Source organism: Cyprinodon variegatus, unplaced genomic scaffold (assembly GCF_000732505.1).
Source record: "Cyprinodon variegatus isolate N-32 unplaced genomic scaffold, C_variegatus-1.0 Scaffold503, whole genome shotgun sequence".
Lineage (NCBI taxonomy): Eukaryota > Metazoa > Chordata > Actinopteri > Cyprinodontiformes > Cyprinodontidae > Cyprinodon > Cyprinodon variegatus.
In genome coordinates, this window is record NW_015150956.1 from 140113 (window position 1) to 202086 (window position 61974).

Genomic DNA, 61974 nt, shown 5'->3' on the forward strand with positions numbered 1-61974 from the left:
CCCCTTGGACACTGGGACGGAACTCAATGGTAAAGTAAATTATTATTCCTATTTCAACCGTTGCGAATATTAGCCGCGACATATGAATCAAGATGATATAACCGGAAAAAAATATATGATTGACAGACGACCGTTGATATATGATTGGCTGAATTTAGGTGTACAAGCTGACGTATAACTAACTGGCCTGCATAAGATGATGAGAAAAAAAAAAAACAGATTTTAAGGATTTTCTAAATTTTGGGACAATATTGTCTATGATTTGACATTTAAATATGATTTCCCTACGACTTTAAACTATTTACTATTTTCTACATAGGGCTTCTTGTGGCTCATCTCTTACTCATGTCTTCTAAACCAACAATAAACATGTTCAGGGACAGTTAGTCAAAACCCTGTAGTTGTTCAGGCACCAAAAAAATTCATTATTACATCTTTCAATTAAACTCCTGGTAGTTTTTCACTGCTTATGTCAGAATAATATGTCGAACAAAAAACGAGTATAACAAGCTAATAATAGAAGATGAATAGATCCCCCTAATTACCACCTTCTTGGGTTCCTCCTGCAGATGGCTGCTAAACAGACACGCTCAGAATAGCTCCAAGCACCCAAATGTGGCTTTTAGGTAGGTGAGAGGAAAAGACTTCTTTCATCTTTCAGCCAACTGACCAGCAGTGTGCAATAAAACTAAAAACACAAGGAGTTGCAATGTTACAGTCATCCATTTCCCTTTTTAAATCACAAGAAAATCTGATTATTGCATCACTTCCTCTGGCATCCCTTGAAACTCAATGTACAGTATGTACCCAGTAACCTCACCATCCCAACTTAGGCTTTTTTTTCTTTTCTTTTTTTTTTTGCTTGCCCAGCATGTAGCAGAGGCATGTATTAGTCAGTAAAAATGGTTTGATGCTGAACCACCGGTTCACTTTTCCCACTGTAACTTAATTTCTGAGAATTTTTCAGGAGCCTTCTAATAATTTGATGATGATATGTGCTCACAACATAAGTTTGACACCCGACAAATGGTGACAACATTCCTGGAACGATCAGGTCAAGATTCTAATCAGACTAATGACCCAGTTCAGTCTTATACAAGCCCCCCAACCCTCCTGCTGGGAACATCACCTCTTGGCCTGCGGGTGTGGATCCTTGTTTTACGCTTCTAGACTGACTTTTCTGTTAAATCAATCAAATCCATTTGGACATTAGCCATCAAATCCAAAACAAACTGGCATTTTTTTTTCTTATTTTTAGTTGTTTATCATATTGAGAACCATTATTGCATCAAAATAAAAAATAAATAAATCCCCTACTTGATAAAACAAGGTTTTAAGCCTTAAATTCAAAACAAACACAAAAATTTTTATTCATATGCTTTTCCCTTTTTAATCCAAGACTTCTTCCTGTGTCTTGTATTCTTTATGGTTGCAGCACAATATTTAAGATGGGGCGGTTTGTGATTGAGAGAATAATTTCTCTGGGAAAAAAACAAGTTCAAATAAGTTTTCTTGAAAAAACAAAAACTTCAAATGACTTCCAAGCTTACAAAAGCCATCATTCTCGTCAACAAAATAGTAAAAATGTAAGAAATGCATCAGTGCAGTCAGATGAGAAGATGTTTGTTTGTCCCCTAAGTATTAGGAACATAAACTGTGTGACTGTAATGGAAAATAATATAACTATCGGGTGAATAAAAGTGGAATGTGGAAAATATTCATTTAAAAATGAATTCCACTGAGGCGAATGTACAGAAAAAGACCAGATGAGAAAATTCAAACTAATTCATATCAGATTCTTCCCTTAAAATCTGTCAGGTATCACCATTTGTTTATCAACCCTTGAACATCCTCCTAAATTGTAATACAAATGAAATAAAGTCTGTCTATAGTGATGCTATTCACACAAATACCATGCACTTTATATAAACTTTGCATTTTGTGAAAAAAAATCCTGCACATCTCATTAACAAATTGTGTTTCCACCATCAGAGTGCATCAGTAATTGGAAAAAATAAATAAATAAAAAATGACAGCACTGGATAGCAACTTTAAAACCAATGGGGATTACATAAAGCTGACCTCACCCACCCAAGAAACCTTGAAATCTCTACCTGTGCGCCAATAATATGCATGATCCATACACATATGGTGCACACGCCTAAGTCAGTGCAGCATAAATGAAAATACTCACTTCCCGATCACCTCGCACAGCTCGTACACATCCTCGAAAAGCACGTCGTCGTCCGCCATGGTCATCTAGATAAGCTGGGATGCTCTCCAGAAGAAATCTCACCCACAGGAGGGGGGTTTGGAAGTGATCAATGTCAGCTTAGTTTCTTTCTTAAACCAGGTTATCGCTGCGCCAGGACACACGCAGCTGTTAAACGCTAAAATAATCAGCGAGAACACAAACGGTGACTTAAACGGAGCGAATTAGCCGGTTAGCCGCATTTAGCTGCCGATCCAGGCTGTCAGATTTCGGCCCCACCTTCTCCCGAGCTCCGCTCCTGGTGGGCTGGCTAAGCCGTAACCACAGATGAGACCCCAGGGCGTGGAGATTTCCTCGCTGGTTTGAAGAAAAACACCCCTTTCAGCATTGCCTCGGGTTTCTACCCCAATGGTGGCGGTTATTACACACACAGCAGCACCAACAGCTCCCGAATATGATGCTGCTTATCGCCGCAAGCTAACGGGACTTTCGAGAAGGGTTAGCAAGCTAGGTTAACGCGAGCTAGCAGTCGACAGAATCACCGGTTGGTGTATCACAGATGGATTATCCCCACCGAAAAAAAAAAAAAAAAAAAACGCTATGAGCTCGGGCTGCAGTGTGCTTCAGCTTCCCGAGCTCAGATTAAATCCCTCCGCGATCATATCCACGGCTTCTCCTCTGTTGCATAGACCGCTTTGTGCTGGAGGATGTTAAAATTTGACCGAAATAAAACCCATTCGCTGCCCAAGATGCTGACTGGTTTGCCTGGCTGTTTTTTTTTTTTTTTTTCCTTTCCCGACTTCCAGAAATGCCAGACTCCTCCCTCTGTCGTCCAGACTAGTGGTCTTTCCAGAGCCAAAATGGCCGCTGAGAAAAAAAAGGACACGAGGCTATTAGCATTACTTGAGCCAATATGGCGTCCTACGGTGGCGCATAAGGGGACAGTTTCTTGCTAATCTCTCTAAAGTCGGTATATCCCGCGCAGGCGTCAACCGGCCAACTCTGATCACCTTACGTCAGCCTTTCTCTCCTTCTTATTTTCATCATTTTAACAGGCTCCTCGTTAAGCTGCTAATTTTATTTCCTCTAAATTATAACTGGTCTCGCACATAATGCCTGCTAGCAGAGTAATTAGAGGGATTTTATCTCCACTTAGACAATAAAGAGCTATAAGCAATATGCCAGGAATTCCCATAAAATATCAAGGAGCTGCTTCTAAAGGGTGGTTCCCAACACTGGGGTCGGGGTCCCACTCAGTTTCACAGAATACTCAATGACGGTCCTAATATGATCTATAGCAGTAATTTGAATTCATATCTAAATACCGTATGTATGGATCTATGCAGGGGGCTCATTGTAATAACAGTTCTGGGATATGAATAGAATAGAATAGTATAGCATAGATAATAATAGAATAGAATGAAATAGCATAGAATAGAATAGAAAATTCCTTTATTGTCCCACAATAAATTCTGGTGTTTACAGCAGCAAAAATATTATAGAAAAAAATTTGTCACACAAATGTGGACCTTAGAAAAAGGTATACGAATAAAGTAATGGTGAAGAGTTAAAAGATTAACAATAAAGTACTGTACTGTAAAGTGTTATAACAATCTAAATATTGTGCACATGGAGAATAAAGTAACCAATATACAGCTGTGAAAATTTCTACAGATTTGAATTTTTTTACTTTGAAAAATAGCAGCAACATCAGAGATTAATGAATGTTCTTTTCTATCTATTTTTTTTACTTGTGGCTAACTATTTATGTGATTAAGTTTCGTTTTTATCTGTTTGAATTTCATCAGATTGGTTCATGGTTGTTGTTTTTTTTTTGTTTCTTATTATAGGAAATAGAATAGAAAATCCCCTTGTTGTCCCTCCATGGGGAAATACTGGTATTGTAGCAGCAAAAAGATTATAGAAAAATTGTTCACAAAAATGTGGCCCTTGGAAGAGTGTATAAAAATAACATATAAGTGAATAAAAAAATAAAATGCTGTACTGTAAAGTGCTTTAACAATATAAATACGGTGCACTAAATAACCAATAAATAATCAATATACAGCAGCATCAGAGATGTGCTAAATGACAGCAGCATGTTATTTAACTGGCTAAGATAGAAACTGTGACAAATCAGCATGAATGTAGCAACTTATTGAGGTTGTTGGGAACAGTGGTGGTTATAAAGTCTAACAGTTGCTGGGAGGAAGGATCTGTGATAACGCTCACTGGTGCATTTAGGGTGCAGCCGTCTGTCACTGAAGGAGCAATTGGAATTTAACTTTATTGATCTCGCATTGAAGAAATTTACCTATGCAGTTAACCCATCCCCTTGGGCTGCCATCGTTGGGCGCTGGGTGATCAGTGTGGCGTTAAACGTCTTTGCTCAGAGACCCAGAGTGGCAGCCTGTGGGACTCAAAACCTCCGAATTCCACACTCTATGCGAATGAGTTGAATTTTGTGTTAATAGCAATGTTAATTTAGAGGGCAACACTAGGTAGTAATTAGTTACATTTACTCAGTTACATTTATTTGAGTAAGTTTTTGAAATAAAAATATACTTTTAGGAGTAGCTTTTACTTGAGTAAATATATATATATTTGTATTGTGTAATTGCTGTATGTAATAGCTTTATTTATTATCCCATATATTAATTTCAATATTTATTATACTTAAAACCGCCAGAATATGCATATCACTGAATATTTTTGTTGAAGTTTACATAGTAAATCAGTTGTTATGATCATGGGAAGTAAGTAGATCAGTTACTCAGTACTTGTGTAGTCTACTATTCACTCTTGAGTAATTTCTTTAAATCTACTTTTTACTTTTACTTGAGTAAAACTATGAAAAAGTAGTAATACTCTTACTTAAAGCTACAGTGTGTAATTTTTAGCGACATCTAACGTTCAGACTGCAGACCGCAGCAACATGAACATCTCCCTCCCACCGCTTCTCCCCCCCAACAGTACGGCGAGCGTTACAGGACAAAATGTCTTCCACGACGTCCGCATCACCTACCCTCTCAAGTGATGAGGTTTGTTTACATAGATAATTTTAATACTGCCATCTATTGTTCAGTACCGTCTCAGTTCATCTCTCTCAACTTGCAGTAGTTACTTTCGAGCGTAATGGGCGATCTCGCAATCGCTAGTTTGTTGGCTCTGCGCTGCCGTAGCGCAAAGATGTCTGCCTCCATGGCTGCGAGACCCGCTCCTATGTAATTATAAATAACGAATTCTAAGGCAACGCAAATATTAAGGTTAAGAGGCTGAGCTCGTAGATGATGATAAATAACATAGTTATGTATAATATATTACATTTCTGACTGTATATCCCTGTAATTATTACACACTGTAGCTTTAAAGGTATTGTTGAGGATTTTCGCGAATTTTTCAAGAGATTCCCGATTTCTCCACTTTAAAAATAAATGAAAATGCACCACCCTGTACCCACTCCTGATAGTGTGCCTATTGAACACGTGCGAGAGCATGCACAAGCCCATTTCTCCTCGTGCTAGCTCTGTTTAAAAGTTGCTGTTTGCATCGCTCATATATTGTTACTTTCCAATAGAAGATTTGCAAATTTTTATATATGTTAGACTCACCACTGGTAAGTGAAAATGAGGACGAGCATGTAGGACAGCCTTACATAAATATATCACCAGAATGATTGACAATTAAGAGGAGCGCTTATTTTGATGATCCACCCAGAAAAAGAACAGCCTCCACTATACCTTTAATTTTTGGGTACTGTACTGCTGCACTGTACCTCTGGTTAAATTTTGTCAAACAAAAAGCAAACTATTAAAGTTCAGATGATTACACTTTAAAGTTGGTACCTTTGTGATTCAAATACGATTGCGGTTTATTTTATTGCAATATGTAATTCACTGCAGCTGGCTTTTTGTTGTTCTGACAAACAAATTGGTCTGGGTTTTTTTTCATGTAAACTAAAGGGGAAGGCTGAAAAACAAACATTTGGGGACTTCTGTTCTTAAACCAGAGTTGGTGTACAGGGCACCCATGTTGCTTGCGAGGCCTATCTGATCGCTTGATAACAAAAAAGCTTTATCTGCATTCTTGATGGAACATGTTCCCTATTCGGGTTTAGACTTGAAAATCAAAAACTTTCAAAATTCTCCGTCAGAAACCTGAAAAGATAGCATCTTGTTTGGCTACCCTTAGATCTCATATTTACTTTTTTTTTTTTTTTTTATGATCCTGTTCTTTTGCTGTTTTTAAGTCAATACCATTAGTGTGTACTATAGTGGTTCACAGCCAGGATGAGAGTAGCTCCTTAAAGTCAAGATCATGGTTTCAGTTGGTAAAAGACTGACTGCTATGTTTGGATGGTGGATCAGTTTCTCTCTCAAGTAAAGGAATTAAAATGTCGTGCTCTCCTGTGGTAAAGGGTATAGTCCTGAGGACCTGATAGTGCTTTACACCTCATAATTAACACATTCAGGCACAAATTCACACACTGATGGGGGCAACCCACATACCGGTATATCTGCTTTCCACTGGGGCAGATTAATATATAATAGAGTAGTTAGAGTAAAGTGGGAGCTAAAGCATTGCTCTTCCTAACTCCCACTCCTTCACCAGTGGGTTAAAATATAAGAATACTGCCATGGGTGAGAAAGGAACTATAGATAGGAAGCATGATGCTTCCTCTTCCTACCTCCCTACCTGATGCACTTCTGCTTTGGCTAAAGTGTGCTTTCCAATTCACTCGATTTGGACAGATCCTCTGATTGAGCCTAAAGATAAAGCTCACAAATTATTCTTTCAATCTGTCTGCAGAATCCCAATCCTCACCGCTGGTAATGGATCATCCTAAAAGAAGTGGAAAACCAATTTAGAACAGATCAAAATGCAGCATAACAGGCAAATTTTGAAAGCGATCTGTCTAAATAACAGTGTCATATTTTGTAAATGTTAATTGGGCTTTTTCTGTCGTCCATATTTCCTTTTGATATTAACATTGTTAGTACTATTGACCACACTATGTCTCATACCAAGGAACTAAATGAGAAATAACTGCTATGATTAAAGCAAAGGTGTAAAGGTAAAGTTTCACCGACATAGTATCTGCTAATTTATGATAATTCTGCAAATTTCATCGTATTTCCCATTTTATTTATAATTCCAAAATCTGTTAAAAGTCTTCCTATTTGGAGTTCCTTTAGAGGAGATTAAAGGCAGAAGAATATATGTGTATCTATGAAGGAGCAAAAGGGTAAGTTTGGGGACGCCCCCTGGTGGTAGGGATTGGTATTGTGGGATGCAAAAGAAGCAAAATAACAAAAAAAATTACAACTTTTAGAGGCCAGTAGCATCACTCGGTTTTTGTTTATTGAGCTTAAGTGAAGTTTTTTTTTTTTTAAATACCACCCAAGTACACTTGATATTTTTCCAAAAGTCTTGGGAATATTGTAAGATGAGTTTTTCTGTTCTAACTCGTAAGCTCTTTATTTATTTCTTTGCCTTCATGCTATTTTTGCTCAGTTTTTTTCTTACTGCATAACCTTGAACTGAGGAAAGTCAGGTATGTATGAAGGTAGATTTGTTTTTTTTTATCATTCAATCAAAAAAAAAGGTTGCTTCAATCAAAAATGTGTTTTCAATTTAAAAAAAATTTCAAAAAAACAACAACTTTTCAATCAAAGAAAAAAACCTTTCTTTGATTGACAATGTTTTCTTTGATAGAAGTCCAGTCTTTTTTGTTTAAAGCAATTGTTTAAATTGAAGTCACATTGGTTTTTGATTGGACTTCTATCAAAGAAGTCCAAAAGTTTTTGAGTGCAAATAAAATATTTGACACTCCGAAAATTGCATTTGAACACTTTTTTTTTTATTATTGAAAATGTTCTCTTTGGTTAAAGTAATCTATTGTGTTTTTTTGTGCCATACATGGGTAGGACATTTGTGTCTTAATCATTCAATTCCCAAAAAAGTTGTTTCAATAATAAAAAAAAAATAATAATAAAATTATATCAAAGAAAAAAGTGTGCAAATGCAAAAAAAAAAAATTACCCCGTTATTAAAAAAACGTATTGATCAGAATGTGCTTTTTCGTTGTTTTTGTGTTTTTATTTGAAGTGAAAAAAAATGTGTAAATTCAAATTGTGTTTTGAACTTTTTGAAGTGCAAAAAGTTTTGATGTTCAAACTTTTTTTTTATTGAATAATTTTGACACAAATGTTCTGCAGTGGTCAGGCCTACACTATTTATGTACCCAATCCTTCTTCTGTATGACCTCCTGGATATGTTTCTTATGTTATTATTAAAGTTGTTTTCTATTTATGGGTAATTCTTTTAATTGTGGCAAACTATTTATGTGAGTAATTGTGGTTTTTATCTGTTTGAATTTTATCAGATTGGTTCATAGTTGTTTGGTTTTTTTAGATGAGGAAATACGAGGGGCGTTCAATAAGTAATCCCCCTGGCCCACTTCCAGATGTTTGATCGAACTGAAATTTTCCATGTAAAGTATTTTAAATCTATATAGATTAAATAGCAAATCACAGAACTATTTGGGGTTCCTGACTTACTGGTCTTAAAACTGAGTCAAGTCTCAGTTTTTGCATTTGAAGGGACGCACACAATGGGAGACTTTTGATCAAATGAAAGTAAATTATAGTGATAATGTCCCATAATATAACCTTGTAAAACATTTTGCAAGGTCATATAATGGGCATCATCACTATAAGTTACTTTCATTTCATCCAAAGTCTCCCATGGTGTGAGTTCTTTCCAATAGAAAAACCGGATCACTGCTTCAAACTCAACAGGCTCCATTTCAGACTTTACTCAGTTCAAACACCTGTAAGTCAGAAACCACAAATAGTTCAGAGCTGCAATTTGGTACTTCATCTACAGAGATTTAAATAACATAACATGCAAAATTTCAGCTTGATCAAAAATCTCGTAAAGGGTCAGGGGCATTACTTATTGAACGCCCCTCGTAGAACATCAAATCCCTGTATTGTCCCACAAAGGTGAATTTCTTGTGTTACAGCAGCAACAAGAATATAGAAAATGTGCACGCAAATGTGGCCCATACAAGAGTGTATAAAATAACATATAAGTGAATTGTTAATAAATAAATAAAATACTGTACTGTAAAGTGTTTTAATAATATAAATACTGTGCACTAAATAATCAATAAAAAGCAGCATCAGATATGTGCTAAATGACAGCAGATTGTTATGTAACTGACTAAGATAGAAACTGTGCAAAATCAGCATGAATGTAGCAACTTATTGCGGTTGTTGGGAACAGTGGAGGTTATAAAGTCTAACAGCTGCTTGGAGGAAGGATCTGTGATAACGCTCCCTGGTGCATTTAGGGTGCAGCAGTCTGTCACTGAAGGAGCTCTCCAGTTTTGCAGCAGCTTCATGCATTTTCATATTCTTATTGGGTCATTTCAGGGTTCTCTGTGTCAGGTAGTCATCTAAATAGTAAAATGAATTCAATCACAGGTCATTTAATAGTTAACTAGGTTTGAATACATCTTCACACAAAAGCAGCCTGATTTGGATACTTTAAAACCTAATTAGATCATTTGGAAAATGTGTTTTGTGTTCACTCAAGTTAACTTTTTCAAATATAAAAATGTGACCCCAAAAAAGGAGGAATATAGTCTAATTCCATTTTATTTTTAAAGCACTTAGCATAGATAAACCAATGCTTCTGGGTGATTTCCTTCTCTATAAACTCTGACACTCAAATGGGAATGAACAAGGACATCTCTTGCCACTAGATGGCGCTGATATGTGAGTGGTTTTTTCCCCCCTACAGTCTCACATATCCTCCTCAGGTATCCTCCATTGGTTGAACCCACAAGCTTGTAGGGATGATTTGATTGGTTGTTGATGTGGTCATCATGTCTGCTTCTAGAGAGCCCTCCATTCAATGCTCATCAGGCTAGAAAACATAAAAACACACATAGACATGCACAGATTGATTTAGAAATCATTAATAAAATCTAAATTTAAGGTTTGCATGAAAAATTAGAAGAAAAAAAAGAAATGGGAGCACTGTGCATGCATGAAAAAATAGAAGACCCCTGTTTCTATGGTAACAAGGTTTCATGTGAGAGAGGCATCTATGAAATATGCACACACTTCAGTTCAAGTCCAGGTGCAAAGATAAGGGTTTCCCTAAATTAAAAAGAGAACCTGCTGCTCCTTAAAATGCAAAGTGTTTCCTACAAGAAGCAGCTGATATTTTTTGGTCAACTGTTGAAATGATTTAGTTGCAAATCTGCTCCTAATCCTTCAGGAGGGAACATTGGAAACAATTTATTTTTAATAGTCAGGACACTACAACCGGATAAACACAGGACTCCAAGACTTGAATTGATTGGACTTTAAATGCACATCTATCAAATAACTCCAAAAGAAATGCTTCTATTTTGGTGAAGGACAAGAAAAAAAAAACTTCTTTTGACTTAAGCTTTCCTTTCATTTCCCTATACAGTTCCCTTTTTTCATTTTCTCTGCAAAATGAAATGAAATTTCTAAATAATCTATATTTGCTAAGATCATCATTATCATAAGCAATTTACATTTAATTTCAAACAAACTTCACATGATGTAATATCTAGCGTTTGTTTTTTTATTTATGTATTGTTTTTTTTTACCTAATTAGGGCTACTTCTTTGTTGCCAATTTTTTTTATTAGGTAAATTGCTTTCTATACTGTTGTTTTTCCTCTTATATATTTGATGGTGGTGTAAAATAATTAATCTAAGCAAATGTTTTTTGTTTTTTTTTATCATGTATTGATCTTTCATTTTTTGGTTGTATAGCAAAATCATAAGTGGAGAACAAGACGAGATTTTAGGCTTAGACTAAACTTTATTTATCCCTTAATTACTCCTTAAGGAAATTCTGGTTCCAATAGCTTATATAGAGTACAAAGCAAGGTGTCATAAAAAATAAAAATAAAAAAACAATATAAAAAAGAGTTCATATAGTACAAAAGAGCATAAAAAAGTGGTAATATCCTGGTTTTATGTTTCTTTTAGATATAAAAATATCTGCACAGTAAAGAAAAAATACACTAGATGTAGTGAACATATAAATAAGTACAACTTATACAGACTGCACAGTAGTTGGCATGTGCTATTGCAAAGTGAGAGACAAGGATATTGCACATGAGTGACAATAGGTCATATTTTGCACAAGATGTCCAAAGAAGGGGATGGTGACCCTTGTAACCTTTCCGATCACCTCCTACTCCTCCCAAGTGAGGAGTTGTAGATCTTGATGGCTTGGGGAACAAAGGAGTTCAGCAGTCTGTTGGTCCTGCATTTTGGGATGAGCAATCTCCCTCTGATCAGGCTACTCTGAGTGGTGAAGACAGTGTGCAGAGGGTGGGTGGCATTTTCCATAATGTCCAGCAGTTTGTTAAGTATTCTTGTCCATGCCGATGTCAAAGAGACGGCTCGCCTCACCAGTTTGCCCAGTCTGGAGATGTCCTTTATGGAGGTGCTGCTCCCCCAGAACACCACGGTGCAGAAGAGAACACTGGCAACCACAGACTGGTAGAACATCTCCAACAGCTTCTTGCAGATGTTGAGCGACCTCAGTCTCCTCAGGAATTACTTCCTGCTCTGTGTCTTCGGTTGGTGTGTGTCCAGTTTATTGTCCAGCCACACCCAAAGGTATTTGTATGAATCCACATCCTCATTTAAGTTAGGGAGTGATCATTTAGTAAAGAAATTGTATCCAGAAAAGCAGAGTTTATAGGTACAAGGTGGTGTTTTAATAAAGCAAATAGGGAAGAATATGAAGGTAATAGAAATAAGAGACATTAAAGATATGCAAAAATGAAAGAACTCATTAGAAATGCTGCAGAATTAGGTAGAATTCAAAAACTACAATAGAGGAAAAGACAAAACTTACAATGGTGGAAAAGGACATGCAGTGAAAGCAATAAATGATCGAAATAAGGCTATTAAAACCTAACAGAAAGATTTGCCTGGAAATAATTAATAGAATATAAAAACAAAAGGGGAAAAGTAAAGTTACTGAAGAGGCAAAAAAAGATAAATTATAGAGTACTCCTCCTGACCTGTTAGCTAGAACTTTACACAGGATTTTAAGATATGTTTTTAGTGAACTTATTGTTCCCATATTTCCACATCTATCTCTATATTTGGCTTTTGTTATCGGTGCTCCAGTCATAGATTTGGGTAAACTTCTTCTTTCAAATTCCTCCACAGAGACATCTAATAGTGTTTTAAGTAGCTTAGCTTTCATTTTTTTCTATAAATTGATTAGAAGGCCATCGGGCCCTGGGCCTTCACGCCGTCCACTGCTGCATTTAACTCTCCTTCTTTAAGGTCTTCCTCTAACTGTCCACTAAGTTCCTAGAAAATATGTGGAATCGCTAACTTTTATAAAACAATTTATGAGCTCTGGGGTCAAATTTAATTTAAGATTTATACAGATTTGTCTAATATGCATCAGACCTGTTGAACCAACTACCAGTTTTAGTCCGTGAGGCAGACACCCTGTTTACTGTTAAGGCAAGCCTTAACACTTTCCTTTTTGATAAATCTTAATGTTAGAGTGGCTCAGGTTATCCTGAGCTATCTCTATAGTTATGCTGCTATAGGTGTATACTGCTGGAGGACATAGGGACCCTTTTTCATCATTCTGCCTTATTCTATCTCTATTCTCCCACTCTGCTGAATCTATTAGTTCAATCTCTAACGTTCTGCTCTCTCTGATTTTTTCTCATAGTAGCTTCATCTGGTCTGTTCCTGTTTGGCTGTGACACCATCCTGGGGAGAAATATCAGCTGTGTTGCTGCCATCAACACCTTTGTTTATATATGTTCGATGTTTTTCAGTGTAGTCCTGTTTCTCTGACTTTGACTAACTGGATGTGCTCTCTTCATCCTCTGACATGGGAATTGGCTTGGAGCTTGTGTGGCTGGCTGTGTATTTCCTGGACGAGGCTGCCTGTGGTGGTTGACAGTTGCCTTTTTTTATTTCTGCTTCTTTTTCTATGTCTGCTTCTGTCTCTTTGAACCCCAATCGGCCTCGGTAGATGGCCGCTCACACTGAGCCTGGTTCTGCTGGAAGTTTCTCATTGTTAAAAGGGAGTTTTTCCTCTTCACTGTCGCTACAAGCATGCTTAGTGTGAGGGATTGCCTACGATCGATGAGTCGATGCAATCAACTGGTTTTCCTTAGATAGAAAACTTTTAATCAATCTGACCGTATGATCTGGTTGAATTGTAAAGTACCTTGAGATGATGTGTGTTGTGAATTGGCGCTATATAAATACATTGAATTGAATTGAATTTCCCAAAATAATATATTTAATGAAATCAGTGGCAGAAAGGGACTGGAGTACAAATAAACATTTGTACATCATTATACATCTATTGGTCTCTAATGATATCAGTTATGGAAATTGGTTGTATTGTGAATGGAGCAGCAGCTGATTCAACATTACACATAATAGACAGATTGCACTATGGGGCATTAAGGATGTGTTCAGGAGCAAAACAACCACTCCCATGAATTTATTGTTAATAGAAAATGGTGTGACTCTATTAGGAAATAAACGAAATAAAATGGCCCTGACTAGCTGGATTAAATTAAGTAAATTCAATTCAATTTAAAAATGCGATACTTCAGTGGTAGTTTTTTGTTAACAAATGAAACAATAGGAAGGATCTTAAACTAGAAATTTATCACAGTTTATTGTCAGCTTGCTGCTATGCGGCGCATGAGGGGGTAAAAGGACATGAAATGGCAGATAAACTGGCCAAAAAGGCTATAGGGAAGGAAATAACAAATTTATATTCCATTTGGGAAATGTGAGGGTAAAGCAATAATAAAAAAGGAAGATGGAGGCAAAGAATATATTTATGATGTTATAAAAAAAAACTATCTACATTTTTACATCAAACTAAACTGAAAAATAGAGTTTTGTTTTTGAAGTCATGAAGTTATATACTCTTGTACAGCAGGTGGAGACATGCTTCTTGAAGTTGTTGCCAAGTTCATATCCAGTCTGTATTTTTGCAGCAGCCCACCTTTTCACTGTGCTGACAGCAGAGGAGATAATGAAAAAACACCAGGATTTCTGAGCAGTTATTACAAGATATGTTATTTTAATTTTATCTTATTTTATCTGGACTAGGTTAATTCACCTTGTAAATGAATGAAGATGTTAAGCAGTCTAGCAAATATTAGTAAATATGAATAAAACATACAGCATTTAGCTTATATTATCACTGTGGAGACTGAAGTGTAGATCAAATCAAAAGGTTTGTTTTCTCCATTCCTAGTTCTTTTTTACTGAGCTTTACTTCTTGTTTGCTCTAGATTATCCTCCTGATTTAGTCCCAGTTTTAGTCCATGTTTTGCTCACAAGTTGAATCACTTTTGCTCAGTTTAGTTTAATAATCTCCCGTTGGATTTTAGGACTAATTAAACCAACAATAAACTGAAATAAATTCTTAAAGCTTTCAGGTATTCCTCACAAACCCATAGGGTCCACAAAAAGAAAAAGAATCATTGCATTTTATTTTTTAAAAGATCAGCCACCCAAGAAAAGACCAACCACATTCAGAGAGAAGGTGCAGAACAACTCAGTTATCCTGCATTGATATAAGAGGAACCAGAGGGATGTTCTTATTTTCTTAATAATTATCTTATTCATTTATTCTTATTTTGGGTAATTGAGTATGTTTAAAAAATTAATTTCCATCACATCTACCAAAATCAAACATCCACAGAAGTGCTGACTCCTGTCATGGTAAGATTGTATTGAATCTACAGCCTCCGAGAAGGTCTGAATTGTTTAGCTGTTTTGTCAATTGTAAAAAAAACAAAAAAAAAAAAACAAATAAGATAATAACTTATGATTTTTAATCCTTAGCTTATTACCAAATATTTATACACAGTGTAGTTTGCACAGGCTTCGATTGCACTGGTTCCTGTATTACTGCCAGTAATCCAATAATAACTTATTAGTTCCCTATTGGTTATGTTACTTGAACTGCAGAATAATTAATAAACACAGTTGTGAAATTCTATATTTTAGGGTCCATACTTTTTTACTTCAGTTCTCTGAAAATCACCAGAATATAGAAAATAATGGATATTGTGTGGAAAAATGTTCCACATAACACTAACATTTACTGTGCTGTATTAAAAAAAAATCAACATTTTACAATTTTGTTTCAGTTAAATCCTCTGAAAACCTTCAACCTATAGCTGCATCTATCATCATCTAACCCTGACAAGGGCAGCATGTCCAGATTCTTTCAAAATCTCCCTTCAAGGTTTGGTGAAAATCTGGCATCCCTGGAAAGAAATAATAATGATCAGATTAAGAGTAGGTCATACTTATTTAAATGACAATTTATACTTAATAGGGAGGAAAAATAATAATACGTGTAAAGGATGTGGAGAGAAAGAGAATGTAGAACATGTACATGTACAAAAAATGGAGAAGAATGGTGGAGTCTTAAAAGAACGTTTGGAAATGAAGGACATATAAAGACTATTTACAGAAAATAAGTAGTATCGTGTGAGCCATAGACATATATGGTGTGAGCAGTAGGTGGCAGTAATGCGGCGGTGACATGACTACCAACAGTTTTCATATGAGAAGAATGAAGATGAACCGCGCGTTTAGAATTTGATTATAGAGAGGATGAATGTGTAGATGATATAGACCGATAGAATCTAAAGTTATGTATAAGTGTGTAGTTTTTTTCTTTTTTTTTCTCCTTAGAATCTCTATATATGTTAATTAGTATATAGTGCATCATGAGCCACATTCCATACCAGTAAGCGGCGGTAATGCTACTAAATGTTTGTTGCCAACCGCCAATAAATCCACGAAGAAGAAGAAGAACCGCGCGACGTTCAAATCGGTTTCCGGTTTGTCATGTTTCTTTTTTCCTTGTGTTTTTTTCTTCTTTCTCATTTTCGGTCGGTAAACGAGACATGGATCGGTCTCAAATAAGGTAAAACTTTTCTCTTATTTCGATGCTTTGCTAATGGCGACCATTTTGAACGCTTACTGCGAAACCAGTCTTTGCACAGGGAGAATCCCCACAGACGGAGCAGCTAGCTAAACATCCCACTGAATATAATCCCACTAGTATTTCCCCTCTTATTTAGGTTGTTCAACAGATCAAGTCTTCATATGGTTTTGTTTTAGTTTGCATTTTCTTCTGGCTCAGATATAGCAGGTATGGGGCGAAAAGATTACGTTTTATGCTATAAACAACCCCTTTGTCTTAGCAGAGTTAGTGGGATGCAGTTATGCCAGATTTTCACCAAACCTTGAAGGGAGATTTTGAAAGAATCTGGACATGCTGCCCTTGTCAGGGTTAGATGATGATAGATGCAGCTATAGGTTGAAGGTTTTCAGAGGATTTAACTGAAACAAAGTTGTACATTTTTTTTTATACAGCACAGTAAATGTTACTGTTATGTGGAAAATCTTTCACACAATATCCATTATTTTCTATATTCTGATGATTTTTAGAGAGCTGAAGTAAAGAAGTTTGGACCCTACTGAAATATAGAATTTCACAACTGAGTTTATTAATTATTCTGCAGTTCAAGTAACATAACCAATAGGGAACTAATAAGTTATTATTGGATTACTGGCAGTAATACAAAAACCAGTGCAATCAAATCCTGTGCAAACTATTGACTATTTTGTAATAGGCTAAGGATTAAAAATCATAAGTTATTATTTTATTATTTTTTTATTTTTACAATTGACAAAACAGCTAAACAATTCAGACCTTCTAGGAGGCTGTAGATTCAATACAATCTTACCATGACAGGAGTCAGCACTTCTGTGGATGTTTGATTTTGGTAGATGTGATGGAAATTAATTTTTTAAACATACTCAATGACCCAAAATAAGAATAAATGAATAAGATAAGTAAAAATAAAATAAGAACATCCCTCTGGTTCCTCTTCTATCCAGTTGTTCTGCCCCTTCTCTCTAAAAGTGTTTGGTCTTTTCTTGGGTGGCTGATCTTTTAAAAAATACAATGCAATTGTTCTTTTTCTTTTTGTGGACCCTATGGGTTTGTGAGGAATACCTGAAAGCTTTAAGAATTTAGTTCAGTTTATTGTTGGTTTAATCGTCCTAAAAATCCAACGGGAGATTATTAAACTAAACTGATCAATAATCATTTAACTTGTGAGCAAAACATGGACTAAAACTGGGACTAAATCAGGAGGATAATCTAGAGCAAACAAGGAGTAAAGCTCAGTAAAAAAGCACTAGGTATGGAGAAAACAAACCTTTTGCTAGGCTGCTTAAAATCTTCATTCATTTACAAAGTGAATTAACCTAGTGCAGATAAAATTAAATAAAATTAAAATAACAAACCTTGTCATAAATGCTCAGAAATCCCGGTATTATTTCATTTTTTTAGCGTGAAAAATTGGGGATATGGAGTGAGAGCGTGTAAAGACACTGAGATGCATGAGTCTCGCACCCAATGGGTGAGAGTTGACAGCCCTGGGGATCATATTGAATTAACCTCTATTATGATCTCCAAACTTAAAAAAATAAAGATAAAAAATCACATGTGGCATGCTGGAGGAGTTGCTAATAATGCAGACAGCTCTGGCCAGAAGTTTATGTCCATTACCATAGGCATAGATCCCATAGTGACAGTCATCCTAAGTGTTTTTAGCAGCAAATTCTGCACAAATATGCAAAAATTTTTCCGTAATCCAGAGTTAAATAAATCTTTCCAATCAGTAGGGAGCAGAAAAAAGGAATTATTGTTTATAGCCATCCCTCCACTAAAGCACACATGGAGATCAGCATCGATATCCACCATTTATGTTCAGATCTGATTGAGGAAAACAGATGTCGCCAAATGTAAATTTAGTTTTCTACTTATGCAATACTAGCTAAACTCAAATGACAAATAATACAATATGTGCATATTTCCTCAGCTAAGTTCAAAGTAGCAAAGGTAAAAAGCAGATTTGTAAACAATGGCTGACAGTGTGGCAGTGTTACACCCCTTTCTGTTTTATATTAAAAATGAAAATAAGAATTTTATTCTCTTCCTTTGATCAATTTACAGCAAAAAAGCAGAAAACCAACGTGGAGACTGAGGAAAACATATGGTTGATTGTACGAGAGAAACTGGTCAAATGTGCTCTGATCAGTTTTTAGGTCCACTAAGCATGCAATCCAGGGTTGCCAACATCCTCACTCTGGCTAAACATGTTAAACCACAGAGAGATGATTTTTATGTTGGATCTATATGCTTTTTTTAGATGAATTTTAATAGAGAAGAAACAAGATAATTAATGGTCCCTGGAATGGTCCCAGCTTTGAATTTTGTGCACCAAGTTTAATCTTGCATTCTATTTTTTTTATCTTTTTTTTTTTTTCTCAATTAAGTTTTAAAATAAAACAAGATCTATCGCTGGCTTTTATTTAAATCAACAAATCAAACAATAAAAATAAACAAAATAACAATAAAAATAAAGTAACAATAAAATAAACAATAAAAATAACAAAGTAACAAAAAAAAACCAAAGCAACAATAAAGATAAACAAAGTAATAATAAAAATAACAAAAGAAACAAAGTAACAACAAAACGAAACAAAATGTTAGAAGCTAGTATTATCATGCAGTGATGAGTACCCACCCATCTAGGAGCATAAAGTTAAGAACTGATGTCAATTTGAGCTATGGAAGCCCAAGGATTTAAATGATGGGAAAAAATAAATTAATATTTTTAGAAAAATCAAATCTTCATAGACAAAAAGTATTCAATTACTTGATAAATTTGATGAATCCCCCATCACTAGGACTATGTTTACGTAAATATTGGGTCTGTGTTAGGGAAAACCTTCTGGATTAAATCTGTATTTTATCTGAACTTCCATATCAATGCGTTCTCTTTTCTGTTTACATTTGATCACTGCTGCACTTTATGAAATGGAAATGTTCTGAAAGCTGTACAAAACCAAATGTCGTTGTGTATACACTCTGTGCATTAAAAAATGGCAATAAACGATGTCTATGTCACCTTTTAAAGTGACAGATGCAGGTGAGCTCCATATATAAATACAGAGTTGAATTTTAGGCATGCAGGTTTGAAGCCCGAACTATTATCCAGCCTCTGTTCTTAGCTGTGATTAAATATAAGGAATATATAACAACGTTACTATTAATCAACTACTAGAATACAGTACATGTAGAACCTGGCCTGCTTTAAAAAAAAAAAAAAAGAGCAAAGCTAATGTTTACACACTTTCTGGTGTAATTGTTTAAATGATTTTAGTTTATGGTTATTTATCTGCCTAAACTGCCAAGAAGACAATTTGAACTGAAATATTTTTGTTTGTTTGTGTTGAAATAGTTCTCCTAAATCTCCAACTCATTCTCCTCCCTCCGCTCCAGTGTAGGGAGGGCTACCCTGGGCAGTGCTGTGAGGAGCAGAAGGAAAAGCCGAAGCCAGCGGCAGTCGATGCGCAGCGTCTTCGGCGTCGCGTCGAGGCTCGGCCTGACTCCGGCGCTGACCACGCAGAGGCTCAACACCAGCAGGAAACCATACAAGTCCCAAACAATCACTGTAAGTTTTTTTTTTTGCTTTGTGAAAAGTTATTTTTTTTTATTTTTATTTTTCTCTGAGCCTATTTCTATTGCTTTCAAAGGAGAAGATTAATCCAGAGCACCTGGCCTTGCTGGTGAAACGCCAGTGGAAGTTATCCTACGTCACTCCTCTCTACCAGTTCAGACACACCCAGATGACGACCTATGCTCGAAGGCTCTCTGCGTTCATAGCTGCGGAGAAGCAGAAAGGACTGGCGGTGGAGGTGGGGGAGCTCCAGGACACCTTCAAGGTCTGTTTTTCTGTGCTGCAGGGAATGTCGGAGGCGAAGGACGATCCTGAAGCCATCCTCATCCAGGTACAGACGGGCAAATGTGGTCGTTTTTTTAGAGCGGTTTTCAGTTTTCTCATCATGTTGTCTCGTTTTCTGTACAGGTCAAATCAAGGCCTATGTTTGCAAAGCAGGATGAACCACAGAAGACTGTGTGGAGCGGGTGGCTGGCCTGCGTCGACGGTAACCCGGAATACCTGAACTCGCTTCCTACGGATTTTACCTGCTTGCCTCTCTTTGGCAGCAACGGGGCAGAGGGTCTCTCCTCTTTGGTCAAGTCTTGGTTCCAGATCAACTTTGACTGTTGCTTCGGCCCTCTGGATATCGGCGAAACCAGCCTAGAGTGGCTCGCTGCGTTATGGACCAACTGCAACGGCAAATCCAACATCCAGAGCTTGAAAATGCATTGGACCATCCCAGCCGTGCACGCGCTACACGTGGAGTACACAGTCAGCGCCGACGATGCGTGGGCGCTGTGGTGCAGCATCAGGGGGAGGTCACTGGAGGAAAGCAACGGGACGGAGGAGGAGGGATGCATTGACATCGAGGAGGTGAAGAGCTTCATGCAGGGGCTCATGGGCCACTTTTACAGACACTTCCGATTGGACCTATCAACCGGGAACCTGAACCAAATCTCCACTGCTCTGGGGTCAGCCACACTAAACGACAGGATAAAGGTATGGAAACAAATGCATCAATACTAATCAAGGTTTTTTTTTCCCCAATATAGAAATAAAACCACTGCATTAGATGTTAAAATTAGGTAAATAATAAACAAAATATCCTAAAATACTCATTTGAAATACTTTTCTATTCATTCTTTCACATTAAATAGTTTTAAATCCAACTGAGTTTGGTTCTACATCTTTAAATGGACCCAGGTTGATAATCTGACTGTTCCTCTGTCATAAAGCATGCTGTAAAATACCTTGTTTTTTCCCCATCATCCCCTCAATTGCATGGAATCTACCAACCCTATATGTGGACAAACAGGCCCATACCATGATGCCCCAACATCCAAATTCAAATCCAATTAGTAAAAGTATTTCTTCTGCACAATTTTGTTCTTTAATATTCATGACAACTTCTTTTATTCTTAAGGCATTTGAGTCTTTGAAATGCCAGCACATGTACACATAGTCTGTTTGCCAGCATCGTTTATAAACATTAAAGGTGTTGTGCAGGATTTTGGTAAATTTTTTTTATAAAACCTGCCCTCTCTAATTAAAAATAGATGCACATACGCAACCCTGTACCCGCTCTCAAGAGGGAATGCCTATTAAACGCATGCACGAGCCCATTTTTCCTCATGCACGCTCCGTTTAAAAGCTGCTGTTTGCATCGCTCATACACCCTTACTGTTTCTGAACGTCCTCCCTAACCACTAAATCCCTCAATCTCTATATAGAGTGGGAAATATATAGTAGAGTTTATATTGAACTCAGTTAACTGACCGTTCAGACAGATGATCACTACTTTTTGCTCCCCGTTGGTCACTTAACTTCTCCTCAACCACACGGTGCCTGTGGCATCTTTGTTATTAATCGCTGTGACAGCAAATCCCATAATGCTTTGGGAGGATATATCTGCCTCTTCAGAGGGCTTTCATTTTTTCTTATACGCTTTGTACACACTTGGCCATTTTCAAAGAACCATGGTGAGAAAGGTGAGCTTCAGTGACTGTCTAAAACCATAGCTCACCACAGATATATTCCTGAACATGCGCATAGGTAGAAAAAGATAGCTAACAGGGGAGGAGCGCGTAGGGCAGATTTACGTAAACATATCACCAGAATGATCAACAATTAGGAGGACCACTTATTTAGATGATCCACCCGGAAATAAAAGATCGTCCTCTATAACTTTAACTGTAACATTTCTTGGAAAATAAGTTATTTCCAACTAGAAAAGAACTTAACGAGCGCAGCCCTCTGCTAAGTAGAATATTTTGCCCCAAATTGTAGCTTCCACCTGTAGCTAAAACATTACCAAATTTAAATGACTTGTTTCCAGGCATGAGGCTAACCTTCGGTGAAAAGTTTTCATAAAATCTGTTGGTATGTTTTTAATTGATCCTGCTAACAAACGAACAACCTTTTCTTGAGTAAAATAGTTCCGGACTTTTTGAGTCTGATGCTGTCAATAGTTAGTCACTACTGCCACCTTGTGGTTTAGTGTGGAATTGCTTGTTCTGACAAATTTCCCTATTTCTCAATGTTGGAAAATCTTTTACAGAATCCTGATTATGATGAGGATCATCACCAAAATGTAACGGATTATTCCTTAGCATTAGGGACACCTGATAAAAATGTCATTAATGATAATATTTTTTTTGTTATTATTTATTTATTAATTAAATAAAAAAAATGATAATAATAATAAATAATAACATTTAGGGTTGAAACAATCAGATTAATCGTGGTTAATCCATTATTGAAATAATCATCAACTAATTTAGTAATCCAATAATTGTAACTGGAGTATAGAGACTGTAAAATATACCTTTAGCTGTCAGAGCAACCCATTTAGAGCAGTAATTATATCAGAATTGTAAAAAAATAAACATTTTGCATTTAAAAAAGTTTTTGTCTGTCAATGTGCTCTAACCAGAACTCCTCAAGTTTAAAAGTTTTAATTACATCTGGTTTAATTTAGTAAAATATCTCCTAAGGAACCTTTTGCTATCCAATTAATAATCGATTAATCAAAGAAATACGACAGATTCATCAATTTGTAATCTAGTTGTTAGTTGCAACCCTAATAAAGTTGAGAAGCTCCACCCCGATTGTCATATTTCAGCCTTTTACATGCAACCTTTCTGTAGGATCTACGTTTCTATATTTTGTTCTTTAACCTGTTAAACGCATAAGCCTAATGTTTGTCTTCTTTTATTGCAGGTTTCCACCAGCATATATTTAATCAGCACCCTGAGGCTTCTCACAGAGTTGGCCCTCCTCAGACTGCCCATCTGACGCTACATTCTTATTTTAAAAATGTTTTTTTTGAAGTTTTTATTTAGAAAATTACTAACGGCAAAGATATTTTTAAGTGTCATTTTATTTCTAACCTGCTCCTTTAGAGATATATGTTGTTCCTTATTATGAAGCGTGATGAAAGAACCATTCCGGTGTTGTAAGCTGTCACGGCTCCCGCAGATACGCACCTTGTTGTAAATATCCTGATTTTTACTCTAGATTGTGTATTTTGTAGATATAAATGAAATCAAAGACAGATTTTTTTTTTCTTTGCATTTTACCCCCTGTGCCATTGTTTGTACATTGTTAAATTTGGGCATCTTCTTTGCCCAATCCGCCTTTTATTTGTGTATCCATCCATCATATTAACCATTTATACTTTCATCCATCTGCGTATCCTTTGTATCGTGTTAAAGTCTGCAGGTTTTGAAGCTTCAGTACTAACTCTGATCTTTCCAGAAATGTATCAGTAGGTAAACCTTACACTTTGGCACTTGTACTTTCAAGATTAATTCAGAAATCCATTTTTTTTTAAGTGTTGTCATGGCATGAGTGGTAAATACAGGATTAATGTCAGAGGTGTTTAAGAACACATGTAATATAATTTACTAATTGTGTTTTTAAGTTTTANTGGATCATAAGTTGCTCAAATAAAACAACAATTTAATAATAATTTATCTCACATTGGAGAAGTTCACCTCTGCATTTAACCCATCCCCTTGGAGAGCAGTGTGGGGTTAAGGGTCTTGCTCAGAGTGGCAGTCTGTGGGAGTGGGGCTCGAACTCAGAACCTGGGTCGAATATTAACCGAAGATTCCTGGTTGCAGAATTGGTTCATATTAAGGCTTTTCTGCATGATTATTTCAGTTTGCCATGAGGAGAGGCTCAAGTCCTTTCAAGTACAATAAAAAAATGATATATGTTCTGATTGCAGGAGCCGTATTTTCATGCATGCAAAATCAAGACGTCAATTTAACACATTTCTTTGTTATTTAAAGTTAGTGAGCCAATGTTCTCAAACTGCATATTAATATGACGTTTAATGCACCATGTGAGCAACAGATCCCACAACAATCTAGAAATAAGTTAACTTGTCCGGTCATATTCGGAATCCAATCTTCTGAAAGTACTTAAAATATAAATTATTACATACTTTTCAATAAATGAACCAGAGGGATCCATGTTTGTCAAAGAACACTACTGCAACCTACCGGTTTGTGACGTCACGGTGCGGTATCGGCTGTTGATCAAGTCCCAGTGCTGTATCCTGTGTTACTATTATCCAAGTCTTCTTGAAAACATTCTGCTTCTTCGAAATGTTGGCTACATATGACGTGTTTTTCTTTGGCTAGAAGTTCAACGGCAAATCCTCCCTCTTTAAGTTGGCAATCCAACGATGAATGAATCGGGAAGGTGACATTTTTTAAATTTTTTTCCACTTTTACCCGATGTATTGCATGGTTTCCGCGGGTCATTAAAAGTCATTAAATTATGTTTTAAATTTAGGCCTTAATTGGCATTAAAATTAATTAAATATGCTTATTGAGGCATTTAAAATGCTTTATTAAAAAATGTTTATAAAAACAATTTCGTCAGACATTCTGTAAGACATATATCGTCAGACATATATCGCAATATATTTGCGTGGAACTGCTTCCGGTTGATCGCAAAGCTTTATGTTCAGAAAAGAAGCTTGAGTTGGAGAAAAAGCTAGAGAATGGAGGGGGAAAAAAAGCAAATTTCAACAAAAGTGGCTGGAAAACGAGGAATTCGAGACATGGCTGCAGCCTGTCGACGGGTACCTGTTGGTGGCATTAAAATTATTTCTAAGACCATATGTATATACGATAATTTGCAAATGGAATGAGTGTTTTTACTCTTTAAGATAATTAGATAACATGCGCTTTAAAATAAGACAATGGAGTCTTATTTTAAATAGATTGTCTTGTTCTATTGGAAGTGTCTCATTTACCTCCTCAAATCAAGAACAAATTGACTTATTTTAAGAAAAAAATGACTCAAGACTTTTTATTTTTCCAGTGCATTATCCAACACTGAACAGACATAATTGATTGCAACAGTAACTGTACTTATGTTGATGCAGCATTGGCTTCACCGATTCCATAATAGTCGAACAATAAGGTCTGATTCTCATATTGATCTCAGAAACATCCCACCACTTTCAAATACTTAATTGTTTTGCTCTCAAATATATNTCCCACCACTTTCAAATACTTAATTGTTTTGCTCTCAAATATATTAATTTAAGGATTTTTTTTTTGTCCTATAGTCTGTTACTTATTAAAGAAGAGTATATAAAGCAAGATGAGAATTGATTTCTGTTAAGTTAAAATCTTTTAGCATAATACTTTAAGGTTTTTTTTAGTGTGTGAGTAACAGGTTGATAGAAAGCGCTACGAAATGTCCCATGTCTTGGTGATGGAGCCTCCATGCACCAAACACTGGATTGTTTTTGTAGATTTTTTGGTACAATCAGGCATCCAGACCGAACGGAAAGTCTTGCCTTGATCAATCTGGAAAACGTTTCTGAATTTCTCTACAGAACGGTCTGTAAGAATCCTCTTCAGCTTGTTCACTTCTCCCCGATAATGGAACTCAGTCGATCTGGAGCTGACAAATGGCTGAGTTTTTGTTATTTTTAAATGTGACTTTCTGACTTCCATCCCTTTAGCTTTAGGTTGTTTTAAAGCATTTTAGCTGAACAGACTTTCATCTTGGAGATGGAAGCCTTTGTTTCTATCCTCTGCAATCCAATCATGCAGAACTACTACTTTTTATAGTTATAATATTTAAGAACAGCCTGTTTTAATAAGTGATTCAATTTAGAAAAAAACATCCATGTCATACCTGTTACTTCAGTGTTTGCTATGCAGATGCAATAACTGATCAGGTTGGTGATGTTTGACATAACTGAATAAAATCATTATAAATGAGACTGCAAGCGTAGTTTTGAACCTATATAGCTCAGAGAAAATCCTAAATAAAATTCAACTATCGAAATCCTTTAAGCAACAATCAGTTTAATCAGAAAAAACAGAAATTATAATTTTTCAAAAACCAAAAAGAAGTGTATTTAGGCTGACGTCAAACTGACTAGAATTATTTGGCTTTAAATTGCATTTTCTTTAAAGTTATTATAGTTATTTTCTTATCTATAAGCAAAGCCCCCATTAAAAAAAAAAAAAAAGCAGACGAGGAATTTTCAGTTTAAACAAATCCAGCCATATTTATTCAAGAAAAAAAGACCACAAATTAAACGCAAGCAGTATTATCAAAATAAAGTTAAATATAAACAAAGAGCAACAACAAAAGCATCAGATTTAGTGACCTCAACAATGATATAACACAACAGCTTATTGCACTTGTAAAAAAAAAAAAGGCAAAAAAATGTAAGCAACATAGACTTTGCGGAGTTTAAATCCTATAAATAAATGCAGTTATGTTATTACCACAGAGACAACTACAATAGGCGTCACAGAGTCAAAGCCGCTGCTTGATTAAGCTTTGAAATAACCAGACTTTTCCATAATACAGTTTTTTGTAGTTAGACACTATCATCTGGTCATTAAAAAGCCTTTTTTTGATCATGCTCTCCGTTGCCAACCGCTTCTCCATAAGAAAACTTACCTTCCTAAACAGTGTTTGGGGTTCCAGACTCATCACACATAAAAAAAGGTAAATCTCAGGATTATTTCGGAGTTTGGCAACATATTCCTGATCCTTCAATCCTATATGAAATATTTACATTTCTCAGGTAAATTGACCTAAATATTTACAACGGTACCTTAATCGGGGGATTTCAGAACCTACCTTGCAAAAAAAAGCATGAAAGCCACTGTTACAACAGGCCATGCTTACAACACATTTAACATAAACTCCTTTCTCTCTCTTCATGATGAGATAAATCAGGAGACACGTGGGGTAAAGAGGTAAACGATGGTGAGGGATGTAGTGATGAGATTCACAGTAGATGGGAGGTACAGCAGGAGCAGCAGCTTTAGGAGGCGAGTCCCAAAAAGAAGCCGCCAACGAATCCGCTGGTCAGCACGATGTTCCTCTTAATGAAATCTGTGGCCTGCATAAAAGGGGTGGGGGAGAGGAGATTTCTTATATCAGGACTAATTTTGCATTTTTTTTTTTATCTCTTGGCTTTAATGCAACTGTTGTAACATAACACTAGATGGCACTGATTTGTTTCAGCTGGAATAATGAACTGGAAACCATAAAACACATTATATTCCAATTCTAATATGTGACATGACAAACAAAAAAACAAAAGCTCAACAAGATGGAGTTTAAAAAAAAATAAAGAATAGCAGAAGGTTTATTCCAGGTACCTTTACCTCCTCAATGAATGTGTGTATTTCAGGGGCTGCTTTGTTCGCTTTCTTCTTCAGGTGCTTCTTTGCTTTGTTTACGTCCTTCTCCACCTTTTTCCAGTCCACCTGAACGTAACCACTGTGATTGGCAATCTGTAAGAATAATCTAGTATCAATGCTTCTGTTCACTTTGATATTCATCATTCCGAACAGCCCTGGGTTTAAATAAAGTGGACTGATGTGATCGGTTGGCAGATTGATGGGTTAAAAAATGAAATGTTGGTTGGACTGGCATATTGACGAATGGGTTAATTGATTGATTGCCAGATTGGCAATACATCATGGATCAACGCAACATTTTTATGTGGGTGTCTGATCATAAACAGTAAAAGAAGCACATGGCATGTTGGTAAAAGAGAAGCCCTTTTAATCTACATAAAAGCTTCATCGAACAAAATGATCGACCGATATGAAAGAAATATGCACCCAGATGGCTTGTATCCAGCTATTGCAAGCTCACACAAAGCTTTCCTTTCTGCTGTCAAGAGAGGACCAGCATACTGTACAGTCGGCCTCTTCACTCCTCATTAAAGCTGGCCGTATATAAGTATACAGCAGCTGTTTCTTTCAAGGTAATGTAAACTTTTTTTTTTTTTTACTAAGCGCTTACCTGCAAAAGAAGAAATCCTCCACCGATGGCAGTAGCTGCAATTTTCCCGACTCTTTGGAAAACATAGCCGGCACACCTGTACGGGTTGACAGACAGGGTGGATTGGTTTCCAAAAGGCTAAGGCTAAAGAACTGGGCTTTGTAGAAGAACTTAAAACTAGACAAAGATTGCATCAAATTTAATTGGAAATAATTTGAGCAGACCAAAATAAAGTAGGTATGCTTTGGTGAGGGTCTTGAAATCTATCTTTTTCCAACTGTTAAGGCTACCATAAAAAAAGGATTTAGAGCGCATTTACCTACTGTGTGATTAAGCATAGTTTTCTGTTTTTGTTTTCCTTTTTAAAGCGCTATTTCACAGCCTCAAAGTCATAAAGCTCTGAACAGTATAGACATAAAAAAAACAACCATAAACAGCATTATGTCATTATTTAAAATCTTAATTGAACAAAATGTTTTTTTATAATTTTATTGTCTGGACTTAAAATAGCATATATTGTTTAACCACAAACTCCCAATCTCAAATGTAGAGAAGCATTCCCACAGCATGACACTGCCACCACTTGGCCTGAGCCAATTACCAGTACCGAGGTATAGCGAGGTGGAGTTATTCATTCCTAACTTCAGTAGAAAGCTATGTTACTCCGACAAGCAAATTTAAAAATGAAAAAAAAAAAAAAAACACTAAATAATAATAATAATTGAACTTTATGGATCTCACACTGGAGAAATTTACTTCTGTATTTAACCCATCCCCTTGCAAGTGTAAATAAAGAAATAAATATTGCAAGTGTTTGATAAACTTTACATTTGGAGACACTTTTTTTGTAATTGTTACAATTTATATTTGATTCCTTTTACGATGAAAGAGAAAAATTATACTTTTTTTTCATTTTAAAAATGCCTCGTCTACAAATTAGACTAAAAACTTTTATTCAAGAGCTTTTACTCAAGGGTATGCTCAGAGGATACTTGATGCATGGCGTGATCCTGGGGTGCTTTTCATGCAATTAAACAAAAAAAAAACTTCACTTATACATCTGAGTTTTAGGGCATCTGCATAGTTTAAGAACTCGTGTTAAACTGTTTTTTATTCAGGGGTATGACATGAATGGAAACTGAATAAAGGGAAATTGCAAGCTATTTTATGTACCTATTACACTAAACTCAAATACCCCTGGGGGAAGGGGTACTATTGAAATCACTATATAGGCAGGGGCGGAGCTAGATGGCCCCCCCTCTAATACAGATGGTGGCAGCAGCAATAGTGGAATATTCAAGTGGAATATTAAAAATCTTCATATATATAAACAATTACTTGACAACAAAAACATTGTGGTTAATTATGCAGATCAATACACTACCATTAAAGATGATAAATACAAAATTAATGCTCTTTTCAGAGCTAGACTTTTTGTCTTATGGGGTAAAGAGAAAATTATGTGTTTCTGTACCGGTAAGTCAACCTAGGAGTCTTCGGTGAAATCATAGATAACTATTTTAATACAAACTTAATAAAAAAAGTAGGTAAGTAATGACGATGGAAAATATGTTTGCCCAGAACTCAAACCTGAAAGAATTTTATCCACTATATTTTTTATTTAGACTGATGTTTAAATATATGCATCTGTTTGTTTGGAAAGGCTGTAGGAAAGGATAGTTTGTCTTTATTTAGAAAATATGGATGTTTTGCATGTTCATTTTCCTGTTGGAACAGTGTAGATTGACCCTGAGGTTCTGGCGCCTATTTGCTTTCAGCCACCCCTCAGTGTACATTGGTTATTGCCTGGCCACCCTTATAAAAATATTCTGGCTAAGCCTCTGAATGTAGGTATGTATTAAAATATTTAGACTGGTTTGTTTCAGTTAATTAACACTTAAAAACGGGTGAACGATATTAGTGTGACCCCCTCCCCCATCATTACCAGCCTGTCACCCCTCCCATCATGATCTGGGTAGCCACAGAATACTTCTCAGCAATCGGCCCGGAGTTGTTCCCGAACACCCGGCTCCACCACTGGTGCCTCCGGGCATATTCTGTGAGGTCCACCACCTCATACACCTCGTCTTCGCTGTCTGGGTCATCCTGTCCTGCTGGGAGCGAAAGAAAATGTATCAGTCGAGCCTCCAAACCCTGGTGCTAGCTTCTACCTGTTTAAACAGGGAGTTAAATAGCTAAATAACGTTAGCTGGCTAGTGTTAAATGGCTTTCGGTGAGACAGTGTATTTTTAAATGTTCACAATACATAATTTTAGATGACTATATAAAAACAGCAAAAAAAAATTTTTCTCTCCAAAAAATGACAAAAAACAAATGCTAACCTTCCCTCTGGTCCACCGTCGCCATTTTGGAGTCACCAGTTATGTCACCAGGATGTTGACAATTTTAAGCCACGCCCACATCACTACGTTTTGCCACGTCACATGGTAAAAACAAAAAAAACATTTAATTTATTTAGGTTCAGCGGTTTAGGAAATACATTTTTTTTTCTTCATCTAAAAAAAAACCTGATGAAGAACAGAGATTGTTTCTCGTCTCATAAATATTTTGCTGCTATTTTTTTTTAGGGAAATATAAAAGGATGTATAGATAAAAGTGCCGCTTTTCATAGTGATAGGTGTTAAGAGCACATTATCTTGTTCCTACTCATTTCAGAAGCAAAATATCCAAAATACGTAAAAAAAAAATATAGATTAAAGTATTTATTAAAATAGCTTACATATAAATAAAAAGGAGAAAAAAGATTTTAAGCTTATTGGTTAATTTTTAAATACATTTTGTGTTTATATAGCTGTTAATATGGACCTATATGTGTAATAAAAAAAAAAAGCCACGACGATAATGATGATAAAGGGAAGAAAATATGAAGTTTAACAATTTTTGCTTTTCTATAGCTCTTAATTTTTGTCTTGTTATAAAAGTCACGATGATAATAATGGATTATGATACTTAAAACGCTTCAGTATTATTATGAGCTGCATTCAAATAAGGTATGAATTATATAAACACATATTCTAAATATATGCAATTACTGCAACATAAGATCATCAATGTTTCTTGAGATGAAAATGTAATTATTATATTAAAGAAAAACTCTGGATTACAGAAGAATTTTAGTGTAACAATAATGATGAATTATATATATATATATAAAAAAAAAAAAAACAAATAAATGAATACACCAGAAAATAATAATAAAGAAATGTTTATTATGACAATAGAATATAAAGGGCAGATGGTTAAACCAGTACTAAGCTAATTTAATTAAATATCTATATATTAGAGACTTAGGCAGATTTATTTTGTCATTTTGTATACACGAGTGTAAACAAAAATACATTTCGTTTAAAACAGCTCTAGACAAGTTCATTTTTTTTAAGTGCAGCCTTGAAAACAGTAATAAATACATAAAGAAAATTGTAATATAAACATATGACTGTTTATTTACAGTTCTAACAATTTCTTAAATATATCTTATTATTAGTACAATAATTTGTCATTTTCAGGGACAAATTTACATTTAAAGATTAAAAAAAATGATATACCAAAGGAGTCATATGGTAGGAAACGGACGCTGCTATTGGCTAAGATGGAAAGAGAGGGCGTGGCCAGAGCAGCGCGTGGGTTCGCTTGGGTTTCACAATTATAACAACTTTATCTTCGCGGCCGAAACGTATTTTATGGTGAAATCCTTCCACCTCGGATGCTGCACCGACTTACGTACATCCCAACGACAGGATAACATGACTTTGTGATGAAAAATGTGAGGAGATACCCGGAGAGCGCTTTTGTGCCCCCCCGACAGGATTTACTACACCGAATCGCATCTCATCATCCCGGGGAAAAGTTTTTCATCGTTTTGTTATCTTCGGCTTCCTTCCTTTGATTCGGCGGTGCAGAGCGTTTCGTCTCATGCAGTCTTGCGGCGTCTCCCTCGCCGCCGCCGCCTGCGCCGCTGCCCGGAGTCTCGGCTCGGCTTCTTCTGCTGGTAATGAGGAAAAGAAAATGGCGGCGGGAAAAGCGACTGAAACAGAGGAGGACTTTCCGACACTGACAGCCCAGGAGAGGGAGACTCTAGTCGGGATCGACAGGTCGGGAATTTCAACTCCACGCACTTATATTTATGCTCAAATTCGCAAAATTAATCCCATTTTCCCCCATTGCGTGTTGAAAATATCCCCGAACCGCCCCGCGAATGATACTGTGTTGTCTTCTTGCTTTTTGCAGCTCACTGTTTGGGTTTCAGCAGCTTCATGAAGATGGCGCGAGAACGAAGGCCCTGTTGATGAAGGTAGCTGATCTAACTGAGTGCATTGCATTACCAAGCTGCGTTCATATCCACACAGTTCATTTAAAAATACAAAGCACACTGCAGGGCTTGGAAATTTACCCTGGTTCTAGGAGGCTAGGCCGAATGCAAGTGGGCCAGTCTTTACAGAGACCAAGGCCAGTTAGCCGTAGCCCCTCATTTAGCCAGTTAGCTCCACTGCTCATCCGATGAGCGACCCTGCACCTGCGGGTATATCTTATCCTCCCTAACTAGCTTAAATAACAAGCTGTACCCAACGGTTTTACTTAGCTAGTTAGCGTTAGCATATGTTAGTTTGAGGCAACCGCCCTTCCAAGCAGCTTATCTGTGTGCAGTTGTGCACAGCGTCGTCCTGCTTTTCACCACTACTACCATTTTTTTTACTTTATTGTGAACAAATTAACCGTTTATGTATATCCAATGATATATTATATATTTTTTCTGGCTGTTAAACATTGTGGGAATACTTTAACAACAGGAGTTGACGTTGTTTGGATAAAGTGAACCTTTTTCGGAGCTCTTCGGTTTGCGTTTTATTTTTATTTTGGGCTATTTATTACTTGAATGCATTACTTTTATTTTTACTCGAGTGTAGACGCCTGCTTTAGTGAATCGAATGGATACCCTTTTAAGGGACGTTAATGGCTGGTTGCCTATCCAAGATGGCGGAACGACACCGAGAGCTTTGCAACAATTTTCATATTAACGCTTTACTCTTAATCGTTTGTGTGTTTTCCTAACGTTGCGCTAGGTTTCTCTCTCCCCACCACCCTCTGTCTTTGCGCATTGTGAAACCATGTCCCTCTCCTCCACCAAGATGGTGTCAGGGTCCTTTGTTTACAGTTTGTGCATGTGCTTTCACCAGTCTGCCTCTACTATAATGCATTAAAACAACCAGGTTGCAAATGTCTCCGCGCTTTTTGATTGTATATCTTTGGTTTTTTTAATGTCTAAGAGTTGGAACTGTTGACAGGTGATAGTTTGGGGTGGCCTACAATGAATCTGCTCGCTAGGTGGTGTGGGATACCTACTAGGAAGTGGAACTGCTCTTTTGCAAATAGCTGCACAGAAGCAGCTACAGCGTACCAGCGCGGCAAATCTCGCGAGAGAGATCAACTTATAAAGGTGTTGGTTTAAGCCTAGAAAATGCCAATCACATATTTTCTTCGTTTGGAGAAATATTTGATATTATGTTGCCTTGCTGTTTCCACCCTTTCTTTGTCATCCCTTCCTAAATGCTTTCCTTCTTTGTCTTTCCTTTCTTGGTTCTGTCCTTCTATCTTCATGTTCATTTTCTTTTAGATCTGGTTCCCTCAGTTTTTTCTTTCTTTCCTGTCCTCATACAGAAAAACAGTTAAGATAGATATTTTTCTAAAAAGTAACAATATTTGAAATGTCTTTAAATACACATTAACATGAATTAAACACTGTAGTAACCTGATAAATGGAGGCAGAATATGTCTTTCAGTCATTATTGCACACATTCAGCAACACACGGGAGCTCTTTCAAGCTGGGCACAATTTTATTCACAACACCTGTCCCATCAACGCAGAATCAAAATCAGTAATACTTTAATAATCCCAAGGAGAAATCACTTTTGTTACATGGAGTTGTTTATATATATATATATAAATAAAATGATATAATACAATAAAATAACCCATTTTACAAAACATTCAGAAGTCTAATGGCAGTGGGGATGAAACTGTTATGGAATCTGCTCAAAACATTGGATGCATGTCCTGCAGATTCCATAGAAAGAAAAAAAAAATCCCAATCAACTGAGTAGCAAAACAAACTGTTGAAAGCAGTGCATCCTTGTTTGAGTCGTGTACGTGTGTGTACTCTTCTACGGCGGAGGTCTTTAACAAGGGGTCTGCAACCCCTAGGGGGTTCATTGGGGTACTGCATGGGGGTTGCGAAAGGTTTGGTTGATTAGAGTTATTATTTTTTTTTTCATTAGACAACTAATTGAAATGTCTTTAAATACACATAAACATGAATTAAACACACATTAGTAAACAGATACATAGAGGCAGAAGATGTCTTTCAATCATCAATGCACACCGCGACACACAGGAGCTCTTTCAAACTAAGCACATTCACAACGCCTGTCCCATCAACGCAGAATCAGAAATACTTTGATAATCCTAGGGAGAAATTACTTTCATTACATTACTCCATCTGTCATGGAGTTACTATGGGACCAGTTTGATGTAACTCCATTTCATACAGTATATATATTTAGGGGGTCCCCGCTCCATCTCGCTATCAGTTTGGGGGTCCTTGGCATGGAAAACTTAGAAAGAAGACCTCTGTTCTACAGCATTCAATTCAGCGCTCTTAAAGTAATGCCTAACAGTTTGTCTCAATATTTAGTGTAGGCTAAGATTCAAACAGATAAAGGTTCTTAGTGTTGTTTTCAAGTATGCTGATTTGAATTTGGAAAAGATGAAAGAGACTGCGGTGAAAGTCGCCACCACAAACTTCCAAATTCTCTTTAAAATGTTTTTGTTTCCAAAGAAGATTTAACAAGAAATCTGTGGGTTTAATGTCCTTTTGATTGTTGGAGCAAAATTAAATTTTTATCTTGCCATAACCAACTTGAGTCTGTAAAATGTATTCATTATGTATATTTAATATTGTCGCTATCGATAATGATAAAAAGAAATATAGTTTAGGTGTGTAGTTTTTCCTACACAGGTATTTTTAGCATGTGACGGGCTAGGATGGCATCAGGTCAGTGGATCTCTGTTGTGCAGATATATGAAAAACGATTATTCGGCTAATAAGGTTACTTCTGCTGGAATTCAACTACAACTGTAAGCCAAGATCGTGTCGTAAGCGGAAATGGTTAACAGGTAATAGTTCTGTTTTAACCTAATCAATTGAAATGTTAAGAACGGCGGATAAACCAGTTTTCAGGGAAGGTTGCACTAAGTGCGTTATTACCAACCAAGAGACACAAACAGAAATGGTCCATTTCTGTTTGTGTAACATATGTTGTGATTTGGTCAATGTTTTTAAAAAAAAAGCCCTTTGTTTATGTTGAGGACATGTTCTATTGAATAGAATATAAATAACTCAACTTTTAATTATGACATTTATATTTGTCCTTTTTTTTGTGGGAACCTCTTAGCGTTTCACAAAAACATTTGTGTTGTCCAACCCTATTGAGCAGCCTTAAATCTAGCTAAGTGGGTATTAAAAAAAATCAGATATTTACTGTTTAAAGTGTGTCTTTTGTTCCTATATTTGTCCAATATGAATTCAAATGAAAGTATTTTTAATGTCTTTTTTTTTCCAGTCTGGTTTTATGTGTTTGGTCTTTCATCAAGATAAAGGTTGGCAAATATAGCTTTGTTTTTCTTTTTTTAAAGGCCGTAAACTGATTATTTTGACATCGGTTAATCATCCCTATTAGGTGGTGCAGATGTTTTTAGGCCAATTCTTCAAGCCAGTATTACTCTTTCTCCTTCCATTTACAATAAAAAATGTAACGCATATCTCAACTCAAACATAAAAGGAACATTTATTGATAAATTATATAAGACGTTAACAACGAATGGCTTGGAGAGGAAACAAGGCAGGGGCGCTGAATGCACAAATGGTATCCTCCAATGCATGCACGTATTGGCCGTTACGGAAAAAAAACCATAATAAAATTGGCCGGCCAATGTATCAGTCATCTATAAATCAAGGTAATCTTTCAGAAATATCGAGTGTCAAAGATGCATTGTTCGACACAATATCACAATTTTATTCGTTGTCGAAACTTGAATCACTACAACATGCACGGCATCAGTTCTCATCCTAAAAACAGATTTTTTTTTATTTTTAGCCAAAGTAAAATTAATTCTATTGTTGGTTTTGTGTATTAAAACTATAAAAGCAGGTTTGTGAATTAGAAATGCACCAATAAATGGTTGAAGAATTGTAATCAGCCCATTTCATCTAGATCAGCCCTCATAGATAATGAACAGGTCGCAGAATGCCAAATCAGGGGTGTAGTGGTGGAGCACACCCCCCATAAGTGAGGGCTGCACTAACACTTAATTTGATCAAGCTTTACTGATACAAAAACATTTTAGTCGTATTCTTTTTAAGGCGTTAATGTGTCTTTAAATGAAAGAGCTGCAGTGATCCTGGTTGTCACGAGATGTTTAGATCTTAGTCTGCCACATCTCTGGGTGTAAATGCGCATTAGCCAAGAATGCAGATTTTAGGTGCAATATTCTGCATAAATGCCTATTTTAGCTTCAAAAATCTGTTAACTTTTGGGGGTTGTAGGAATAATTGTTACTTTACTTATTTTGTTTTAAAGCTTGGACATCAAGATTAGACCATGATGTGTTTTTTTTTTTTTCTTTATTCAGCCCAAGCGTGGTATGTAGATTAGCATTAATACTCAAGTATAGCTCCTACTTATCATCATATTCTTCTCTTCTAATACTGGACTTCTTTGATAGTTTATCTTATTTTTATGGCCCCTCCCCATTTCTGTGTTTTTTAAGCTTTTGAAAGCCCTGTCTGGAGCTCTGCCATAGTCAAGCATCCCCATTGTTGCACTGTCTGCAGCTAAGGCAAGGTTCAATGTTGCTGATAGATTGAGGTCACTGTATCAGTGCATGATGTCATTGACACTAACTCAAAATAACTGAGTGGAAGACAGACTTGAAGTTGTAAGTCCCTTTGTTTTTTCTGCTCAGGCAGAAGTGCATTTGGTTGTTAGAGGAGCAAATGTTTAGGTTGTAAATAATATAGCGAGTTTCTTATCTGGTGTTTTGGGCTGAGTTTTTGATGCAGGGATCTAGGTTTGAATCCTAATTGCAAGACAGGTTAAAATTCCTCCAAACCTGTATGGAAGTGGTACTGAATTGCAGGGACGCCAGTGAATAAAGTAGCAGAAGTAAGAGCTGCCCTTGTATAATAATAATTAGATCAGCTAGCGTAAATTTTGTTTTGTTTTTTTGGACTGTGGCAGGAAACCAGAGTACCCAGAGACATCTTTCACACACTCAAAGAAATAGCATCTTATCTTTATGAGTGCTAACACAAATGCCACAGCCTGCTTGATGCTGGACACATGCTAGCTGGTTGTATTAGATAAACTACAAACAAAAAAAGTAATTCTGCCACGTAATCTACTCTTCAATCCTAACTCCAAAATCACCATCAAATCAGTTGAATTGTTAAGTCATTATTAAACTTCATTATCTTTCTGTGTCCCTTATGCATAAACTCAAAATGTCCTTATACAGTCCATCAAAGCCACGCCAGGTGCATTAAAAAAATATCCAGAAGACTGTTTAATCCCGTATTATTTATTAGTCTTGGCAGAATAGGCTTCCATAGTAGATCAGAAGCCAGTTTTGTTGCAGCCCGGCTGTTCAAGTTGGCTCAAGATGCACCCATTATCTGCGCAGCTCAGTGTCCTGTGCAATCTCTATTTTTATTTTTTGCCTTTTATCAGCTGCAGCATCATTCTGAACTTGTGGAGTCTTCTTTTTTTTTTTTTATCTCTGGCTCAGTGTTTCAAATGATTATCATAATGTATAAATTAAATATTATACAATGTTGTATTTAACTTGTATGAATAATACTTAATATTTTCATGTTAATAGACAGCGGGAGACTGATAATTGTAATGTCACAGAATTAGGGCTGCAACTAACAACTGTTTTGCAAATCGATTAATTCATTTTTTCCGTCACGCTTATCCCAAGTGGGGTCTCCAGCTGTCTACAGGCGAGGGCAGGGTACACCTTGGACAGGTTGCCGGTCCATCACAGGGCAAATCGATTAATCTTTATTTTATATATATTTAATATTTTCGATTAATGCCATTAATGCCGGTGTCCAGGCTACCATCACCGGTTTGAGTTCTGTTGCTCCGTTCCCTGCCCCCGTCCGCCGGGGATTCTGGAGCTGACGGCTCGGTTCGAGTGCCTGGTGTGTTTCCACTAAGTGCTGCACTGTAGTCGACCAAAATCCCAGAAATTTAAATTCCCCCTGAACTTTTTTTTTTTTTTTATGTATGAAAAAGGACGTATTCGGGAAAAAGAGGTTTACTGAAACTCGTCATTTTGAATGCATTGAAAGCTGCCTTTTCTACTGGGGGACATCAGCTTCTTTTTTTCTCTTATCATTTTTGTTTGGTCTCAGAGAAAAAGATCAGAACTCGGATGAAACCAGAAATCTATATCGGCCATTAAGTGTCGAAAAAGTTTATATTTATAATTATATTTATCATAGATTTGTAAAGTAAACCTTCTCATGTAACCTTTTTCTTTTTTTGTATATTAACCATTGTAAATTCTAAAGGTAAGATGTCCTCTATTAGCGTTTCAGCACGCCTCACATCTTTGTTCCTTTTGATATTTCTAGATCTGGCGCTTCTGTGTAATGATCGGGTTTACCTGTTGAAAGGAATTTGATTATATTGGTTATATAACCTTTTGTTAGAGGGAGGTTCATTGTGTAGAAGTTACCCTTGTCCATCTGCATGATTACTTTCAAGGTTGTACGACATTCAGAGCCTTATTGCTTAACTTAACAAGTGTCCCTGGAAAACTTTATGCACTTCTTTAGAAACTGGAAAAAAAAATTTTTATTTTTTATTTTTTTTTAAGCGTGACCTCCTTATCTTTTTTCCCCCCAAATGGTACATTACTGAATTCAAACTTTGTGTTAATTTTCTTTACTAATCTCAGCTAAAAAAAATAAAGCTCAGCTGTAGATCATAATGGAAGGGAGTCGATCCGGTTCCGTAAGCTTTCTGAGAAAACCAATTCCGTAGGCTAAAAGCCTTTAAAATTGAAATGCCTCCAATATTAAAAAGTTACCAGCATCATTAGCATTATTGCTATGAACAAAGTTCTGAAGTGCGTTATTTCCACATTAAATGTTGACTTAGATTTGTAACTGCCATATTAGAATCTGACCAATGCTAATGATAATTTCCTAACTATATATAGACTGTGTCCAAACGTCCACCCCAAGCCCTAGATCCCGCAATCACTATATATAGCAGGGACTATATATTGAACTTTATAGTGAGCTCAGTTAACTTACCGTTCGGACAGACGATCACTGCTTTTTTTTCTCACTGTTGGTCACATAACTCCGGCTCCAAGCCTGTGCCATCTTTGCTATTTGTCATCGCTGTCGAGTAGCGACAGCAGGCTGCTGTGACGACAAATCCCATAATGCTTTGCGAGGAGATCTCTCTGTACAATGCAATCCAGGATACACCTGCTCGTCTAGTGACCATAGATCATCACTACTTTTCAAGTCCACTACTTTTTCATCCACTAGTCGTTCGGACACTCATTTAAAATGGCTTAACCACTATATAGTTCCCTATGTAGTTATTAGGGCCGACATCCATAGATTAGTCCAGATTAACTGAGGGTAAACTTTATCCATCAGTTGAGGTTTATATTAGGCTTGTCCCGATCCGATCCACGTATCGGATCGGGATGACGATATTGGCAAAAAAATGCGTATCGGCAAAGCATGTAAAATGCCGATCCAGACTGCCGATCCAGTTTTAAAAAAAAAATCCGGTCCGTATTTTCCAGTTTCGCCGATTGAAACGATCCATTCCACTATTTTGCGCCAGTGTTTCCCTGTTTCGCATTTTTATTAAAACTTACAGTAATACTTGCACCTTTAACTGTTTACGGTTTTACTGTTCACTGTGCAATTTCAGATTGCTATTCATAATTTTGTCCAGTTTGTGTTTATCTCTTAATAAACAGGAAAGTTTGTTGTTACCAAGCATTGTGTTTTATTCAATCTCACCTAATTTAGCTGTCTAGATGTTATAAAGAGTACTAAAACCCTTTTCAACATGAGTCTTACAACTAAGGCTAAATACTTTAACTTAAACTTAAATACATACTCGGATAGGCTGGTATCGGCCAGTATCGGTATCGGATCGGAAGTCCAAAAACAATATCGGTATCGGATCGGAAGTGCAAAAACCTGGATCGGGACATCTCTAGTTTATATTTGAAGGTGATGTTGGTGACCTTTTGAGGAATCTTAACTTTTGTCGTACACATCGATATTTTCTCTAGCCAGTCGATTTATGACTGATTGATTCAAACATTTATCATATCAAATTAATTTCTATATTTTTGGCAGATTTTTATTTTACTGGAAACTTTAGAAGGCTCAAGTGTAGACTTGTCACGACGAATGATTGTTTTTAGAGAGAATCAGAAAGACAAAATACAAGCAGTTACAGTTTAAAGTGAGTACAAACTGATAAGGACATTCTCCTCCCAGTCGCATATGAATGAATCAGGGTTTAGCAGCTTTTACTGATTTTGTCACTTCCAACGGTTATGAACCGCTAAAAATGAAGGAAGCTTAAGTTATGCTATGTTTTTCTTTGTCTCTTCAGGCTGTCCGCTGCTACGATTCGCTCATCCTGAAAGCTGAGGGCAAAGTGGAGCCAGAAATCTTCTGCCAGCTCGGCCACTTCAACCTCCTTTTGGAGGATTATCCAAAAGGTGAACAAAGCATGCTCAGCAAAACATCTACGTGTTGTAAAATCTCAGATACACCTCATAGAATTCAAATATCATTGAAAACGTTAAAGTAAAAACAAAGAAAAAGGAATCTTAAAAAAAAAAAAAAATTGTAGATTTGTTTTTTTTATGCACAACAGTAAGAACTAGGCATCATCCTTTTATCAAATGAAATATAGAATATAGAAAGCCACATTTCCTGTTAATTACTGAAAGTTACTTTCACTTCTTATTCTAATTAAGCTTCGTGTAAAATGTCATTCATAGACTGCATAAATCTATGAACTATGCCATAAAATGTTTTTTTTTATTATTCCAGCATTATCAGCATACCAGAGGTACTACAGTTTACAATCAGACTACTGGAAGGTAAGGCTCGTGTGTTTATGACACCTTTTTTCACACACCCACATCCACGCTGCCAAACAGCCCATAGTTGCTCTCACTCCTTCACAGGAAGTAAGTTTGGTCTCAGTTGGGTTAGATGTCAGAGCAAGGTGCGGTTATAGGTTTGATGTTAGTCATTCTGAGAACCTACATTTGAACTCTTGTGGTTTTAACTAAATGAGTTAATCTACTTTTTTTTTTTCTCATAAGTGATTAAGTTTACCAATAGCCACAGGGTTATGCAATGAGCAATGTCGGTGTTAGCCACAGAAAACAAAGCCCCATCATTTCTGGTGTTTATCACATTTTACAGTTGTGATATTTTCTTGTTTTGTTTGCTTAAATGCAAGGGAAGTGAAATGTTTGACTGTTTTGATTTTTAAAATGATTTATTTTTTATTTAAAAAATAATAATAAAAAAATGTGATTTATTTTTAAGAATGTTTCCCAATCTCTATCTTGTCTAGAATGCTGCATTTCTGTATGGCCTTGGAATGGTCTACTTCCACTATAACGCCTTTCAGTGGTGAGTCCCATCTTTGTTGCTTTTACCACTCCTGATCAGATGCATACCAAGCATTTTTTTTAATGGATTTAGAAAATAATTTCCAAATTTCGAGCAGCAATAGAGATAATTCCAGTAAATATGAAATGTAGAGATGTTCTTGGCTGCATTGTTCCTTTAGCTGAGTTAGTTCCAAATTAAGTGATTGGTTACTAATGATGAGATAAGGGAAACAATGCATGCTTTGTATGCACCAGGTAGGAGTTTACTGAGTTGAACTGAATATGGGATTAACAGGTGTCTGCACTGCTTGATGCATGCTAAGAGGGCTGATGGACTTAGAATCCAGGGTGCTGAAGAAGAGAGGCACCTAAAACGGGAACATCATTGCAGACATGATGATCAGCGTTGTGAAGCATATCCTATCTTCAAACTGCTAGCTTAAGAGCTTTATGTCTTAGAAAAAAGGCCATCGTGCATTATCCTGCCAGGTGAAAATGGTGCGTGGTTTTCAGAACGCTTAATCAAAGATCAAAAGATGTATTTTACTTTACTGGTAGAATGTCTGCTGCAGTTTGAACCTAACATCTTAGCAAATATCTCAAGCTCAGTCAGATTTGGATTAAGAAGACTTTTAGTTTTATTACTCCCTGATTTATTGTGACTGTTTACAGCCTGAAATTTTAAGAAAGGGTTTGATTTGGGTGTCGGGCTGCAACTAACGATTAATTTGCAAACTGATTATTTTCGATTAACAGTCGGATAGTAAACGGTTCCTTAAAGTAGACTTTTTTCCGAAATTAAACCAGGTGAAACTAAAAGGGTTAGAAAGGATTAAAAAGATGATATACTTTTCTACAATTTTGGAATAATTGGGTTTGTTGATCTGTCACCTAAAGGCATATTTTACAGTCTCTAAACTCCAGTTAACGATTATTCGTTTACTAAATTTGTTGACTATTATTAAAATAATCTGAATAAATGTTTCAGCGCTACTCCTACTTGGTAAAAAGTAAAATCAGCATAGCAATCTTTAACCCCACTGTTTACTGATAATGCTAATGTTCATCTTGAAATCTCCAACAGGGCGATCAAAGCATTCCAGGAGGTGCTGTACATTGATCCGGGATTCTCCCGGGCCAAGGAGATCCACCTTCGCCTGGGTCTCATGTTTAAAGTCAACACGGATTATGAGTCGAGCCTAAAGGTACGCAGTAGGCAAAAAGCGTCGCATCCATTTTAACTTCTGATGAGGATCATGTTCAGGTGTTTGTTGATTTCTAACTTTTTTTTTTTTTTACAGCATTTTCAGCTGGCTTTGATTGACTCAAACCCCTGCACTTTGTCCAAAGCTGAAAGTAAGCCTCCATGAATCAGAAACCTTCTATTTCTAAATGTTTTTATCCATTTGTTACCGGCGTTATAAGATGATATGCGTTTCTTTAATGCTAGTCACGGCGACGCTATGATTAAAAATGCTGCTGTCTCCCCACATTCGCCTCAACACCTGTTACCTTGACGACGGCAACATCCCTCTTTCCCCAGCTTTACTGTTTGCAGTTTGCCTCAGCGTGTCCTCCTCTCCTCATCCCTGCTCTCACACACACGCAGACAGAAAATATCAAGGGCAGCCCCTGATCCCCCCCCCCTCCACTTTCTCTCCACAACTCCCTCTCTCCCCTCCATCTGCTGAGAGTCACTCAGGCAGCTTAGATCAGACACTGCAGCGCTCCAGACAAAGGAAAGTGCCGCCAGGATCACGGCTACCTACCTGCTTTGTTGCACCTCATGCAGGCAGGCGCGCTTGCGTTATTCCTGATGCCGCTCCACTAGTTTCCAATGACTTTACAAGACAATCAGGATTCCTAATTAAAGGGTGAGGAACATGACATTAACTTCTGCCTAACCTTATTTGTTCTTTTATTTCCAGTTCAGTTCCACATTGCTCATCTGTATGAGATCCAGGTAAGTTTTTTATTTTTTTTTTTATTATTATGAATTTTCTTTGGTTTCTGAACTTGTGTGTCCGTTGTCCTTACTCCCAAGGGTACAGGACAGTTTTTTTTTTTTTTTTTCATTTCATTTTGTTCATTATGTAGATCACTTTTTAATCAGTGTTTTAAGCTTCCTTTCTCTGTTAATTGTAGCAATTTAAGTCCAGATCTGAGTGGTGGGGAAAGCCCTATTTATTTGTTTATTTATTTATTTATTTATGCATGAATGTTAAAGTAGGCACTGAATTGAGTAGAGATCGGGGTGCCTGAGTGGGTGGCGTTCAGGAGGGGAGGGAGTATAAGATTAGCCGATCATCTGGGTTGCCACGGAAACAGCAAAGTCTGTCTCCTTCTTTGGTATGCTGGTGGCATCTCTCTCTCTTTATGTGGGTTTGAGTGGAGAGGTACAGTAGCGAGCTCTGAGCTGCAGCCTGCAGCTGATGTGGTCAGATTTTGCTGTTTTAGCACAACACCAGCCTCAGGGTTCTGATGCGTTTTACAAAGCTTTACCTGCACAACTGGAACTAGATATGAATAATGCAGATTGATTGTTTGGTGCTATATTTTGCCGTTGCAGGAACGGGTGATGTGCAAAGTAAAAATCTTTTCTCATTTTGTCATGTTAGGAAGATAAGATTTACAGTATTTTATTGGGATATTATCCAAGAAATGTCAGATGTTTTCTCAGGGGAAGGCGTGGCTTTTTAAAGCAATATGACATTGGTAGCTAATGTAAAGGATTAATGTGACTCCTGCCTCAGTCCACCCCTTGTGAAGATCCCACTTGAGTGGATTTTGCTTCAGTCCTCTCATCTGGTTTTACCATGTTTACCTTCCACTGAACTTTCTATGAGTAACCAGTTTCTTTAAGAATTTCCTCTCTGCTCTTCTTGTTGAGGATGTGAGCATTCATCAGGAACCTCCCCCATATATATTTTAAAATGCTTTTTATTTATCTTGTGTAACATTTAGATCATCTTAAAACATTTTTTTATGAAATTAGATGCTTATGTAGTAGCAGTAGATGTAGCTAGATGCACCCTTTTACAATAAAACTTTTAAATGTTAATAATAAACCTAACTGCTTGAAATAGTGACATCATTATGGCCTCATCCACTAAATTGATCCCTTTCTAAGACGTTTCTATTAATATTTTGCAGTTAGTTAAGAATAATTTTACAGAGGGAAGCAGAATGAGACAAAGGGATTTGCAAACTCCAAACTTTCTTTTGCAGAAGAGATACCGAGCTTCCAAGGAGGCGTACGAAACTCTCCTGCAGACGGAGGACCTTCCTGCGCAGGTGAAGGCCACCACCTTGCAGCAGTTAGGTAAGCTTGTGTCACATTATTTTGCTAAATTGGATTCGTTCTGTCTCTGACTTTAAAACCGCATCTGATGGAGTGTTTGCTTTTTGTGTTTTTTTTCCTCTTCGGCTCAGGCTGGATGCATCACACAGTGGAACAGCTGGGGGACAAAGCAAGCAGGGACAGTTATGCCATCCAGTGTCTGCAGAAATCTGTGGAAGCTGACCCCAACTCTGGACAGTCTTGGTACTTCCTTGGCAGGTGTGTTTGATACCAAACTCTTATTAAAAGATAATTCAGGTGGTGTCAGGTTCCTTTTTGTCCAAGCTGATGACTTTGTTTGATCCTGCAGGTGCTACGCTAGTATTGGCAAGGTCCAGGATGCCTTTGTCTCTTATCGGCAATCCATAGATAAATCGGAGGCCAGCGCGGATACTTGGTGCTCGATAGGGTAAACCTGCATTCCTGTAAAAGGCTCATTAGCACTGGCTTTACGACGAGTCTCTTTGCAATATGTGGCATCCTCACCTTTCCCCTCACAGGGTTCTGTACCAGCAGCAGAACCAGCCGATGGACGCTTTGCAGGCCTACATTTGTGCCGTGCAGCTAGATCATAGCCACGCCGCGGCCTGGATGGATCTGGGCACGTTGTACGAGTCCTGCAACCAGCCGCACGATGCCATAAAGTGCTACATCAACGCCACGCGCAGCAAAGGCTGCACCAACGTCGCTGCGTTAACCCACCGCATCAAATGTCTCCAGGTGGGTGAAAAGCACAACTGAAGGCAATGTAAAGCTGAAATCGAATGAAACGACACAATCTGCTGGCTGCTGATTACTTCTTTGACATACTCTGGGGTTTGTTCAGTTGAAAGGCTGCTTTGTTTGCCTCTTGTATGCAGAGAACGACGCAACAAAGCTCATTAGAATACAGGCCAATGCATGCTACTGAAGGAAACATAAAGCTAATGTTGCCCGGGAGTGAAAAGCTTTGGGTTCTTTCAGTGTCTTCTGTACTACCATTTCTTCTCTTGTTTTGTACTTTTCTTGTAGGGTGAAGCTTAATTAATCAATGTAATATTCCTAGGGAATGGGGCTAGACTACTCTGAGGTTCAGAGTTTGTCTTTGTGCATGACATTCCTACAAGCTAAATTAAAGGAAGAACCCGCTGTCCTCCGTTACTTACCTGATGGATTAGAACAATCCGTGTAGAGAAGGATGTGTAGAAAAGGGATTTGAAAGGAGCCCCTAAAGTACGCCTCGAAATGCGTCCTAAGAAAACCCCTGGAAATTTTTACTACAAATGCTTTTATCTTTTTTTAAATCTTATGGATCAGGACTAAATATTGCAAATAAATCTTAACACTAATTGTAGATATTGCTGTCTAATTTAGGGCATCATTTCTGTAGTATCAAGTAAATTTCTTTTTAAGCTTTTCTTATTTCAGGTTTTTTGATTGCCTTTAGCTGTCCTAGTAACACCAAACAGTTAGTAAAAGTTAAGCTGCAGCTCACACATCTAATTCATTTTACTGTAGGAGTCAGATACTGTTAAAAGCTTTGTTCATGGTCAGCCCAGAATGTTTCTAAAGAATGCCATTATGTTTCAAGAAAACAAACTGGCATTGCAGTATTTCCATCTAGGTGGAAATTAAATAGAAAAGTCTTTAGTTTGCACTGGAAAAAAAATAAAAATTTTTTAGATAGGTTAGTCTTTCTTAAAATAAGTGCATTTGTTGTTGGATTGAGGAGGAAAAATATACATTTTGCCAATGGAACAAGACAATTTACATTTAAAATAAGAAAATGCAATTGAATTGTCTTATTTTAAGAGTAAAAATACTCATTCTATTGAAAAACTATCTAATTTACCTGCTCAAATTAAGGGTAAATACACTTAATTTAGGACAATTTAACTTATTTCTAGATCATTTTTCCTAATGTGGACTTTAATGTATCCAGGCATGATGGAGTGTTATCAGGATTGAGTAGTTTGAGATCCAACAACCCAGCACCCTATGCAAGGTTTTAAGAGCTCCATGATCCTAATTGTGGCGCTTGTGACAAACTTTATTCTGAAACATTTTAAAACCTTCAGAAAAGTCACTTCAAGGCGATGCGGCACATGTGGTGGATGAAGCTACATGTAAACAGCTAACACTCTCTCTAATTTGGCTCAGACGTTGAGGAAAGTGCCACGGCTAATTGTAGCTGGTGAGATATGCAGGAGAGATTATTTTCTTACCTATTGAACCCATTCTTTAGATTTCTAGAAGGTTCTGTTAGACAAAGATTTTGCATAGAAACCAATAGAAAGGAAGATTATTATATATTTAACCTTTTCTGACCATAAATCATGATACATGTATTTATTTGATTTATTTCCAGGGGTTTTGTTTAGGACTTGAAGGTAGAATAAAAAGAAAAATAATGGATTGTAGCCTAGTTCTGATAGATATAGCCCTCTTAAATAAAAGCCCCACTGGACTGTCTATCAACATAGAGAACCAGGCTGAGAGTTACCTTCAGCACCAAAAAGAATCAGCTGGGCTTCTACTAGTCCCTATATTCCATATATTCATTTTTATTTTCGTCCAGAAAGTGTCATTTTTTCCTTTACATGTGCATGAAGGAACGTCCCATTTCCACCACGTGTGCTAGCATATTACCATGTCGCATTAAGACAAGCAGTTAAGCTTGTTTTAATTGATTTGTGACTGTTGCTATGTGTCATATAAGCACTTTCTTGTGTGGTTAATTCATGTTGGTTTAATACCTGCTCCATGCAGCCAGAAATCTTAGACGACCTCTACCTATATTTACCATTTCTCTGATCATTCCTTGTTTTGAGGTCATCACGACTTTGTCCTTTTTTTATTTTATTTATTTTTTTTGTTTTTTCACGTCGTTTTCCATTCCCCTAGGCTCAGTTGAGTAACCCCCAGCTCAGTAGCCTACAGGGTAAAAGTAAAATGCTCCCTCTTATTGAGGAGGCATGGAGCCTACCAATCCCAGCTGAGCTAACCTCCAGGCAGGGAGGCCTGAGCAGTGCACCGCAGCAGGTGAGAGACCAGATAGAGCAACTCGCACTCCCCCCCTCCCTCCCTTCTCTCCCTCAACTCCCCCACCCTTCCTCCGTCTGCACAGACACCCCTGCAGGTCAGCACAGCCCCTGCTGTGCATTCAGCTGGGTAACGCTTGAGCTCCACGACGCCTATGTGTCTATTATTATTTTTATTGGAGGATGCATAAAGAGAAGCCAAAAACTCCACATAATTATTTAACTGTTATTTTTTTTTTAAATGACGAGGTTTCCGGCCAAGTGTTACCCAACCCTGCATCCCCTCTCTCTTCTGCAGCAGTCACTCGCCTTCACCCATCACGTTCAACTCCAGCAGAATGCAAACCTAACAAAAGCCTTTTTAATTCTTTCCTATACACTTTCTCCTCCTTTTTAATCCCGCTTCAAACTAATGTGGCACTAAAGCTCATGTTTCCATTCAGTTCACCTCAAAGCCGCTGTTTGCTCTTGCTCTGCTGTTGTGTCGACTGGCAGGAATTGCCTTCTCTGAGGCAAAAACACATTTTGCTTTTGAGCATGCTCCGACGTGATCGGTGAGGTTGTGCTGCTGTGGAGGCCTTTATTTTCCCCCGTCGACTCTTGTCCATCATCCTCCTCTTTCTCTTTCAGTAGCTGACCTTAGAAACAACTGCAGACACTCTGAGTCCTAGTAATGCCCCCTAGTGTCTCATTGTCACTTTAGTCTTGGCATATTAGTAGAAAACAGTAGTTCTCTTTGTGTGATTAATGTTGTTTAATTAGCTATACCAGGCCTGCATGAAGTAATCACACTCTTTGAACCTTTTCAGATTTTAATAGAACCACAAACTTTGATGTGATTTATTTAGATTTTATGTGGAACACTCACATGAAGTAGAAGGAAAATGGTTCAAGGTTTTCATGTCCTGTCTCTTTAAAATAAAAATCTGAACTTTAATGTGCATTTGTGTTAACCCGCCTTTGCAGGATAACAAGCTAACAAAGCAGTAGCCATGCTAATATTTAGCTAAATGGACACGGTGGACAAAAAGGGCATTGTTTAGATTAATAATAGTTAATTAATAATAGTTATGTGGTCCTGAATCCGATACGGATCTGATCTTTTCAAATGCGACCTGTATCTGAACGGCCAGGTCGCATTTATCCGACCTGAACGCCATTATTACCAGACAAAGGTCACTATTCTGGGGCTTGCTATGAAGAAGCGGCAAGAAAAACAACAACCATGGCAGATGATGATGCGGAGAGCAGTATTTATGTTTAACCATCTTGAAAAGATTGTGTTTTTATGGTTGGGAAAGATCTTTAGATGTGCTCTGGCACTGCCATCCATGTTTACCTACGTAAACACGGAGCACGCTGGCCTGTGACATCATTGCATCCTCTACTGCGCATGAGGGACACTTGCTTTGTATGACTGCGGTTCACACAAGAGATCACATGGAAGTCGCATATATTTGGAAATGTGAACGGTAATGCAAAAAAAAATTGGATTTCACAAAAAAATCGGAATTGAGCATTAAGGCCTGCAGTGTGAACCTAGCCTTAGTTGCAGTTCTGTAGTCCCAACATGGCACAGGTAGCTAACTATAGCAGGTAAATTTGCTAGCATGCTGGTTAGCTAGCATGCTGTAACAGTCCTACAACTACAGAAGGCTGGCATGTCAACTTTTACTTATTTTTTATTTTTTTGGAAACAAATAAAAAAAATAGCAGATGGAGTGGTAGGATGCAAACGGGCGTAGGTGGCGTAGGTCTTTGCTTTCAATTCCACCCATTCCCAACTTTTTGCCTACTTTTATTGGTTCGTGGTTAGATATTCAATGCATAATTGTTGATATCAAAGGGGATTGAAAAATAACAAATGAAGACCTAAAATATTTTTTTAAACATGAAAAAAAATTTGTAAAAAGAATCCCAGAGTCTGGTTAAGTTCAGTATTTTCCGGAGTATAAACCGCTACTTTCCCCCACGCTTTGAACCATGCAGCTTATACATTAACTTCCACCCCATTCAGGAGGTGGAAGTTAACATTTTGAAATCCAAGAAGTGGCTAATTTTCAGCTAGCACATGCTAGCAGCAGGCACAACTGAGAATAGATGTGCCTAATTCCAACTTTTTGACATGTATTTGCTAAATTAAAGCTTTCAAACTAATGAAGATATTTTTTAACTCCTATAGAGCTGACTTTCATTAGCAGGTCTTAATGCCACAAGCCAACAAGCTAACAGGAGCTAGCATTCTTTTTCGTCCCTGCTCCAGCAACTATATGTAGAGCTCCCCCTACAGGTTTGGTGGGGGACAGTTCAGTAAATATCAGCCGCTTATAGACTGGTGCAGCATGTACCGTATATGTAAGTCTCTAATAAAAAAGAAAAACATAGTGGGAGTAGCTTATAGTGAGGTGTGCTCTGTAGTCTGGAAATAAGTGTGCAGATAAAGGCTAAATCGATATTATAAAAATGTAACATTCTGACAATATTTAAAGCTTGTCTTATTATCCATTTTTTAAATGTGAAAACAACATAAAAGCGTCTGTACGTTTCCACATTTATAGAAAAATCTTATGTTAAATGATATGAGCTGTCCACCACGAAGTGTCCAATGCTTTTATAAACAATGTGGTTTAACATTAAAAGGCTGATGCCTAGCCACATGGTAACACTGGAGGAGCTGCAGAGTTCAGCTGCTCAGGTGAAGGAATCTGACAGATTAAATGTTAGCATATACTCTGCAGACCTGTCTTAAAGTAAAACTTCAGACAGATTAAGCAGTCTTTAATTTAGACGTACCACTGCTACAAGACTTAATGCTGGTCATACTTTTTCGGTTTCTCTTTGGTTCCTTTTCCTTCTACTTTATAATGATCTGCAACTTTGTTACACATAAGTCAAGTAAACCGCATTGAGGTTTGTGCTTTAGTAATGTGATCTAGTTGTTAAAAAAAAAGGGTCAAGGGGTATGGATGCTTGTGCGAGGCACTGTAGATCTGACTGTTGGAATGATTGTTAAAATGTTTTTTATTGCTATAGAGTTCTCAGTGGGTCTGATGTGGCTTCAGCCTGATACCGACTTCATTTAATTTGAACCAGATTCTAAAGAAATGTCAAAAGATTTTCAGATTTTTAAAGCTAATTTTAAAAGATTAAAATCGATCACTGAGGTTGGTGATGTGTCAGCAGCCACATCTGACTCTTCTGTAGAGTGAGATGCATCTCTCTGCCACAGCAGCTTGTTCCCTGCGTTTTCTGACGGCGCAGAAATTAAATGTTTAAGTGTAGCTCCAGTGGGGGGGGAATGAAAGGAATAGTGCTGCACTTCCAAGCAGTTTTTTTTTTTTTTTTGATTATCTGTTACGCTTTTTAGCTCAAACACAAAATCACGGCATTGTTTCTCCCTTTCTCTCTTCTTTTTCCATGTGCCCCCCTCCAACCCATCCTGTTCTCTAATTGCTGCTTCCCATCTTGATAACAACTGCCCATAACTGGGTTTTCATGCTCCCTCCATTGTATTTTTTTATTTCTACTTCAACTTTCCTCCCCCCCCACATTTGTTTTGCTTCACTTTTGCCTGTACCGCCTTCCATTCCTCTTTTCCTCCAGGCCTGTAAGCCCAATCACAGTGCAGAGGGAGGGGGCTCAGGTCAGTCTCTACCCCCTCATGTGGGCTCTCTGGGCCAAGCCGATGACCAGTCGTGCCCGGCCAAGAGGAGAAGAGCCGGCAGTCCTGCCAAGGTAAACCAACGAGTTTTGTTCTCTATGCACTGACGGCATAAAATGCATTGGTTCCATTTCATTTATTTATTAACCCCTTCCTCCTCAGATTGACTCATGGCCCAGCCCACAACAACCAGCACCGAGCTGGTACCTCTCCCCACAGAAATTACAGGTTTGATGATTTTCTTCGACCTGGATTAATGCTTTAATGGAAGGAGCCATTTCTCACTGGTTTCTTATTTATTTATTTATTTATTTTCCAAGATGCTGGAACAGCTGCGCAGTAACCGAGCCAACCTGAAGCCCCCTCAGCTGCAGATGTTGGAGCAGCTGGAGGCTCAGCTTGCTGTCATGCAGCAGCACCAGGTAACTATCAGTCTAAACAAAGACCTCACAGTTGAAATCCTGTCTGAAAACTCCTAACTTTTATTTCCTGTTTGCCGTTAAATCAGAATGTTTCCTGTTTTAGTTCAGGATTACTATAATGTGTCCCAGGGAAAGTTTTGCACTGCTAGTGAAGTTCTTCTCATGTTTTCTTTTTCCAGATGAGGCAAAATGCATCAGGAGGTCCGATTCGCCCATCTCTTCCTAATGGTCCCACCACCAATTCCCTTCCCTCTCCCAACCCCAGCCTCCACCCCACACGGCCCCACTTGGGACCCCCACGGCACCTTTGCCCGCCTCAGCCCCTGGCCAACGGGCCCGTGGGCTCCGGGCCACACGGACACTCGGACTCTGCGGATGACAGTAGTACTAATAATCAGTCGGGGCCCGCGGCCACAGGACCCAACGGAGACGTGCCTTACCCGCAAGCTGCCGGCAGCAGCAACGCAGCACTGCTACCTCACACCTGCACAAGCACGACGACACAGGACGCCACGCCGCACCCGGCCCTGCACCTAAACTCCTCTCAGGTTATTCTGACGCTCATGTTTACTAGATTGATCTATGTTGGGTTTGAAACATATTTAGAAGCTGTTTTGTTTTTTGTTTTTCATCAGGGGCTTCAAAAGGAGTGTGTTTCACACGCCACTGGCTCAAGCAGTGAGGCAACCCCCACTCACACTCAGACCCCCAACTCCACCACCAACAATCAGGTTGGACATTCCAGTACCGCCCCATCGCCACGGCCTCATAACCACCTCCCCTCCCCTCCATCCCTCCCCCACTGCTCTACCTCAGGGGGTGCTGGACCCACTGTGTCCACGACCAAAGATGGGGATGCCGATGCCACGTCCCACGGCTCAGAAGCCAAGGCGCAGCCGCCGCTGCTTCCCACTGCTGAGAGCGGAAAGGTGCAGGCAGATAGACTAGCCAATCACGTCCACTCTGGGGAGGGAGACAAGGCGGTAGAAGGTGATAAGCAAAGCCTTAACACAGACAATCCCAGGCTGTCTACCCCTGCAGCGGCGGAAAAGGGCCCCGCGGAGAGCGAGGCACCATCGGAGGGGACGGCATCCTCTGTATCGACGGCGCTGGAGAGCCAGAAGAAAGTTAACAACATCCACCCGGCCGCCCTGCCCTCCGCTCCCCAACCTCAGGGCAGCTCAGCTGCTTCCTCACCCATCTCTGCCATATCCACAGCCACGCCGTCGCCCAAATCGTCCGAACACACCCAAACAGGGGGGCAGAGCCCCCCCTCCACCACCAACGCCACGTCCACAGCGCCAGCCGTCAATGGCAACAGCAAGGGAGGCATCTCTGAGGACTCTCAAAGCCCACTTAAGGCTGAGCCTCCCGCCATCGCAGGTCTCATAGCAACGCCTCCGCACGGACACAACTCGTCGTCCTCATCGTCTTCGTCGTCTTCGATATCCATCTATCCCAGCTCCACGGATGTACTGAAGGCCTGCAGGTGAGGTCCTTTGCTCCTCTTCTGCAACAAATTTCTGACCTAAAGCATCTTAAATCCCTGGAAATCGAATATAAAATAATATAGTTTAATCCAGAAAATCAAATATTTACTTTTGATTCATGTTTCGCTCCAGACTAGAAAACAAAGGGATTGTCATGTAAATAACCAGCTTTAAAATAAATGCCAGCATTTGTTTAACATATTAAGATGACGGGAACTAAAATGGTAAACAAGGTTCTCTGTAAACAAAACTGTGAAGGCATCAACCTTTAGCTGCAGCAGTTTCAGGAATGTTATCATGACAAAATGAGCTTATGATCAATAATAAAGGAAGGACATTTGGAAGTGAATTACCGGTGTTGGCGATGGCTGATCTTTGCTGTTGTGTTTTTGTCTGAAAGCAGCAGTTGTGGAGCTGGTGTTTTGTTTTGAACACGTCTCCTCCTAGTGGAGTGACAGTGGAAGTGCAGCTTTAGAACCAATCTGTTACATAACGGTTTGCAGCAGTGAAGGCCACATGGCCGTGTTGTTGCCATGCAAACTTCCCTCCTTTATTCCTCTAACCTTTTACTTTGTTTTTACTTCCCAATGAGTTTTTCAAAGCCATGATTCAGTGATTTTTAAAGGGATTCTGTTTGTTTTGTTTGCAGAAACCTGGGGAAGAACGGGCTTTCCAACAGCAGCATCCTTCTCGATAAGTGCCCCCCACCCAGGCTGCCGCCCCCACCCTCGCCAGCCCTGCCCAAAGACAAGCTCAACCCTCCCACTCCCAGCATCTATGTAAGCCTTTCCTCATGTCAGTTTTAATTATCACAATAAAACTTGAATCAAACTATAGAATTGCTGTTTTTTTAGCTGGAGAACAAGAGGGACGCTTTTTTCCCTCCACTGCACCAGTTCTGCACAAACCCCTCCAACCCGGTCACTGTTATCAGAGGCCTAGCTGGAGCGCTCAAACTGGGTAAGTGCTTTTCTGCTCTTTTTAATTTAATTTTTTTCTCTTACGTCATAGTTAAGTTTGCTGTCATCTGTTTGCTTCCAGATCTTGGTTTGTTCTCCACCAAAACATTAGTGGAGGCCAACCCGGAGCACCCAGTGGAGGTCTGGACTCAGCTGCTGCAGCCCGCAGACGAGAACTGGGACCCGAGCGGCACCAAGAAGATGTGGCGCTGCGAGAGCACCTGCGCACACACCACCATCGCTAAATATGCTCAGTATCAGGCTGCTTCTTTCCAGGAGTCTTTGAGGGTTGGTTCTGCTCTGCCTGGATCTCTGATCTTCAACATATTAGTCCAAGAGTTTTAAGCTTTCTGACACTGTTCTGATTACAGGAGGAGAATGAAAAGAAAGCACTAAAGGAACCTTTGGATACAGAACCGTCATCTGCAGAGAGGTACTTAACGAAACGACCTGCAGCCAAATGTTTGTTGTTCTGGATCTTAATATGAATGTTTTTGTTATTCTAAAGCGCAACACGAAAAAGGAGAGGACCCTTAAAACACATCAAATTTGGAACCAACATCGATGTCTCAGATGAGAGGAAGTGAGTTTGGATTTGATTTATATGCCTGCTCTTCTGTATAAAAAAGGAGCAGCTGGTTTAATGCGGCGATCTCTGCTCCTGTGCGCCTCCTGCCAGGTGGAAACAGCAACTGCAGGAGCTCAGCAAGCTACCAGCCTTCGCCCGGGTGGTGTCAGCCGGCAACCTGCTGAGCCACGTGGGTCACACCATCCTGGGGATGAACACGGTCCAGCTCTACATGAAGGTGCCAGGGAGCAGGATCGCGGGGCACCAAGAGCACAACAACTTCTGCGCCGTAAACATCAACATCGGGCCTGGAGACTGCGAGTGGTTCGCTGTACCGGAGGCCTATTGGGGAGTCATGAGCAACTTCTGTGAGAAGTAAGAGCGGCTCATCATCTTTAGGCGGCTCCGTTCGTTAATCCAACAGCAGATGCATCAATCTTTGTTCTTCACCTGCAGGAACAACATTAACTTCCTGAAGGGCTCCTGGTGGCCCAACCTGGAAGACCTGTACGAGGCCGACGTGCCGGTTTATCGTTTCATCCAGCGTCCGGGAGATTTGGTGTGGCTCAACACGGGGACCATCCACTGGGTGCAGGCCATCGGCTGGTGCAACAACATCGGCTGGAACGTTGGGCCTCTAACCGGTACGAAGAGGCATAGACATTAATACCTAGACGCGTCGTCGGCCTTATGCTGTGAGAAATGAGGGCGTCCATCATGTCTGATGTGGCGATAGTCACTTATTCAGTATTGAAGTTACTTCAATCTCATAATATACTTTATATTCGTTTTTTAACTTTTATTTTCTCGGCTTTATTCTTCTGATGTAATAATCTTATCTCGTAATTCAAAATAAAATAATATTTGGCCCGGCCTTAATTTTTAATATTGCTAGGACTTTGAACTGCTTCTCGAAATATCTCTAAGATAAGATTTTTTTTAAAATCCTTTTTACAATATTTACTTTCGTCTCACTTTATTATAATAAACATTATTTTATGTTCAGTTGTCAGAATAAATCGCATTTTAATCAGAAACCATACAATCGACAAAAAAACACCTTTTCAATCCAAAACCCCTTTTTTCTTCTAAATATTGATTAATTATATAGGCATAACACACAGATGTAATATTTTTTCTTTTTTTTTTTCTTTTTTTTTTTAGGAACTCCTAATATTTTATACAATATTAGAGAAGAAGTATCTCTATAGAAGTGTGAATGGTACATTTTACATTAGTTATAGAATGATTCCTTCCACCAAAGATGGTACAAAAATATATATAACAAGACATACAATATTGCCTGTAGTCAGAAGATAAAGTTCTATTTCTAATACTGACAGAATTTGATAGTTCCAGTCTGCATAAAGCATTGCTTTTAGGAGCTTAACAATTGCTACTCAGTATGCAGCATTTAATGCAAATAAAGCATTTAAGCCGACCCACTTAGGCTACTTTTTTTGTTAAGCCAGTTACACAAATATTCTATCTTTCTCCTTCCTAGTTCCCTTCTAACTGGTAGCATTTAATATGGCCACTGCGGACGCACTTCATAGCTTAAATTTCCCTTTTTTAGGCGTTTCAGATTCACGGGTTTATAAGAAACAAAGTACGAAGGTTCCCGTTTACAATCTTTATATAAGAGAATGTAATTGATTTTTGTAAAGCTAAGTTAATTGAAATGAAGGCATTACAATCCCGTCCCTAATTTTTACCCATTCTTCCTCCCTTTTTTCTCGCAATAGTAGAAATTTTATCCCTTTATTCCCTCAAAAAATGAATTTGGCTCTAATACTTCATCGTAGATCTGTATCTTTATCAGTTAACATAAGTTTTACACATAATTTAGAAATAAAGAGCCAAATTGTTTGGAATTAACCGTTTTCTCGCTGCTTTTTTAAAGCTTTAATTTTGAGAAACCTTCAAGAGTATAACCCATTTAAGTAGCTTAAGGTGTAGAAAGTATTTGGTTTGTTTTTAGCTTGTTTAGCAGCACAGGAATGAGGCCTCATTTCTGATTGGTGATCTTTTTTTTTTTTTATGTTAAAAAATCAAAACAAAACAAGAAATTAATGGGATAGCTAATGAAAAGTTACAAGGTGAATGTTGAATACTTAACCCTGATTATCTTTTAAAACTGCCTTCACAGCCCACCAGTACAAGCTAGCTGTGGAGCGCTACGAGTGGAACAAGCTCCAGAGCGTCAAGTCCATGGTTCCCATGGTGCACCTCTCCTGGAACATGGCGCGGAACATCAAGGTGTCCGACCACAAGCTGTTTGAGATGATCAAGTAAGCCCAATGGACCCGTCCGCTTTAAGGATCTCTGAGCTGGTACTATTTCCAGGAATCAGCTGCTAGTAACCGGAGCCTTCTCGCTGCAGGTACTGCCTGCTGCGGACGTTGAAGCAGTGTCAGTGGGTGAAGGAGGCGCTGACGTCAGCCGGGAAGGAGACGGTCCTGAAGCCGAGGAGCAGGGATGAGCCGGCGCATTATTGCACCATCTGTGAGGCGAGTACAAGAATTCACTGAGCTTAAATCCATTTTGAAGGTGGATTCAAAGCTAATAATCATACTTTAAAGTTAAATTATTCTGCTCTTTATCAGTGGACGGCATCCAAACTAATTAGTTTCAGCTGAATAAAAACATTTTTTTGCCTTTTTGCACCAATTAAAAGCTCCACTAATGGATTTAATTAAAGCAAAGTGCTTCAGCTGTTTTTCTAGACATTAAATCATTGCTGTTCTTGTTTATGATGAGCCACTCTGTCTATCAAGAGAGGACGGCTGTACCGCTATGTTCTGATTTTTATTATTTTTTTTATGTGCTCTAACATCACAGGTGGAAGTGTTTAACCTGTTGTTCGTGCGCCGCGAGCACCTGTCCAGGAAGCAGTGTTTGGTCCACTGCCAAGACTGCGCCAGGAAAGGCAGCGCCAGGCTGGACGACTTCATGGTGCTGGAACAGTACAGGATGGAGGACCTGATGCAGGTCTACGACCAGTTCACATTAGTAAGTGCTCATAAATTTGGGAATAGGAAGGATTGTGATCGCTTTAGGAAAAGGCTCTTTCTCCACACGTCTTTTAGCATTTGTTTCAACATCTTGCCATCTTTGCATCAACGTTTATTACATTATTGTTACCACTTTTCATTATTTCGTGATGAATTATCTCAAAACTAACATTTGTTTTGAACATTAGTATGAAAATAAACCATAATTTTCGGACTATAAGCTGCACCTGAATATAACCCGCAGAAGCTAAATTGCATGATTTGTACATATACAAGCCGCACCGGACTATAAGCCGCGGGTTTTTTATGTTTACACACAAACTGTCTTGCGCTCGCATTGTCCGTCTTTCTCGCGCGGCTACCGTACTTGTGTGTTGAAGCAAATGTGACGTCAACATGGTGGATGGTAAAATCCATAGATTTAGGTATTACCATAGTGGCCGTTATGTTATATAAGCCGCAAGCTCGAAAAATGGGGGGAAAAGTCGCGGCTTATAGTCCGAAAATTACGATACCTGAAGTAAAATACGTTTGTCATTTTAAGCTGCATAAATGTACATGAAAGTCTGAAAATATACTGAGATGTGTTATTTAAAGACTGCTTGAGGTATTGTGGAGGATACCGCTCTCCACTTAAAAAAATAAAAATGCACATGCAAAAACCTGTACCCCCTTTTGAGAGGGAATACCTATTAAGCTTGTGTGAGAGCGTGCACAAGCCCATTTCTCCTCGTGCACACTCTTAAAGTTGCTGTTTGCATCGCTCATACAAACATACTTTCCATAGGAAAATTTGCAATTTTTCCACTATGTCAGACAAGTTAAAATGTGGACGAGCACGTCAGACGTAAACATATCACCAGAATGAATGACAATTAGGAGGGCCACTTATTTTGATGATCCACCCGGAAAAAAAACATCCTCCACTGTACCTTTAATGTTTACTCTAAGGGGTATCGACTTGTTAGGGTTGGTGATTTTGTTTCGATTAATTCCCGTTTTCTCTTCCCAGGCTCCTCCTCTTCATTCATCTTCATCTTGACATTAGGCTTCTTTCTCTTCTGCTCTGGAGCTGCAAAGTCTACCTGCAGAGAGCTGCTCTCAGATACGGAAAAAAAGAACAGCCAAACCCCTCCTCCCCCTCGCCCATAAAAAACTCAGACGGACCCATTTCTGATATTCAGGAAAAAAAGGCCGTCTCCTCCCCAACCCCCCTCCATTACGGTCGCTCTCCATCCATCTGCAACGGCTCGACGTCCAGGCGGCCGAGTCTGTCTGTCTATGCAACCTGTTTAAAGCCAGAAGAGGGCGCCACCTGGCCTGATAACAGGACCTTTTTACTTTACTCTTTTCTCCCACCTCTTCTAAAGACAATGGTTTCACATTTTACTGGAGGACTTAATCAAATACGGTTGGGAACATGGAGGCGAGAGATTTTTAAAGCGTGGTTAAAATGTTTTTGTAGATACTTGTTAACTGTCACAACTGGCAACACCCACCGTAAAAAGACTACTGACTTGACAACCTTTCTTTCTCCGTTTATTTCCTTGTTTTTACTCTAGTAACAGGATGAAATGTTGGCTTTGGTTTGTGGAACGCTCCCATGTTTTCCTCACTTTCCCCTCCCTCTTTAAGGAGCACTAGCCTAACTGTTCCTTTTTATGGTAGATAGTCATTTTAAGACTCGTCGGACAGCAAAATCTCCCCCCAAAACAGTTTGTAATGTGAAGAGTTAAGTTTTTTTTCTTCTGTTTAACAGATTTTTATGTTTTCTTTTGTCTTGTTCTTTTCAAAACTTTGTTTTTCTTAGTTAAAAATAAAAAAAACATTAAAAAAAATACAGAAAAATATAAAAAAAAAATCTTACTAGCCAAGTCACAAAGAAAATGGGTTGCACATAGACTTATGGAAGTTTAATTTGTGATTTCTTTTTTTGTTTTTGTTTCTAATCTTGATGTAAATTTACACTATTTATAAAATGCATATTTATTGCTTGAATATATTTGTCGATGGAATGCGGTTATTTTTTTTTCCCAGATTACCTGCCATTACATTTGAAGGAGTTTTGTCATTTTAACACAACTCCTCTTACATTTTCTATATATAAATATAAATAAATATATATATATATAAAGTTGCTTAGCAAGTATTGTACAGAAACAGACATTTAAAATTGTTTTATTGTTTGAAGAATGTTTTATGAGTCAATAAACACAAAGTTGTCAATTAATCCATTCTTTTTTTTTTTTTTACATTTATTTGAAACGAGAGTTTTGGGTAAAGTTACTGCAGCCATGGAGCGTAGGCCTGAAACCCAGCAGACAATGTAGCTGTAGACGGAAACACACAGGATCCTACACTGTATGCCAGGTCCAGAACTCGTCAGGAAGCTTGGAAGAAGTGAGGAAAAACATTTGGTTATCGGACTGGCTTGGTTATCAGCAGAGACCCAGTAGCCAGATGTAGCTGCTGCCAGCCCCACAGGATCTACACTGACTACTGAGCAAACGCTGGGTACCCTGCGGCTCCGTGTGGTCCTTGATTGGAGCCCCAATCCAGGCAGGAGAGATTTAATGAGCAGGGGAAACAACTTCAAGCTGCGTCCACAGTTGATGTAGCTCTGGTGAGAGGGTGTGCACACCTTTTAATGATGCAAAAACACTCATTTTGCCAGTTTTTCTTCTTTTTCCCCTAACAGAAACACCACAACATTGTCAATACAGATATTTTGCTTAAAACTAACAAGGGGATTCAAACAATTCAGCACCCAGAGCCCCCTTTTTTTTTTTTTTAACACATTCACCATAAATGTTCTCCCAATTTCCTTTGCCAGCAGCACGTGTGAAAAAAGTTATTTACTGGTAGTAGTTTTCCAAGTAAGAGTGATACAGATCTTATTTCACACTTCCTGCGACAACCCCCGGTTGAGGATATTGTTCTCGTTTAAGGCAACCAAATCGCGCTCAACTTTATTTGTAACACTTGTAAAAAGTTTTAGGTTTGAGAAAAAAGGAAAATCTTAAAATTTTATCAAATTTAAGGTGATTTCCTTCATTCTAACAATCTAAATTTGAGATATAGAGATGAAAACCGATGTCTCCATGTTCAGGAACCAAAATCTTTTCTCCAGGATGTTTTTCCTGCAGCTTCAGTGTCTGTTTAACCAGACAGCCACACCTGCTAGTTCAAGCAATTGGAGGTTGTCCCACATCAGCGTGTGACCAAGCTGGTTAGCAGCATGCCCAGGAGATACCAGGCTGTTGTGGATGGGGATGATTCTTTGAATCATCTTTTTTTTTTTTGGTAAATTATTTCTTTTTCTTCAAACTTCTGCAATAAATTACACTTATGAGCTTTTTGGTATTTCTATAAATACCAAATAAAGGTTTAAATGAGTTCAAACCCACATTACGTTACTTGCCAATGTATTTTTCTAACAGACTTTCAAACCATGTTTTTCCCTTTTTACAATAAACATATTTTCCATTAATTTTAGTGGTACAATTTAAGAAAGTTTGCGCTGTTTTGAAATCACATTTTTCATGTTTTTATATTTTCCGACCAACTGTATTTAATGTCATCAGGGGTCATCTGATGGATCGTGTTGCAATTTAAAAGAGAAATTAAAGA

At 38.0% G+C, this 61974-nt stretch overlaps 3 protein-coding genes across 7 annotated transcripts; 2 read left to right on the plus strand and 1 right to left on the minus strand.

The window, feature by feature from the left end:
- Positions 1-16078: 16078 nt before the first annotated feature.
- On the plus strand, positions 16079-23920 carry cenpl (centromere protein L). The gene is made up of 5 exons (XM_015390524.1): positions 16079-16224; positions 19660-19831; positions 19914-20168; positions 20246-20818; positions 23039-23920. Exons 1-5 carry the CDS (start codon positions 16205-16207, stop codon positions 23111-23113), a joined length of 1095 nt encoding a protein of 364 aa, XP_015246010.1. The 5' UTR covers positions 16079-16204; the 3' UTR covers positions 23114-23920.
- A 2800-nt stretch (positions 23921-26720) lies between these two features.
- fundc1 (FUN14 domain containing 1) lies at positions 26721-31811 on the minus strand. 3 transcript variants are annotated; one of them, XM_015390531.1, is made up of 6 exons: positions 31672-31811; positions 30448-30530; positions 30051-30216; positions 28127-28202; positions 27475-27609; positions 26721-27212 (listed from the first exon to the last, which is right to left on the minus strand). In XM_015390531.1, exons 2-6 carry the CDS (start codon positions 30470-30472, stop codon positions 27135-27137), a joined length of 480 nt encoding a protein of 159 aa, XP_015246017.1. In that variant the 5' UTR covers positions 30473-30530; positions 31672-31811; the 3' UTR covers positions 26721-27134. The 3 variants fall into 3 exon arrangements, with proteins under 3 accessions (XP_015246017.1, XP_015246018.1, XP_015246016.1); XM_015390532.1 differs by having other exon boundaries at positions 27481-27609; positions 30051-30219; XM_015390530.1 differs by having other exon boundaries at positions 30051-30219.
- A 196-nt stretch (positions 31812-32007) lies between these two features.
- kdm6a (lysine (K)-specific demethylase 6A) lies at positions 32008-60505 on the plus strand. 3 transcript variants are annotated; one of them, XM_015390527.1, is made up of 29 exons: positions 32008-32217; positions 32354-32417; positions 40850-40958; positions 41296-41345; positions 41831-41889; positions 42955-43075; positions 43172-43226; positions 43799-43833; positions 45099-45192; positions 45303-45429; positions 45521-45619; positions 45711-45930; positions 48094-48231; positions 51834-51965; positions 52054-52119; positions 52212-52313; positions 52493-52861; positions 52949-53802; positions 54453-54582; positions 54658-54763; positions 54845-55050; positions 55134-55195; positions 55271-55345; positions 55442-55705; positions 55787-55974; positions 57480-57621; positions 57714-57840; positions 58172-58342; positions 59357-60505. In XM_015390527.1, the coding sequence occupies exons 1-29, from the start codon at positions 32039-32041 to the stop codon at positions 59384-59386; spliced, it is 4374 nt and encodes a 1457-aa protein (XP_015246013.1). In that variant the 5' UTR covers positions 32008-32038; the 3' UTR covers positions 59387-60505. The 3 variants fall into 3 exon arrangements, with proteins under 3 accessions (XP_015246013.1, XP_015246014.1, XP_015246015.1); XM_015390528.1 differs by lacking the exon at positions 48094-48231; XM_015390529.1 differs by lacking the exons at positions 32008-32217; positions 32354-32417; positions 40850-40958; ... (3 more) ...; positions 43172-43226; positions 43799-43833 and adding an exon at positions 43572-43744 and having other exon boundaries at positions 59357-60503.
- Positions 60506-61974: the final 1469 nt, after the last annotated feature.

Excerpts from the sequence above, each read along its gene's own strand:
- fundc1 (XM_015390530.1), bottom strand. The coding sequence starts at position 30,472 with ATGGCGACGGTGGACCAGAGGGAAG. Across the intron at positions 30,220-30,447 it reads GACGGTGGACCAGAGGGAAG|CAGGACAGGATGACCCAGAC; the intron begins GTTAGCATTTGT and ends TTTCGCTCCCAG. Across the intron at positions 28,203-30,050 it reads ATGGGAGGGGTGACAGGCTG|GTGTGCCGGCTATGTTTTCC; the intron begins GTAATGATGGGG and ends CAACCCGTACAG.
- kdm6a (XM_015390527.1), top strand. The coding sequence starts at position 32,039 with ATGCAGTCTTGCGGCGTCTCCCTCGCCGCCGCCGCCTGCGCCGCTGCC. Across the intron at positions 43,076-43,171 it reads ATTATGAGTCGAGCCTAAAG|CATTTTCAGCTGGCTTTGAT; the intron begins GTACGCAGTAGG and ends TTTTTTTTACAG. Across the intron at positions 54,583-54,657 it reads CTCCCACTCCCAGCATCTAT|CTGGAGAACAAGAGGGACGC; the intron begins GTAAGCCTTTCC and ends CTGTTTTTTTAG.
- cenpl (XM_015390524.1), top strand. The coding sequence starts at position 16,205 with ATGGATCGGTCTCAAATAAG. Across the intron at positions 19,832-19,913 it reads ACAAGTCCCAAACAATCACT|GAGAAGATTAATCCAGAGCA; the intron begins GTAAGTTTTTTT and ends TTGCTTTCAAAG. Across the intron at positions 20,819-23,038 it reads CACTAAACGACAGGATAAAG|GTTTCCACCAGCATATATTT; the intron begins GTATGGAAACAA and ends CTTTTATTGCAG.